Here is a 60,948-nt window from a genome sequence, read left to right as displayed (position 1 = left end):
TAGTAATGTAGCAATTAATCATAAATTTGAAATAAATATATTTTGGACATCTGGTTAGTTATTTCGAAGGAATACGCCATATCGATTTAAAGGTCGAATGAAATTCAATTTTGAATGCTCTGTTCAACAAGTATTAAACTGCCATATTTGTTTTTAGGATGTGTTAAGAAAAAATATTTAGGGGTCGGACTTAAAAGTCATTTTGGGCCGTTTTAAACCCCTGAGAAGTTGGATATTATTAGGAACATACTTGTTTATAATTATATATTGCTTATTAAAACATTTCCCTTTTCTAGCATAACGAGGGTCAACAACTTAATACACTGGTCCTCTTTTGACCCTTCATTACGTTACATATGATAAAACAATGTCAATGCATAGTTGTTAATTGTTAATATGAGCACATTATTCAAGCTCACGGAAGATTCAACTCTAGATGTCATAATAAATCTTAAACGTTATAACAGGTACGTTACAGTCCACTTTTTTCCGGTGTATTTTTCCTTACATGTACCATTTAACTAATGTATTTAGAAGGACAGTGGTTATTTCTACAAACCTTTCTACGTGTATTTATAGTATTATGACTTAACAAAAATCTATTTACAGGAAAGGTGTCTGACAGATTTACTATAACAGTTTCTCAAAGTTCGACGTATCTGTCGTTCACAGCCAGCAGGGCGAATGATGGAATTCTAAGCACGACGTCCGACTCTTGTTCCCACACTGGTCTTAATAAAACAAAGGCATGGTTTCAGGTGGATCTTGGAAAACAATTCCATCTTAGTAATGTTAAAATACATTACAGAAAAGATGGTCTGTATCATCTAACTTCTATTGAATAACTTTTTAAAATCAATTGATATTCGTCTTTTATTTTTATCAAAGTCATATGATACTTTTTCTCGAATGAATTTGTATAAGAATTATTGTCTAAAAAACCCAAATAAAATACATTATATATTATTATAATTTTGAAAACAAGAGGCCCATGGGCCACATCGCTCACCTGAGGAACAATGATGATGAGGTATGATAAAATCAGCTTAATGGAGTCATAATACAAACTATCTGGACAATGTATAATAATACATGTAGACCCTGTATAAATAAAATCAACCCCCCCCCCCCTGGATATTCTTAATATGTTTATAATCATTAGTCCCTTTTCTAACAGGATGATTTTATAGTCATATCAGATGTTCAGTCTTGCAGTTCTTAAAAAGATCATTAACAATTGTTTATATATGGGATATAAACCTACACCAAACTTTGAACCTTTGTGGCCCCACCCTACCCCTGGGGAGCATGATTTTCACAGCTTTAAATCACGACTATCTAAGGATACTTGAGAAGCTGTTCAAAATGTGAAAAGTTTACAGACAGACGGGCGACAGACAAAATGTGATCAGAATAGCTCATTTGAGCTTTCAGCTCAGGTGAGCTAACAAATTTGACAATATTATGTACACAACATCATTGTTTCATGGGGTTTTTATTCGGGGGGGGGGGGGGTCAGTAAGCATTGGAACAAGTTGCTGGATGCATAGTGATTATTATTCAAATCACTGCAGTACTGACTGGAGTTGATTTTATTGATTATTATTTATTTTAAAATCAACGATATGTAAGTCCGCATGAAAAGTAGTTTCTTAGCTGTATCAGTATATTTACGCACACTATGGTTTCTTATATCCGTGCCTATAGATGGAAAACCCCATTAGAATCATATTGTATATATTTAAAGATAAAATTAACACCATCAAACACAACGATCCATTAAGTATCAGTATATACCATCAACATACATTTGAAAAATGTATCCAAACAATATTGTACACTGGCGTAGAAATACATATGATTAAAAAACATATCTAAATTTGTTGCACTATCTTAAATCCAACTATTTTCAAGACAATTATAAATAAGTTTCCTTGAAAAATTATTCTTCTGAATACGTTTCATCGAATTTATCGATTGTTCTTAAGGAAGGAGTCTTCTCGGTATCAAACATACTACTTACAATAAGAAATTCATGAAATTTTGACACAGTCAAACAGATCATATTACCAAATGATTCTACCAGTTTAATCATATTTGACCATTTTGTTTTAGCATAAAGGTCAGGTCAAGGTCACTACCTTTTTCCTCAACGTAAAGGATGAAAAAAATAAGTGTAGCTATTTGAAGTTCTGTAGACATTTGTTTAAGATTTGAAGATTCTATTCTTTAATGAAATGATAGAATATTAGAATGTCTATCAGCTTATACTACTAAATTAGGATAAATATTTATACTAAAATTGATATTTCTTAGCCCGCATTTCCTTTAAAAAAATTAATTTCGAAGAAATTTTGATTATTATTTTTTTGGCTTCCAATAATAACATATTTCTGATTTTTATGTATTATGAAGACTTTATATAAAGATATACATTGACAGAAAAGCTAATATATTGACCATTTAATAAGAGAGAAAAACTGACAATAGTGAATTTCAAAAGAAATTTTTATATAGAATGGGCGCTTTAAAAAGCTTATAAAAATGTAATTTGATTGGCAAATCATATTTTAAAAACATATTCTGAAACCCAAATATCATATCATTAAATGACATTAGTAAAAAAAATCCAACATTTATCATATTGTTTTTAAAATGCTAAAACAGACTCATTAATCTGCAGCAATTCTGAATTGTGAAACATGTGATATTTTCCTACGCCAATATTACGCCAAAAATATAGTCCTTGTTAGATTCTAAACATTGAGTACTTTTTCTATGTCAAGTTGTATGATAATAAAATAGAAAGAAAAATATACTATTTTAATTTCCTTTCATCTTGATTTAATAAACAATTGATCAAATTTACGCTTGACAAGTCGAAAACCAGAAAAGACTCCTTCCTTAAGTACTAACTTAATTGTGATTGAAAGAACTCCCAAAAGTGCGATTTTTCTCTTTCTAGGTTACCTGAGTCACTCGTTTAACCTTCTGCAATTGGTATTCGTCCGTCGTCGTGCAATAACAATTTTACATTTTTAACTTCTCGTTGAAAACTACAAGGCCAAATTTTACCATATTTGGTTTGAAGCATCTCTATGGTAAGAGTAATCAAAATTGTGAAATAAATGGGTCTATTACTCTAAGGGCGATACAGGAGAGGACAACTATGCAAAAAAAAAGCCAAATTTTCCAAAAAATAAAACTAGAAAACTGACCAGTCAGGAATTACCCCGCTATGACAATTAATATAGAGAAGTGAAAAAAAACTTTGAATTCCATCCTCTTTATATTAACAATGATGAAAAATAAATGCCCGGCATAAGATGTAAAGAACTGCAATATACATGTATATAAGGTGGTAAAAAAAATATGAAAATTATAAGTAACAACTGTATTTTGAAAATTTCAAGATAATTCCTGAATGTCCAAAAACTCTAAATAGTAACCTTATATCTGCATGCAGGGATAACCTCATGTCTTGTAAAAAAACTAAATTAAATGTGTATTTAAAAAAGATTTAAACAGGTGTTTTATAAAATGCAAGCCTTCAGTGATTGCAAATACATTGTTTCACCCGGGGTTGACCTTAACTTCAAAACAAACATCAGTTGCAGACAAAGGTGTTCATTAATCTTCATAAGACAGATGGAGATAAGCCTCTAAATTTTCTGCAGCAGGCAAGATAATTAATCCCAGGGGATTAATTGTTCTGCTCTCTCATCCTTTTCTTCTAACTTTACAATAAGATTTTTTTTGTTCAGAAATGACAGAAAGGGGTAATTATCTGATTACCTGTTAAAATTAACAGCATTAAGGCAGAAATAAAAATAGTGAAAAGGGATATCTTAATATATATCTTGATTTTAGAATTCAATAAAATTATAATAAATCATTCTGTACGGTATTTTAACCCCAAAAAAGTATGAATATTATATTTTAAATCAATATTTCAAAGAATGTACACAATACTACACATCATTCAAAATTGACCTTAACTTCAAAACAAAGTTCATTTGCAGACACAGGCAGTGCAGTAATTAATCTGAATGTGACAGATAAAGATAAAGCTTAGGATTTTCTTCCTGTGGAAGGTTAATTAATCCCAAAGGACAAATATTGCGCAGCCTTCCAAGTATACAAGGATGGTAACATTCTCAGCAGTTATCTCTCTTTGCCCATTCATTCGTATGCATAGTTAGGAATCTACCCCACCACCCCAGCTCCAACCAGAAGACATAGAGAACCAAACTTAGCATCAGAATATGTTTTTCTGCATACTGAACTACCATACCAAATTTGAACTTGATTGGGCAACCATAAAAAAGTTATTAGACAAAAACAGAAAATTTGTGGACGGAAGAGTGACAGACGGACCGACAGAATGACGGACGGACCAAGTGATTACTATATGGCACCCGCAAATCCTTGCGGGGCCCTATAAACAACTTTTGCTTTACTCCCGGCATGGATATGATGTCCGTGAAGACCTTTATTAAAATTGTGAAATTCATGGCCCCTGGGTCAGGCTATAGGGTGGGGCCAATATGGCAATAGAATAAAAATGAATTAAATCTTACAAAATCTTCTTGTCTACTCCCATATATATCTGTTAAAAAATAAATGCATGATTATGATGTTCATGAACTGTGGAATTCATGACCCTTAGGACAGGGCTTCAGGCCCTAGTACGGGGCTAATACAGTCATTTAGTGAACATGTTTTTGATAAAATCCGATAAGAACATTTAAGGTAGTCCTATACTCGGCACTAAATGGGCTCAATCATTAAAAGCTTAGCTTTAAATGATAAATATACATTCTAGCAATACATAATGCATATACAAAAAAAATATGCATGTTTACATGCTAGTTTGTTTGTTATCACCTCTCAGACGGGTGTACCCCCTTGCGAAAATTATTGACAATTATGAAATTTGCCAGACGTCCGTTTTTCATAAAAATAATTACCAATTTTGGGAAAATTAGAACTGAACATACAAAATAGAGTATAAATATTTATTTGAGCCATATCTCATCAATAATTTTGCGTGAATTTTTGTAAGTAAGTACGCTTTATAGACCTGGTGTATCAAAATAGAATACAAAAAATGCAATGCTAGTATCGCGTTGGGTAATTTTTTTTTACTATTTTATGGACTCAAACTTAAATTCATGCTGTTTATTCTATAGGTTGACATCTTAAAAAAAGATTTGGTAAAATAAATTATATGTTGACGGATTACTTTTCACGCTATAAGCTCTAAACCAAGTAGACCCTGACGAAAAAATCCGTAAAAATCAGATTTTGCTACAGTTTTCTGCCTAGATCTGTCAACAATGTTAAATATCATTTAAACATTATTAATTGACGATTGATTAAATTCGAAATAGCTTGCCTTCTGTCTCTAAATTTAAACCGGTTTTAGTAAAAGATCATAAAAATTTCAGGGGGGGGGGGGGGGGGCATCAAAACAAAGAAGATATAAGCATACCCGAGATCCTGGTTAATCAAAATCTTCGTGTTTCATTTTACTTTAACATAATCGAGTTTCTCAACATTAATCATTTCTATCTCTCATAGAATACATATATTACCGTTCTAATTGCTTATTATTGCCATTGTTTACAACAGCGATGTATAGCAAAATCAATACCGGGTATCTAAAACGCTTTGTAAAAGTCGAACAAATATTGTAAAATCCGTATCATGACGTAGTCTATAACCGGACTACTTTAATATCCTATAGGAAAACTACATGTGGGACAAAACGGAATGCATAGTTCTGATGTCAACGAACTTCCGAGTATTGACTTAAGGGAAGTTGGTGACGGTGACATCTGAATTTATATTATGTGAACCAGGAAGCCTTCTACCAAAATTATAAATTTCATGTCCCCCGAAGTAGGGATTTTATTCAAACAATATTTTATTATGTAAAAATTATTACATAATAGGATTGGGCAGCAGGCAATCTGCCTATTTGAGCCCTTGAGGGAAGTAGGGATTTTGATTCTAGTGTGAGGCCAAAATAGTTATATGGTGTTGATGCATAATCTCCTTTACTTCTGGTGATACTAAACAAAAAACTGGCTGTATAATAAGGAGAATCACACAAACTATCAAAATCTTTAAGTTCATGTCTCCCAATGAAGGGATTTGATTTTAGGGCGGGGCCAAAAAAATCATATATTGTATTGGGTAGGGGTTCTGATTGCAGGGTGTGACCAAATGATCATTAAGTGTTAATGTATATAATGTTTTCAAAAACGTCTTCTGATACAGAATTAAAGCTGACTGCATCTTTAGAAGAAAAAAACCCATTAGTCCGTCCTTTTTAATAATAATTCATGTCACCTACATGTAAGGAAGGGTTATAGCTGGGAGGGGGTGGTGGTATATATTTGTCTATCATTTCATTTTGCTAAGGAAGGACTGAGAACGATAGCATTGTCTAACTAAAAGTCATTTTTGATAATTGTCTAATTTAATTTATTATTTCATAAAATGTGAACATTAATGTATATTTTCATTAAATATAAATGATTTGGTCAAACAAAAAAACATAATTTTGTATTTTGGAAAAAAAATATCTCATTTTAAAAAATAGAAACTTACGGACAACGGAAAAGGTTTTTAAACATCCCCCCGTGAAACAAAAATTCATTTTAGGGATTTTATATATTTATACCAAAGGGTTTGTTGTTTCACGGAGAAAAATGTCAACATACCGAAATACTTTCCAATAAAAGCATTTTTCTTTTTAACGTTTAAAAAAAATGAACAAATTTGAGTTAAGATAAAATGAAAATTTATTTTCATATCCAGTGTAAACATGTGATTATTAGGTTTTAATACACATATAGGCCGCTTAATAATATATTCCTTACTCAAAGAGACCGATTTTAATGAAATTTTGTTAAGTTTTTATACACATATCGGCCACTTAATATTAATTCCTTACTCAAAAAGACCGATTTCAATGAAATTTTGTTTGATTATTTTAAGGAATGAAAATTTTAACTATAATCTTAGTCAGTTGTGTGTTTGCATTTTGGGCTAATGATGTCGAATCTGATATGGATCAAATGATGTCGAATCTGACATGGGTCAAATGATGTCGAATCTGATGGGTCGAATCTGACATGGGTCAAATGATGTCGAATATGACATAGGTCAAATAGAACGCAGAAGTACAAGGGCATAAAGTTAACAAACGAAATGAAATTTTACATATGTAACCATTATATCCCTATTTATGTAATTAAAATGGTGGGGGCTGTATGGAATTGCCTTGCATTTTACATAAATAAGCATTTTTCTGCTCATATTCTGTTTACGTTGAATTTGTGATTGTTCTTACTTGAATATTTCAAGCTCCGAGAATTTTTTTTAAAATTTGAAATGTTTATTTTACAAATAAAAAGAAAAAAAAATATGTTTGTTTATGTTAAGCCCTTGCATTTAGCATGTTTTTGTATTATTTTATTTTTGCAGTATCACGTGAGGTGGTGTTCCCACGAGACTCCATATCAATCGCAACTTCTCGGGCCTTTCCGGCAGGCTCGGAAAAACACCTCGAATGTATTAACATTACCGGATGTTAGAACTTTATACAAAATAGAGTCGCTTCCTATTAAAAAAGTATTGGCTTGACAGACTTATAAGTCGCTTCTGTTTTATAATTTAGGGTATATCATTTACTTTAAAGAAGTCTAGCTTACATCTCAACAGATCGTAATATGTGTTGTGTTTATATCAAGTTTTATAAAAAGGGGGGTGGCATGGACGCCTAGGTAATATATTCGAGGTGCTTTTCTGAGCTTGCCGGAAAGGCCCGAGAAGTTGCGATTGGACTCCAAATCTGTTGAAGCAATAGATCTAATTTGTAATTTAATATGATATCAAATGGTGAAAAAAAAGTATTGGAAAAGAATATCAAGATTATTCTAAGGATAAAATTCTACGTGAAAAATATTACTATTTTCTTATGGACATCATCATTTTTTTTTACAATGCTTTAAAAGCACTTCTAACGATCAAATTAAATTTAAAAGTCAGTCGTAAGGTTACGAGCAAGATGCAGGGCTCACAATTCTTTGTCATGTAAACAAGGCTCGTGCCCTGTTATTGTTTACATAAGATCAATATACCAGTCGAAATCTTTTTCAGATGATTTTCAATCTTCCTATTCACATTAAGCATTAAAAAACAGTTCCTAAAGTTTATCATATCGATATTAGGTCTAAAAGTCGAATTTTCACTTGAACAATCAAAATGTAAACAAAAGCTTTGCTTACATATAAAAAAAATTCTAAGCTCTGTAACTCGTATATAACTCGAATAATGACACTTATATTATGTTTGCCTATAAAAATGCCTTAGTTAGGCATTGTAATCTTAAAATCTGAAAACTGTGACCATGCCTCATTAAGAGAGTACCTCTGCTGTTATCCGATTCAAATATTTTATGCTTATTCTTTTACAGTATAAATTCAAAGCTTCAAAAATCTTTTATGAATATTGATATCATTTAGGTAACAGGTCATCAGATTGGAAGCAGTATCGGTTCCGACAGTTTTATCTTGACGTATCAAACATCTCGGCAACACACAGTTTGACAACACAGAGAACTCGGTGTTACACTGACAACACAACATACCCAGACTTACCTCCAAACATAATAGACATACCATGTCAACAAAAGGCTAGATATGTCATTGTGGAGACGACGTACGACGCTCCGGAAGATAATAATGATGCTCTCTATGGAGCAATCCTTGAGATATGTGAAATAGAAGTTTTTGGTAAACTGAATTTTAAGATTGTCTGTATGACACAATTGCAATTGAATCAAGTATTCTGATCTTTTCAAATTTCCAACTATTTTTCTTAACGTTAATTTTACAACAGATTTAATGTGTGTGTGTCGCTTGGGCGAAGGAGAAACTCTTTTAATATTCTCCATGTTTGTTTTTTTAATTAAACTAGGATGTGATCACAATTGCATTAACCATACCTGCAAACCATTTAGTCAATGTGACTACGGATGTGTCGAAGGATATTGGGGAACTTTCTGTGATAGTTTATGTTCTGAAAACTGTAGAGAACCTAATTGTTCCAGAAGAAGAGGCTTCTGTAATAGCTGTAACCCTGGTTATTGTGGATATCACTGTTACTCAAAGTGTCCTTCATTTTGTTACGGAGGGGAATATTTCCAAAGCACGGGCTTATGTAGACGTGGATGCACACCGGGAAGGTTTGGGTACACTTGTAATAAAATATGCAGTACAAGATGTAAGAACGGTACATGTAATCAAGAAAGTGGGATTTGTCTTGGTGGGTGCATAAAGAACTGGTCAGGGGACAAATGTAACAGTGAGTATTGAAATTAATTGGTCATTTGATATTAATCCTATGGATATAATTTTGCCAAACTTGTCAGTCTATATTTTGGCCTTCATTGAGGCAACTTTATTGTTTCGGTCTTATTAAAACTTCTTTATTAAAAAAAAATATGACACTGAAAATAGTCTGTTTGTGAATATATCAATTTCAAAATAAATATATTCATCACATGTTTATCTCAATATCATTATGCCGTTGATATCACTCATAAGATGAATTTTTGATATTACACTGTGCCCTTACGCGACGTGACGTTATAATTGAGCATTAAGGTTCAGGCGGTTGATTGACGTAAAATGAAAAAGTAAATAATTAATTCAGTTGAAAAGTGTTGAGTTGTGAATGTGAAGCATTTGATGTTGTTTCAATGGCATATATAAAAAAGCGAAGAATTTTACAACCTACATTTGACATTACTTTTTTTTTAATTGTTGTGCAAATTTGCCTTCCATTTTTCAGATATGAGTTAACCACAATGACATCGTCATCTTTTATCTTTGACCTTTTGATATGACCTTGCAATCTAAAGGACTGAACACTTGTGTGTGTTGTGTTTAAATTACAGATCTTTAGTTTGAACAGAAACTTAAGTCACGCACCAAATTTCGCCATCTTCAATTGAAGATTTAAACATCAATTTATGTAAAGCTGACGAACTAATTTTTATTCTTTTATTTGAAAAGGTCTCTTGTATAAATAGCAACACAACAATATGTAATATCGTAAAGAATAACTTATATTGGAATGCGCATAGCAAATTTTAACAAAGACTGTTTCATTTTACGCTCAACTAAAAGGAGATTCAAATGGTTGGTTCGATACGATGTCGTACAGTATTATCATGTCGGTTTTTCTCCAAAGAAAAGAGGCATTAAGACCCCCAATCTGCGACTATGTATTGTAAAATGCAAATCACATCAATAACAAAAATTAAATCATGTCAAAGATTAATCTTGTTTAAAAAAAAAATTAAAACAAGTATTGGGCAAAATAATACATGTCAAATGTCTCCTGTTCTTTAACAGATTTAAAAAAAAAAAAAAAAAACATCAAATTTTACGAAAAATTAAACTAAGGAACATTTAAATTTATATGTTTTGTACTACCATTATAACATGAAGGGGGTGATTGTATTTGTAGCATCGTTATATGATATACGAACTATCTTTTAAACAAAATACCATATTTTAAAATGAAAAATGTTGTCTCTGCACATTTTGTCATTATTCAAGTATTTGGGCAATACATCCTACATGTATGTATACTGTCAATATATTTAGTCTTGTTTTTTTTTTAAATGTGCAATATCAATTGCAATTCTGTAATTTTTTACATCAAGTCACGAGCTAAAACTTGCGTTCAATGTTTATTTTTTTTTTAAATAGACAAATTAGAGCATTTTGGATTTTTTTGTAAAATAAGATAATAGACGGTACAATTTTTTTTCTTTAGAATATAAAAATACCAATATCAAAAGAAATGCATTCGTGCTTTAGTAAATTCAATTTAAACATTTTCTTCACAGTATGCGACTCTACGCACTATGGACCCACGTGTTCTTTGGAATGCAGTGCCAACTGTTTAAATCATACCTGTAATAATGAAACTGGTTTATGTACCTATGGTTGCCGGGAGGGATTCTACGGAGAACAGTGTGAAATAGGCTGTGACAATTGTCCTTCAGGGTGTGACATAATGACGGGGCAATGTATTGGAGATTGCCCTGCTAGCAAGTTTGGTAAATTTTGTCACAAAACATGCAGTCAAGACTGTAAAAATGGATGTAACAAATACTGGTAGTTGTTATGATGGATGTGTACCGGGTAAATTTGGAGACTTCTGTAACGAAACGTGTGATGTTCAATATGCTCAATATGCATATTGCTGTGATCAGAGATCTTCAAACAGTAAGTAAAAGCATATATTTAAGTATTAATGCTGAATTTTATAACTACTATTGAAACTATTGACGATTGGTGCGTGTTTTGACTTCGTTTGTAACCGTGATTAATATGGTACGATTGATTTGTATGCTAACAGTGAAGTTTGTCTTTCATTTATAGTGAAACAGCGGCAAGATTCAACCTCAGAAAACAAATTTATTTTAATTGGAGTAACAGTGATTCTTTGCATTAGCGTCGCAGTAAATTGCTGCACTATTACATGGTAAAAAAGTATTTTCATTTAAGTAGGCTATCAATTTCGTTCAACCTTCATTTGTTATATATGCAAAATAATTAACTACATGAACAGAAATGCACCAATATTGGGAATTGATAAACATAGTCAAATTGTCTTTTAAGACGAGGCTTGTAATATCTCCGTTTAAAATTGGCCACCATACACAATTATAATGTTGGAGGAGTGAAAAAGAATAAAATTAGCTCAGTTTTTAATTGAATTGATTCAGGATTTTAAGGTGCAAGGCGTGTCAACCACAAACTGTACCAACACAACAAACGAAAACAGATTCGCAAACGAACGCCCTCTCTGCACAGCAAGGGGTTATTGAAATGGCAGATGACAATGCGGAGTACCAAGAAATGGGTCACGTTAGTAAACCCTCCATTTATGACCAGCCTCAAAGGCCACAAATCTAATGATGGACACTAAATGTTGATTTTTAGGATCACACTGTAGTCAGTGTCAGAGTATTGTATCAACAATTAACCGTGTGTCATTTAAATAAATGATAAAATCAGCTAAAGTGCTTCAAGGTTTCCGAAAATTCTTCGCTGTCATATCAGGCAAGCATTTGTAATAGGAGGCATACATAAATTTAAAGCTAGTAATGTTATGATAAGCTTTTATCACGATTTAGCGACAACAACTATTTTGTCGATTATCTAAAAAAAAACATACAGAAAGAGTAAGTGAAATCAGAAGTTTGCTGTTTTTTTTACCGAGATAAACAGATAAAAAATGTAATACAATTGACTTTTCTACGAATTGTCTATTGATTTTGATTTGTGAAACTCTCCAGGTGTGGGGGGGGGGGGGGGGGCGTAAATAAATAAGTTAACCGCAAGTTTGCGTTGTGTTCAAATCTAAATTACATGGTGTTAGAAAGCTGGAATATTAACAGCGACAAGTTCATGGACATTTTTTATTTTAACTCTAACGTGAAACGGGAACGTAATGTCTGCACAGTCGCTCAGAACTTTGCATGAATTCAACCCTAGTGACGCGAACACAGCTGCGTTCTTTTTTTCATTCATCTTGACGCGCTTGGTCTTGATGGAAAACGCAAGGTAGTGTAGCGTCCTTGTATGCTACACACACGGATTTAACCAGATTTAGAACATGAATAAAACAGGTTCGTCATTGAAGACCTTTATTAAAACCGGAAACAACGTCACACATACTACAGGGGCAATAACCCAACATAACACAGCATATAGCATAGAGTTATCTCTCTTAGAATACGTAATGTAAATTACAAACACTACATCCCTTCCTTTCTTGCAATACAACTATGCACCAAATGAAATAACTTCTAAAAAGTAATCAATTAAACACATGCAGTGCCATACTAATTTGTACATTGGCACAAATCATTAATTTGTGTTGACAAAGACATAATAAAAAAAAATCCAAATTTAATATAAAGATTTCCACCATAACTACAATGTCATTTCACAGTTATTTCCCAGGAAGTTATTAATACATAGAAAATCCTTCAAATCTGGATGGCAGTTTCTTATTTCTTACAGGTCTACTTTGAACACCAACAGTTTCACTACTTGTATCATTGAACATACTGACAGGCTCAGTACTACACTGACTTTCTGAGTTACAACTAACATTTGTACTTGGATATGTCTCACAGTTTTCATCAACTCTCTCATCATTTTCAATCGATGTTGGTTCATTTGACAAACAATTACGCTCTCTCTCATTGAATTTCTTTAAATGTGTAACATTTCGTTTGTACTGTACACCTTCATCTGATTCAATAACTACACTATTGCCTTTCATCTCAACAACTTTAAACGGTTATGCGTTAAATGGTGTGGATAATTTGTGTTCGCAATCTTGTTTAACAAGAACTTTAGCACCCGTATGAATATCGGATTCAACCGCTCTACGTCGTTTATCGGAATACATTTTGCCCTTTTCCTTTTGTTCCGCATCGCGATCGCGTATTTCAAGATCATCAACATTGTAGTCAAAAAGCTTTGTGCGAAGCTTGCGATCAAACAATAACTGAAAAGGACTAATACCAGTCGTCGCGTGCGGCGTATTGCGACACATTACAAGAAATTTATCAAGTTCCGCTTTCTAATCTCGACCTTCAGCGTGAGCAATTCTAACACGTTTCAGTATTGATCTATTTTGGCGTTCAACTTCACCATTCCCCTGCGGCCATAGAGGAGTCGTTCTGTGGTGGACAATACCGTTGTCCAACATGAAATCTTTAAAATGCTGACTCACAGGACCATTATCTGTATGGATTAATAACGGTAACCCATGAGTTAGAAAGAACTTTAAAATCAATGCTGTAATATTCTCAGAAGAAATATTTTTCGTGATTGCGACTTCAAAATACCCACAATAGTAATCAACTAGTACTAATATGTACTCCTTAATCGGTAATGGACCTAAGAGATCTGTGGCGAGATGTTGCCAAGGCGCAGAAGGCAACTCGGTGCGCTTTATCGGTTCAGGTTTACTAGGTTGATTTACTAACTGACACCCGTAACAACTTCTACAAAACGTTTCAACACATTTGTCAATCCCTGGCCACCAAACTTTACTTCTTAATTGCGATTTCATTGCAACTATGCCAGGATGTCCTTCATGCGCAAGTTGAAGTACCTGATCGCGCAATTGTGCCGGAATTACGATTCGCGTACCTCGTAATACTAATTTTCCAATCGAATACAATTCGCTCCGTATTGCCAAATATTGCTTGAACTCGATGCGATGCCACTTCTGATTTACAAGACATTGTCTAACCGAACAAAGTTCTGGGTCATCCTCTGACGCTCTCTCAATATCGCGAGTTGTCATAGCAATTGGTGTTGCTTCTTCAGCTACAAACCTAACGTAGTCGTCGACAATATCCTGCGACTTCTGCGGAATGTCATTTTTGACAAGACGTGAAAGCGTGTCTGCTATGATCTTCGGACCCGGAATGTACCGAACTTTAAAATTGTACGGTTGCATGTGCAACACCGAACGCTCTATTCTAGCGCAAACCTTTGACTTTGGAGAATAAATACACTCAAGCGGCTTGTGATGAGTGAGGAGCTCAAATTCTATGCCGTCCAGATAAACATGAAATATTTCACATGCCCACACTAGAGCTAACGCCTCTTTCTCCGTCTGAGAGTAACGACGTTCCGTATCGCTCAAACTCAACTTAATTTTCCTTTTGAGTTCCAACACATTTAAAGTTGGGTAAGTTTTAAGTCTACAAGTGAAAATATACTGTTTTACAATATAACTTAACAGGTTTTGTATTCTATACATATGGTAGTTTTTATATTTACCAAAAAGTATACTTTGCTTATCAAACATTAGGGACACCCTGTAGTTTCTTAAAAATAACTCTTCAATGTCACTCCGTAGTTCTTTTACAAATAGGCATTCTACAAAAAGATGACTGATTGTTTCAGAATCTTGTTTACAAAAAGAACATTTAGGGGATTCAATAAGTTTAAGCTTATGCAAGTAATAATTTGTTGGTAATATCCTGTGTAAAATTTGGCATTGTAACCAATTGAATTTAGATTCTTTGGTTGTCTTAAAAGGAAGTTCAAATATTTTATACCAATCCTTCTCATTAAATATTGTGTCATTCTCTTCCCATTTTAGTATTGCTTTTTTTTTAACCCTCTTTTCCCTTATCAATATATTATACATTTCTTTACATCCTTTTCTATTTTTGTAGAATATGGCTAGTGTGTTTTGGATATATGGTCCAACTGTTGGTTTAATTTCTTTTATATTGCATTCACTTATTCGTTTTAATATACTCTTTTTTAGACCATTATATTCAACAAAGTTAGTCTTAATACCAAGTTCAATTAAAGATTCAAAACTTCTAAAGTCACCATCTATATCAAAAAGGTCAATGATGCAAACAAAACCAGCCTTAAAAAAACTTCTCAAAAATATACTTTCCTTGTTTATCTTTACCCTTGGGTTGGTGTTCAAAAAGTGGATTGGTGTTTTGGGAGATTATCTCGCTTATTTTTATGTAACTTAGGAACACCTCTGACCAAAATTTGTTACCTATACTTTTACTGTGTTAAAGTACATAATCCGAGCCCTTTAACCATAAGTTATTTAATTTTATTTTCATTGGAGCTTCTAATAAATTAACCCACTTGGATTTTGATATGAGGAGTCTACGAATCCAACTTGATTTCAAAGCAAGTGTAAAATCAGAGTGATCAATCATTTTCAATCCCCCCAGTCTATAATCTTGAATGACAATATTTTTTTTTAATTTTGTGGACTTTGCCACCCCATAGGAAATAATATAGTTCTTTATCAATGTCTTTTAACATTTCATTGTTAGGGTTTGGTAAGGTAAGAATAAGGTGCTTTAATTTTGGAATAATTAAACTTTTCAAAACCACTAGTCGTCCAAAAGGTGTTAGTTTTCTGCGTTTCCATTGTTTCAAAGTACTTTGAATTTTTTGAAATATTGGGTCGTAATTTAAATCAATCATTTCAATAAGATTTATGGAGAATTTAATTCCTAACAAGTCAGAAGTGTTATTTCCCCATTCTAACTTCCATCTTGAATGATGAAAAACAGAAATGGGAAATGACAGCATGTATCTTTCATTTTAAAACTATATTGTCAAACACAGAATCCAAAAATATTTGTAAGAATAGCCTAAGAATAAACTGCTCAAAAAGTAATGTTTTTTTAAATGGTGAGAAAACTTGTGAAAATTCGATCCGAAGAGTGGTTGTAATGAGTAATTGTGGTCATTGACGTAATCTGTTTAAATTTGTTGTGTTTTCTAGACTGTGCTTAATCTATCAAGAACTTTCCAATGTTTGTAAATGTTGTACAGTGAATTAACATCATATTCATTCAAATGCACTTCTTTTATGTTAAATAAATTTGATAAAGAAAATATTAAAAAAGTAGATTGTATTTTGATATTCTGGGACACCCAATAATACCTCATATAGCATTTTTTATCTCAGCTCCAATCTAACAAGAACTATAGAGCATATCGGTTTGATTATCTTTTGAATTGCACGCAATAATAAATGCCACCTGAACACTACCGTTTTAGGCAATTCAATACAATTCAAACACATATATACAAAATAAAGAAGAGACCCAAATTATTTAAATCGAGACCTTTCATTTACTAAAGGAATAACTCTGATAAGTTATATCAACGGTTGAGGCTACACATATGAAAAATCTTAAACTTGAAAACCTTGAAAAGAGTACCAATTTTAGGCTATTTTAAACTGGTTTCAAGGGTTATTAATATATTGTTCTTTTACTATAACTTTTTTTTCGAAATATTTTTACTCATTTTTACCTCAAGTAAAAATCAATAGGTTTTAAAGAATATGTCTCGTTTATTCAGCTTGCTATACTTTAACATAGACAATATCTATATTTCATCATATACTAATTATTCAATTACGCGCACTTATTTTTCTTATACATGTAGCTCGGTTTGATTGTCAGCGCAGCTATTTGTATAAGCATCAGCTTTGCAGAACGTTTAAAATCAACCAATATTTATGAACAAAAGTGGATTCATAAAAATAAAGTGCACACTTACTGCAATCATCCAGATTTTTAAAAAAAAATATTTCATTACTTACTTGAGTTGAAAATCCAGTCGTGGTGTAAAACTATTTTTGACAGTACTTGTGGCGTTTTATATACTACAATTTCGCCTACGCACCTACATAATTCAAATGCATCCTGTTCTATTTCCCCCTTTTAAGCTGTTATTGTATCGCTTTGTTGTTCTTTTTTTAGATTTGATCGATAGTGTATGTAACATGTTATATTTTGTTTCCTCCAAAAACACACAACATCTGTTTTCACCTGACAACATATTGTAACATTTAGTGAAGCTAGTTCCGTAAGCTCTTGTTACCATAGTATCCGTGTGCCTGAAAGGATAACCTTATAATATGATCATAATTGTCATGTAAGGAAGTACACCAAAGTAATCAAAAAATTTTAAAACTTGGTTCAACAAAAAGCACTGTATTTTTTCTAACATAATAAAACAGTTTTTATATTAATATGTTTGTTTCCATGGTAACGACATCCAAACATACCATTGTTGGAAATACTTCCGTTCATCAAAATACACCACTTGCAACAGGAATGAAACAATGCTACATAGTTTGTAATCATTTGATTTCATTTTTCTTACATGCTGTTAAAGCTACATTTGATGCAGGCAGAGGGTGGCACATGTGCATGATGAAAAAGATAATTGATTATTCTTATATAATGTATGTTCACAGACTTTAAGCTTTGAACATGCCATTTTTTTTTCATTGTTCATTGTCGCTATGGTAACCAACTGGATATCATTCTTGCATGAAAGAACAAAGAAATATGCAGGAAAATTACAAATTTACTTATTTTATTCAACACAAAATCCACCAAACACTACAAACTTCATAAAGAATATTTTGTTAATTTCAAAAACTATAATAAAACATGTATTTATTTCAACAATTCAAGTTTTGATTTTTTTTTAATGTTTCTAAATAATACTGATTCTTGAAATCTATAAATAGCCCAGTTGAGCAATTCTCAAAAATGCCTATATTTTAATTACTTTAAAGTGAAAATTTATGAGCAAGCAATCAATGTGTAATACATGTAATAAGAACCGTACAAAACAATAAGTCTCCAAATTTCATTCGGGAGACTTAATAATAAAGCTTTAATTAGAGATCATCAAACATCAATAATTTAAAGATAATTGACAATTTCTGATTCTAAGGCGGCCAGGATGACCCCTTAGGGTCATGACTTACATGCCATAATGATCTGATGCGCCATGACCTAAGGAGGGATAATATCTTTGGATTAAGGTGGGAGTCACAATGGTTTTTATGGTATTTGATAATTTCAGGAAGAGCACTTGGGATCATGACGTATACATACCATCTGAAATGCCTTGAACAAAGAAACAATAATATATGTACATGATATATGATTCAATTTAAGAACCATGATATTAGATCAATCATCTATGTTTTGTAATACTTTCTATGTATATATATAAATATATATACATGTATTAGTTTGTGTTTTGTTCTATACTATTCATGTTCATGACTGTAGTATGGCTTAGTCTTATTTTAAATTACACTACAAAATTGTCAAATATATATCACTTGGAACCCCACCCCCAAACAAACTCAAATATAAACTGTAACCCAACCCCCAACCCCCCTTAATTGTCGAATGGTCTGTAAAATTAAAATATAATTTGGGGACTAAACAGTTTTATAAACTGGTAAAAAATGTTATTCTTTAAAAAAAATTACATTACACCTTGCATAATTGACAAATGATCTATTAAGATATGATCAGAAGTCATTTTTTGACCTTGGGACCAATAAATAATATTCAGACAAGTTAAAATTATTAACAATAAATGATTCAAACTAGAAATGTTTACACTTGACATCCAACCCCCCCTCCCCCCCCCCCCTCCAATCAAACCTGGTTCTAAAGATTCAGTCTTCTTACATTCTTACATGTGCACAGTAGCAAATCTTAAATCATGTCTTGATTTTTTTATCTCTCCTAATGCACATTAACATTTTGGAAATTGCTTAATTCAATTTTTAAGATTTATAAACAAAATGTTATATGCATGTGTATTAGCCTATTTGGGGCAATTGTAAAGTCTCCTAAATAAAGCAGTGTCATCATTAGGCTAGGAATTACCCACATGGATCTAACACTACATATGAATAAGATGAAATACTTTATTATTTCTAGTTCTAGAATGTCAGGGTGTCTCCAAAGGGGAATAACCTATATACAATTCGATGCCCAATGACACAGAGCAAGAATGAATTATATGGTTTAGGGATGAGGATCTCAGAAGTTAACAAAATACACAGTGTACATGTATTATCATTTCCTATTTTATAAAAAAAAAAGGGGGGGGGTTAAAGACAACACCTGGGGGTCATGTACTTTACACCATCTGATGCATCATAATGACATTAGAATATATTTTGTATTTTCCTGTTTCATGGGGTCAGAACAGTCCCATAAGGTCATGACTTACATTGTATTTGATGCAATTATAATACATTAAGAAATATTCCTTCCTTTCTTCCTATAATAACTCATATAAAAATGATAAGTCCCTACACTTACTTACATGTAATACACAAATTTAATACGAAATTGTTTATACAGGGTCAAAATGGGGTCAACTCAATAGTGTAAGTCTGAACAATGAAAAAATAACTTTTGCAATTAAAATAACAGAAACCTTAAAATGCGAAAGGATAGGTAACGATGGTCAGCTTATTTAAAGATACAGTATTCTGTCAAAGGGAGATCACTTATTTAGAAAGTGAAAGTAATACTAATGTATGTTGGCGTCTCATTGTGTTCTACCACATGTAGTATGCTTACCTATATTGGTCAACACCATAATGATAATCCAATTAAAGCACAATAATGAATTCCTTTAGCTGAACATCACAAAAGAAATGTTTATGCATGTTAACTAATCCTTTTCTGCATATGAAAAACATACATGTAAATCAAAGAGCTGGGTAAAACTAATACCTGCTAATGATACCTGCAGACCTGTATTGTGTACGTAACTTCAGACAAAGATCAGTTATTTGTAACATACATGTATTTTCATGACCTATTCTTCAAAATCCCTTGCACTATTTTATTAGGTTAATAACAGCTTTATGGTGGTAAGAGACACTTGCATATAGTAATGTGTACTTCCTATTGAAATAAACAATAAAGTATAAATATAATATTTACCCCCAAAATAATGTTACCTAACATTGTAGCGCAATGGGTTAAAGTGTTTACATGTACATGTCTGTAAGAGCATTGGGGTCCAAGGTGTATTTTTGGGAATTTTACTATTGATATAGATAAATTGTCATGGAGGGGGTGTCTGGACCCCTCACTCCCACCCCTTCTCTAAATCTGTGCACACGATGATGTACATGTAGGCACACAGAAGCAAATCTAAAGCCGGCAAGCGACACGGGGAGGGGGCATATTTTAATTTTTAATTTTGTTTGTTTTATAATATAGACCATTACAGTATATTTTCTATGACATGAAATGTTCATATTACTGATTAACTGAAAATTCAATGCAACCAGTTCAACCCAAAGTTGCACATAAACTGCTGCTCATGTGTATTACTATATGGGAAGGGATCTCATCCTTCATTTATGAAAATTTTAGTTTTTAAATGTATTACCAGAACTTGCATGTGGCCTTCATTTTAATTAAACTGGTACAAAACAGTCTTATTTAGGGGCACACATTTGGTGCTGGTATTAATGTTTAATGACAGCATCTAGTTTTTAAATGTTATTTGAGACTTGATTGCATGATGTTAAATGATTTTTGGTCCCCAAAAAGTCATCTTAGAATCCACACATGTCTTAAACTTATTTGAACCCTACACTCTTAATGAAGCATTGAATCAGGTACTTATATGCCATATCTAATTAGGAGTGTTTCGGCGGTTTAAGTAGCACGTCATTTCAAAATTGTAATAAGGCCCGCCTCTTCAGGAGTTCACCCTATGCATAAATCACTTAATCCCTGTGGTCTTGTGAATATTTTTTTGCATACTTCGTCATGTTGTATATTATCCCAGTTTCCTTAACCCTTTTATACATAGGTTACATTTGGTCACCAAGTCCTTACAAAAAAGTACAGCTTTTTTTCTTCTTCTTTTATTTATTGAAAAAAGATCCATTCTATTTGCAGAAAGAGTGTCTTGCATAAAAGGTTCAATTTCTGATTGTTTGTAACCTCGTTTTTCGAGATGAGTTCTTAAATTTTTAAAAACAATTTGAAATTCAGCTTGATTATTCTATGATATCGGGTACATTCTCCTTTATTAAGGCCCTTAAATTAAGGAATGTTCATTAACATAATTATTACTTATTTCGGGATTAAGTTAAATGTAAACATCCCCACCTTATGACCAAATTGGCCACATCTTAGAAATGAACCCTTGACCAGGGGGCCAATAATTTCACCATAACTTAATCGGAATAATAACCATGCTTATATTGTTTTCTAAACTATACACGTATAAATTTTGAATAGTAAAAAAGAAAGTTTTCTACATTAATTTAGTGGCGATAATGGCCAAAATATAGTGCCTCAACCACTGACCAATGTACCATATCTTCGCAATTTTCGTAAAGAGCTTCATTAATATCATAGCAATGTAAAGGTTTACCACATGTGTAGATATAGAGACATCTTTTCATTATATTATAAAAGTAGTTATTACATATTAAAAAGTACTATAATTACATTTAAATTATAAAATATCAATCAAATTTGGTAGAGTGAATTGCAATGAAAACAAATGAAAGCGAATTTTCATGTATAAAAAATCATTTAAGAATATGTCATTCTCAGTTGGTTGGTAGGTTGATAGAGTGAATTGCAATGAAAACAAATGAAAACGATTTTTTATGTATAAAAAATCATTTAAGAATATGTCATTCTCAGTTTAAAAAAGATATCAAAGATCAAATTTTAATAAATTTCAAAGACTTCAGGAGATTGTTACTGCAATGAAATGGTTGTTTGGATTTCAACTTGTTGTTTTGTATAAATAGTGGGTTTAACTTTAGGGTGTATTATTCTTAATATAGATTAAAAGGAAATCAATTTCAATAAAAATCAAAACCTTCTTGAGACTGTAAACATAGAAATGACTGATATTTTTTTTTAATTTTATAATGTGTCATTTCGAGTATATTAAAGAGATATATTTAAAGGAAATCAATCTTAGAAAACTCGAGATAGTGCAGGGGAACTTAATGAAAGGATTGTTAGAATTTTCATTTGATAAATCCTTTTGATAAACCATTCAATATTCAATGCGCTATTTTGAGTATAAAATATAAAGTCCATCATTCTTTATTAATGTCAAAGTCTACCAGTGATTGCAATGGAACGATTATCTGAGCTTTAAATTAAAAAGCAATGTTCCAAGTATGTTTGAAGATTAAGACGTAGCATAAAACATTTTCAAGTGCTTATGTTATTTTTTTTCAAGATTAGGTGATTTTTAATATAAAAACAAGAGGCTTCTAGGCGCTGACGGTCACATCAGCACCATCACAAGATGATGGACTTGTCAGATAGTTTAAAAGGATTTGTATTTTTTTTAATTTATTTTTTTTATAATCGTTATTATCATTCTTATAATCTGATGTATGCAAACATCAATTAACAAAAAGGGCGACAATATCCGAAAAAATATCAGGGTTTTTTAAATTCTTGCCCCTGGGACCTTTAATTGCAATTTTGGAGTGGGTAAAATAAAAGTTTGTACCCGAAAGAGTTGGATGGTTTAATAACCTGAGCACACTTTTGAGAGTGAAGTTGTATCCAGCAGCCATGAATTCATCAATCTAGATAATGGACTTATTGGGCATCGTAGCCTGACAATTAGCATATTTTCAAACTTATTTCGAATTACAAAAATTAAATGAACCCCAGCCAAAATATCAACCTCTTGGGAATGCACCATTGACCAATGAACTAGGGATTACTCAGTAAATTTGCTATTACTGTTGTCACGAATGTGTATATAGGAATAGAAAAAAAGAAAAAAGTTTGATGTGTTAATAAAGTGGTCATAATAGCCCAACCAAATGACCAAGAATTACTTAGTTACTAATGGAACCTTCAATAACCCAGTTTCGCTTCATGAACATCAAACCCGCATATTTAGTGCTTTAATACATTCAACATAGATACGTATTCAAAGTTCCGCGGCGCGTCGGTTGACAATGGTTTTATCGGGGTGTCAATTGCAACTGTTACCTTACCAAAACAGGCACAATTCATATGATATCATATTTTGTTTTACATACATAACGTTTTGCGAGGAAATCAACGCAAAACGTTAAATTAAAAATATAACAATAAGTTAAATACTGGGCTTCAAAAGTTCCCTGTAGGTACGAATTTTAAATCATTACTACATAGAGGGATTTTAGCATCTTCGGAAGACAAAATGACCAGAATGCTTATTAAGAAGATGTGATTATGTTGCATAATCTAGAATTTATGTCAAAGCAGATAAAACTATCAAATAACAGTAACGGCAGTTTAAATATCGTAAGTTTAACAAGCTAAGTTAATTTTGAAACAACAAAATGAATATACATGTAGTAGGGGATCTGAATAGAGAAGATAAAAATATGACCATTGTATTGACGTCAATAAATTGCACTCAAACTGTTTTTGCAGTACAATTTCAATTTGTTCATGAAAGTCAAGTTGTATTTCGACAATAGTGAAGAATATTTTGGAAAACAATTCACTAGTAACTGAAACATTATTCTTCTTTTTTTCATGTATTTAAGCTGTAAGAACTAATTTTGTTCTTCCTTTCATTTTTGAAGTAAAGAAACAAAAGTGTATGTGCTATTGATTACAAATATTGAAGTTGTTTGAATATATTAAAATAAATAGGACAACTTGTTTTTGGATTGGTTGCTGTACGGATTGGTTGATCTTGAAAATTTGTTAATCTTAATATTGTATTTTATATGTTTATGCCAAATATTTTGTTTTATTTATGGTTCAATATTGGGAAACTGCAGAGAAAAAAAACAATGATTAATTTTTTAGAAGCAGTTTTATATCTGCATTTGATTATATTGATAAATTCTAACCGACCTGTGTTTTCATCTACTTGGCATTTTACCAAAAAAGGACATGTTTCTGAGACGCAGGATGCAGACGTTTTAGATATCCAACCCCTTCACGTCAATTCTCTTGGAGAGTGTGCGATGCATTGTGGAATCAATGCACTTTGTATTGCGTTTGATTTTTGTTTTCTTAATGGTTTCCACACTTGTCGGTTGCGCTCTGGACACACAGTACCTTCAAACACCGCTACACAATGTGGACTTTACGAAATGACAGCTGTAAGTACATTTTTACATTAAGACTTTTACACCTTAATCAATGACATGATACTTAGAAGGGGTGCAGAGAAGAGAGAGAGAGAGAGAGAGAGAGAGAGAGAGAGAGAGAGAGAGAGAGAGAGAGAGAGAGAGAAAGAAAGAGAGAGAGAGAAAGAAAGAGAGAGAGAAAGAGAGAGATTTTGTAAAATTGAGTAATATTCTCTGTTCGTTTTTTTTAATATACATAATAATACACATATATATTTACAGAAGAAAGATTGTTCGGGTGGATTCTTCATAACATCTCAAAGAATATGCAAGAAAAGTAAGTTAATGCTTTAAACGGGCGATAATTGCAAACCTGTGAAAATTCTTCTCAAAAACCACTGCACTAGGCATGCCAATATTTACACCAAAGCTTGTATACATCGTGAATATTCGGAATTGTTAAAATTGAAATTGCTAGACCTTTACTGGGGCCCAAAGAGGGATTTAAAGTTTATTAACTGAAAAATAAAATTAACAAAGAAATGTATAGGAAAAAATGTCAATTCTCAAGGACTCCAATGCTGTAATAATGGAAATAATATACAAGTACCCCAATATAGTGGAGATTCTAAATTGTGAAAACAGTGACCGCCGGACAATTACTAGAGCCCCAAAAGATGACCAAAGTTTAAAATATACCTGTACATTTATAGTGGGAAACTGTTTAGGAATCTTTTTCTCAATAATTAGAATGCTGCAATTTGTTCATATTCACATATCGCGCGGTATTCAATTTGTTTGTACATGTATCTGTTGGTTTGTCATAGAACTGACAACTTCCGAAGATAAGCATTCAATCCCTAAATGAATATTTTTTATATTTACAGTGAAATAGAAAAAAAAACATATTTGACTGCAAAAGGGTATTTAAGATCTGAAATTTTAGTCCGATTTGATGTATAATATTATTATGAATACAACCATGTCAAAGATGTTTTGTTAAACTCTTCAATCTTTCATGTAAAAATAAAATGTTTCTGATAATTTATATTTTTAATGGGGATGTCAATAACTTGTTTAATGCCGTTTTTGGAGAGACTGTAGATATTAGAGATATACATTTCATTAGTCAAATAATGAACGAAACCTTGAGATTTATTACCTTTTTCTTTCTTAATTTATATACATTGACAAATGAGAACCTGATTTTTTATTGTGTTTACTAAAAAATTATGTCCCGCTACACCATATCAAACAAACCTGTAGTTATGAAGTATCATTGAACATATTAATATCGTACACTTCAAAAACTATTTTTCATTTACTAGATCTTGACCATAGAGAATATATGTTTATAATGATTTCAAAGTGGTTATTGATTTCCCTCTAGTTATCTCCAATTTTTCTTTAAACATAGTCTTTCTTATTTTAAAGTGTTATTGTCCAGGGTGAAATATTCATCATCTTTAATTTGATTTTCTTCAAATACGGCATAGGCTTTTTTCTACCAATTAAAAAAACCATCAGTAATTTGAATGTTCTTCCCAAAACAAAGCAAAATAATAAGTTATATTTTAAAGAAACGCATTAAAAAATCAACACTTACGGTTGCTCTTCTTCTAGAATGAACAATTATATCAACGCATATCTTATTTCTTTCAAAACAGTTTATAATCAGATAACATGCACATCGCCTTTTGCCTTGGTGGGTGTTGCGACCGGCTGACGTAAACCAGACTGTCATAGAAGAAAACAATCGATGACACGTCGAAACAAGCCATATTTAGACAGAAACAAACACAAGTAGTGTATTTATTATTTGATCGATTTAATAATTATAACTCCATGTTTATGTCTGTATTGACGCACCGTGAGATAATGTGCATGTACCATTAGCATTTCTAAATGTATTGATGAATGATAACATCTACGTATACCTTAAAAAAAAAGATGGACGTTCAGAAGGAAGAATATTTTCACAAGAAAATTTGACGAAGCAATCACTAACATGTTCAAATATTGATTTATTATTTAAGATTGACTATATAAATGCTTGTTAGATTTCATTGGATTTTCATCCACCGTGTGAATGTTTCGAAGACGTTCAATAATGATTGAAAGTTTAAGGATTTTTTTCCCCTGAATCTCTGGCGATCTAATTTAACTCTATGTTACATATCCATAAAATGTAAACATTTTTAAACTGATTCTCCTTTATTTATGAAGAATCGATTTTGTTTACAAATCCGTACGACAGGTGTGTGGATAACTGAAGACTACGTATTGAGAAAGAAATTCTCTGGTGAAAACAATCACTGTAACTGAGGGAGCCAACTGTAGCTAAGTTTATTTGATTTGATTATCATAGAGATTTACTCCCCCCATTGAAAAAAAAAATCCTTCACGACAGGATGTCTTTCTCAATATGAATTTAAACATACACGCTAAAATTTTTAAAGGGTGCTTGTACGGTATATTATTAAAGGAAGGTTGGTTTTAAGTTATTATGCTATTTAATCATCAATAGCGAGACATAATGTTGAACCAGTGTAATGATTTCAAGGTAACTCATTGTTGGTGTTCATTCAAAGCTTGATTTACGTCTTTCTATGGTTGAGTCGTGCTGAATTGAAAGTTACGTTTTAGTTTTGTAAAATCAATCAGTATGATACTTTACTGACCTAATCTTCAACAATATATTTATACTCAATCGCGACAATTCCATCAAGACCTTTAGCAAAGCAATGTTCAACTTTTTATGCTATATATATATATATAGGCACATTATTGCATTTTTTTATTATGGTGATCACTTAAAATCTGCATTTTGTTTTTGTACTACCAAATACAGTTTTGTCGGACCTTGCATTGCGTAAACCTACCAAACAGTCGTCAACCTTTGCAATTCATACAGCTGAGTATGCTGTAGATGGTAACTATGGCACAGACCTTATGATCGACCAATGTACATCCACAGATACAAACGACATAAACCCCTGGTGGATGGTAGATCTGCAAGCTGTGTGTTTCATTACATCTGTCAGAATAGTCAACAGAGGACCGGATAGCACCGGAATAGGTAAAGCTACAAAGTAAATTAGATATTAAAATAAAGTGCACTGTTATAGTCCCTAACTTTATCTTATTAGATTACATGTACCCCACTCCCCCCTCCAAAATAAAAATAGAAAAAAAAAACAACCCCCTTCCCCTTCAAAAAAAACAAAACAAAAACCAAAAAAAAAATAAAAATACAAAAAACAAAAAACCCTAAGAAGCTCTCAATCTGTTTTCAAATTTTCTTTGCAAAAAGAGGATGCACAAACAAGTAATATTTGATCGGATACATTTTTGCAAGTTCAATAAAAGTTTAACTATCTAGATATGAATTGATTTAAGAAAATTATGATGGTTGTTCCGAATGTAATGTGGTTTGTAGTTCTGTGCCATTATATAACACTTTGCACATTTTGTAAATAAAAAAACCCATTGAATACCTATATCAAATACCTTTCAAAAGGTTAAACAAGAGACTTCAGCACCTCATAGTTTGAAACTTATAGACATTTAAAAGAGCCAATAGAGCCTATCGTTGACTACTGTTGTAAAAATAGTAAAAAACGGGATGAGAGTATTGGTCTATCGAACAATAAACATTACAATTTCAGGGGTTTTTTTTCACTTACATCTTTTAATACCATTCGTTTGCTTCAATTATTAGATTCATCACACCGACTGCGGGATGTTACTGTCACTGTAGGGCTGACAGAATCAACTGTCAACATTGTCTGTGGTTTCTTTGCTGGCCCCGGTACTCTGTCACAGGTGGTCATCATCGACTGTCCGACAATACCAGAGGGGAGATTCGTAAAGATCTCCAAAACAACCGAATATCTCACTCTTTGTGAAGTTGACGTCTTTGGAGTCGCTGTATAATCATTGCCATAACCAACGTCTTATAGTTGAAACGTTACGTGAATCGTTTTAATTTCGCAGAACTGGATGAACGTATTGTCTGTTCATTTTAATGTGACTTTGTCGATGGCTTAAAAGTTTGGTTTTTATTTTTTTCTTTTACAGTGGTTACAACTCTTAATTATACATGTATATATACGTGTTCGTTCGTAATATAATGCATGCATTTGATATTAAAAATGTAAATGCATGTAACTTTATATAAGTGTGAAATTTTAAGAAAAGGTTTTCAAAGTTTTTGGTTGTTTTTTTTTATTATCGATTTATTTACATCATACCTGTAAGATGACAACAATTACAGTAGATAGTGAACATGGTACTTGAAATTGTTTGTTTGATTTCAAATCATTTATTTTTTGTTGTGTTTATTGACTTTATACATGTATGCACATATGTCTATTAAAATACATTTAATTTGAATATCGCATTTATTATTCAATGAACTGTATTTGCTGAGATATTCGGGATTTTCATAACCTGGATTTATCGTTCGTAACACGAGTTATCTCTCCATTAGAGCAGGTATAGCGCTATGTAACCAGTATTAACAATTGGTTGAAACACACGTTTTTTGTCTTGTTTAACCGGTTATTGATGTAAATTGTCGATGTAGAAAAACGATTGTGCAATTAAAGGATGTTGTTATACTAAAATACTAAAGAAGAACCCCCCCCCCCAAAAAAAAAAAAAACAAAAACAAAAACAAAAACAAAAAAAACAAAGAAGCAAACAAAAACAAACAGTAGGTAGATTTAACGAGCGCGTTTAATTGTACCATATCAAGGCACATACCATAGTTTTTAAAAAGTGGATTGGGAGTGTGGGACTCATAAAAAAAACATCGACAAACCAAAAAATTAAAAAAAGGAAAGGAAAAAAAAGAAAAAGAAAATTACAACTTCTCAAATCGTGAAAATCCTAATCCGTGTGTGTATGGGTGGAGGGGGGGGGGGGAGTGTACTACTTTACTGTATGTATACCACAAATCATAACACCATTTCCTTCTTTTCACAGATTCACAATTTATTTACTTGCCCCGCAAAAAGGTGGGTGGGGGACTTCATGTTATTTACATTTTTATATATGTAAATTTATGAATATATCTGCTGCAAGTAGTTGGGAGGGTAGTCCCCCATACCCTACCCCTCATTGATGCCATGCTCCTGCCATCTACCAATATATAATGCAGTTGCTGGCGATGAGGTGCGTGGTTTCAGGGGAGCACTGCTGATACATGTACACTGTATTATACAGAGAAGTGGACATGCAAACCATTCCTAAAGACATGTATAATTTTGTCTGTCTACCTCTCAAAACAGAATATTTCAATCTATCAGTATGTCTAAGTACAAAGATTGGCATTATACCTACGTACGTACGTATCTGCATTGGTTATTGGCAGGCCTTACAATACTTCCTTTTGATGGATTTTATTTAGATTAATGAATGAATAATTTCAATTTCCTCATTATGGGAATTTAAGCAATAATGGGTAAAAACATCTACAACCTAGCTTTTGCGCAATTTTTCTCATACACCGCTTGCAATCATGTTTTCACATAAAGTTGCGTTCCGATTTTGATCGATAGCATTCGCTTGAATATTTATATACATAGTTCATTACATTCTGAATTTTTCATGAAAATTTTATTCCCTAAAATGTTGTTTGCTATGTATGGTATGTGAATAAAGTACAATACAATTATATAAAGGGCACTGAGATAAATGATAAAAGTAATAAAGGTACTAAAAGTTCAACAAACTACAAAAAATGCGTTTAAGCTGTCCCCCCAAAAACTTAAAAGAAAAAAATCTCTTATTTTAAACCAAAGACATTCTAATTTCGATGAAATCTATATTTCAAAGCACTGAGCTCTATTTTAACGCTGTCATTCTTCTTACCCTTAAAATACCAGTCAAAGACTCTGTTTTGTTGAGAAATTCAAATGATTTTCATGAGTTAAACATCCTGCATGACAGCTGACTGAATTGATGACTGTCGGTGCCCACCGCGTGTATACATATATTTTTTTAATCAAAACATGACATTTCGAACGAATACATCTCCACAGGCTAGTGCGAACATCATATTTTGAAAGAGTGTTCGAAGCAAGGGGAGGGGGAGGGGGGGGGGAGCAGACCGACCGAAAATCAAGACGAAAAACAAATAATATAGGGACTGTTCATTAATAATTTATATCTCTATATTTGATTTCTTTAGAAAAGAAGTCGATTTTCAACTCCAGTCCTCTCTTTAATTTTTAACATCATTTTGCGGAACAGGTGGGTTCATTTTATCAGAGAAACCACTATACCACTATCAATCCGTAAGCTAACAAAAGGAGTTATTATCCCGAAAACCAGAATCCAAATGTGTTCTCTCGCATTGTTTGCCGATTAAGCAAAACTTTGTACATCACGGTACACATTGGAACCAAACGATTTCTTTCCGTTCATTTTAAATTTTTTTATAACTTTTGATGTTTTCTGTTTGGTAATTAAAATATTATCAAATGTTTTTGCTGTAAGAAAAGTCAATTTTCAGTGAACGTCCGTCGTCGTATATGTAAACTCCCGCACTGCTTACTCATCTTCTAATAAACGGAAGTACTGCATACCTGCTATGAGGGGAAATAACTCTTTCAGTAACGATAACTCTACTTTATGGGAAGACCGAAAATGACGACAGAAAAAAGTGAAGCAACAGATAACGTATTTAACATTGCATGTAAACACATATTGAGGTTAATTATAAAAGCAAATCTTTCATCACTTTTTTAAAGTTTGATGTTATCTATTCAATAATAGAATATCGTCTTATTGTACTTCAAAAGCAAACATTTTCAAAGAAATACAACAATTTTAGATAATATTCTTTTATAATTACAATTCACCTAAGTTAGAAAATTAGATGTCAAATAGGCTAGAAAGAGTTTTTCTTAGAAAGAGATGTATTTAATGCCATAAGACGTATGAAAACAACAAATCTCCTGGAGGTAATGGGTACACTGCTGATTATTTCAATTTTTAAAAAAGATATTAAAGATTGTTGCACGAGCCATTGAATGTATATTTTTGAAGAAGGAACTCACCATCTCACAGAGACTTGGAATTATCTTATGTCTACCTAAAGGTGATAAGCCTAGACAGTTTAATAAACAAAAACTGAAGAGCAATTACTCTTTTTAATGTTAAGATTATTTAAGGGTGAGATCAGATCTAATAAAACCTCTATATTGCCAGTAATAGTCAATATGTGATTATGAAAACCCAATATTATTATCTTTGTCCGTTTTAAAGTAACCATTTACAATATAGTCTACTATTCTTCATACAAGGTTCAATGTGAGACCCCACACCCTTTTGACCCCCCCCCCTCCCGAAAAGTGGTTGTCTAAGCTAAAATGAGTAAAATCAAACCAGGGTGCACAACTAGATATGCAGGCCTATTGTATTCTAGAGTTTTGTACAATTCTGTTCAGCCATCTCTGAAATACAAGTTCAGAGCAGGAAAGAAGAAGGAGAAGAAGACGAAGAATAATCATACATGTAATAAGCACTGTGCAAAAACAATAAGTCTCCAAATTTCATTCGGAAGACTTCACAATAAAGATTAAATAGAGATAGGATCACCAAACATCAAAAATTTCAAGATAATTGCCAATTTCTGATTCTAAGGGGGTCAGGATGACCCCTTAGGATCATGACTTACATGTCATAATGAACTGATGCGCTATGACCTAAGGAATATTAATATCTTTTGATTAAGGTGGAAGGGGGGGGGGGCACAATGGTTTTTATGGTATTTGATAATTTCAGGAAGAGCACTTGGAATCATGACGTATACATACCATCTGAAATGCCTTGAACAAAGAAACAATAGTATATGTACATGATATATGATTCAATTTAAGAACCCAGATATAGATCAATCATCTATGTTTTGTAATACTTCCTATGTATATATACATGTATCAGTTTGTGTTTTGTTCTATACTATTCATGTTCATGGCTGTAGTATGGCTTAGTCTTATTTTGAATTACATTAATAAAATGTCAAATATATGACTTGGAACCCCCCCAAACAAACTCAAATATAAACTGTAACCCACCCCTCCTTAATTGTCAAATGATCTATAAAATCAAAATATAATTTGGGGTCTAAACAGTTTTATAAACTGGTAAAAATGTTTATTCTTTAAAAAAAATACATTACACCTTGCATAATTGACTTCTGATATATTAAGATATGATCAGAAATCATTTTTCTACCTTGGGATCAATAACTAATTTTCAGAAAAGTTAAGATTAATAACAATAAATGATTCAAATTATAAATGTTTATACTTAACATCCAACCCCCCCCCCCAACCTCCAATCAAACCTGGTTCTTAAGATTCAGTCTTCTTACATTCTTACATGTGTAGAGTAGCAAATTTTAAATCATTTCTTGATTGCTTTTTCTCTCCTAATGCACATTAACATTTTGGAAATTGCTTAATTAAATTTTTAAGATTGATAAACAAAATGATATATCCATGTGTATTCGCCTGTTTGGGGCAATTGTAAAGTCTCCTAAACCAAGCTGTGTCATCATTAAGGTATTACCCACATGGATCGAGCACTACATATGAATAACGATAAAGATAAAATTCTTTATTATTTCTTGTTCTAGAATGTCAGGGTGTCTCCAAGGGGGCATAACCTATACACAATTTGATGCGCAATGACATAATGAGCGATAATAAATTTAATGGTTTATGGATAAGGATCTCAGAAGATAACAAAATATACAGTGTATCATCATTTCCTATTTCATAATATGTGTGGGGGGGGGGGGGTGAAAGACAACACCTGGGGGTCATGTACTTTACACCATTTGATGCATCGATGTACATGAAGGCACGCAGAAGCAAATCTAAAGCCGGCAACCGACACGGGGCGGGGGCATAATTTAATTTTAATTTTGTTTGTTTTATTATATAGACCATTACAGTATATTTCTATGACATGAAATGTTAAGATTATTGATTAACTGAAAAATTCAATACAAACAGTTCAACCCCAAATTGCTCATAAAGTTCTGCTAATGTGTATTATCATATGGTAAGGGATCTCATCCTTCAGTAATGAAAATTATAATTTTTAAATGTTTTACCAGAACTTGCATGTGGCCTTCATTTTTAACTAAACTGGTAAAAACGGTGTTATTTAGGGACAAAATACTTGGTGCGGGTATTACTGTCTAATGACAGCATCTTGTTTTTTAAATGTTATTTGAGATTTGATTGCATGATCTTAAAAGATTTTTTGGTCCTAAAAAGTCATCTTAGAATCCAGACATGTCTTCAACTTATTCAAACCCGACACTAATAATGGAGCCTTGAATCAGTTACTTATATTCCATAGCTAATTGGGAGTGTTTCGGCGGTTTAAGTAGCTCATGTCATTTCGAAATTGTAATAAGGCCCGCCTCTTCAGGAGTTCACCTTATGCATAAATCAGTTAATCCCTGAACTCCGTTTGTGGTTTTAATTAAGATCTAATGATAAGATCACCTATATTTTTGTGTTTACTGTATGCAACCAAATGAGGTGTTGTGAATTTTTTTTTTTTTTTTGCATACTTCGTCATGTTGTATATTATCCCAGTTTCCTTAACCCTTTTATACATAGGATAAATTTGGTCACCAAATCCTTACAAAACAATACAGCCTTTTTATTGTTTTTCTTCTTTGTTTATTGAGGAGATCCATTCTATTTGCAGAAAGAGTGTCTTGCATAAAAGGTTCACTTTCTAATTGTTTGTAACCTCTTTTTTCGAAATGATTTTTGAAATCTTAAAAAACGTTTTGTAATTCAGATTGATCACTAGTATTTCACAAATGTTTTGTACATTCTCCTTTAATAAGGCCCTTAAATTAAGGAATGTTCATTTACATTATTACCTTATTTGGTTTAAAGTTAAATGTCGTCAATTTACAAATTCGTCTCCTAGGCCCCACCCAAGCACCCGAACGTCTGGCCCTGTAGCATTTCATTTTACAATTTTAAAGTGATTTATTAACATTGTAACTGCAAATTTTGTTTATATCCAACACCTGTGGAAGAAGAAAGCCATATTTACAGATTTAATACATTTTCGCTATAAAACCGTAAACAACAACAATGGAGGAAAGGATTTTAAGGACATCATAAGCAGATATTTAGTTTGTTCTCAAATCTGTATAGTCAAAGAAATGTACAAAAGAAGATTAACTTAGATAAAACAATCCCACCTTATGATCTAATTCTTAGAAATGAACCCTTGACCAGGGGGGCCAATAATTTCATTAACGATATATGAACTATACTTGAAATTTTTAGATTTAGTTATGTCATAGACATTTACAACGCTTGAGTTCAGGTAAGAAATGCAAATGTTATTGTTATTTATACACAATTTGAGACAAAATTGTTGCGGGAGTGAATCACTTGCACCATTACGTAGATCCTGTGGAGTTGCAGCTCTCTCTCTCCCCCCCCCCCCTCCCCCCCGTCAAAAAAAAATCGGGAGAGGGCTACATTATTGCAGCTAGATTTCAAGTTGTTATTTGCATAAATAGTGGGTTTTACTTTATGATGTATTATTCTTAGTATGATATAGATTTAAAGAAAATCAATCTCCATAAAAATCAAAATCTTCTTGAGACTGTAAACATAGAAATGACTGATTTTTTTAAATTAACAACGTTATTGTTTGTTGTTTTTTCGGGGTTTTTTTTTGGTTTTTTTCAGGAACTTTTAATTTAATAATATGTCAATTCGAGTACATTAAAGAGATATATCTAAAGGAAGTCAATCTTAGAAAACTCCAGATAGTGCAAGGGAACTCAATGAAAAGATTGCTAGAATTTTCATTTCAGAAGTCCTTTTGATAAATCATTAAATATTCAACTATTTAGAGTATGAAAATATAAAATCCATCATTCTTTATCAATGTCAAAATCTACCACTGATTGCAATGAAACGATTATCTGAGCTTTAAATTAAAAAGCAATGTTCCCTGTATGTTTGAAGATTAAGAGGTAGAATAAAACAATTTCAGTGCTTATGTTCTTTATTTATTTTCTTTTCAAGATTATTTGATTTCTAAGATAAAAACAAGAGTCCTCTAGGCGCTGACGGTCACAACAGTATCATCACTAGATGATAGACTTGTCAGATAGTCTAATGGTTTTTGTTAGCGTTTTTATAGGAGTTTCAACCCTTATCTAATGCTCCTTTGGTCGTTAATATCGTTTTTATAATCTGATGTATGCAAACATCAATTAACAAAAAAGGGCGACAAGAGCCTAAAGAATATCAGGGTTTTTATATTCTTGCCCCATGGGACCTTGAATATCAATTTTGAAGTGGGTAAAATAAAATTTTGTACCCAAAAGAGTTGGATGTGTAATAACATGAGCACACTTTTGTGAGTGAAGTTGTATCCAGCGGCCATGAATTCATCAATCTAGATAATGGACTTATTGGACATCGCAGCCTGGCATTTAGCTTATTCTTAAACTGATATAGAATTACAAAAATGTTTTTTAGGTTCAATGAACCCTACCCAAAATGTCCACCTCTTAGGAATGTACCATTGACAAGGAAACAGGGATTACTCAAAACGGTTAATATTACTGTAAACTGTAAAAAAAGTTTAATGTATTATAAAGTGGCCATGATAGCACAACTAAAGAGCCGAAAATTACTAAGTTACTACTGGAACGTTCAATAAACCAATTTTGCTTCATGAACATTAAATCCAAGCATTTAGTGTTTTAATACATTCAAAACAGATACATCTTCAAAGCTCCGCGTCGCGTCGGTTGAGAATGATTTTCTCGGGGTGTCAATTTCAACTGTTAACTTCCTACAAAAGGTACTATTCATATAATAACATGTTTTGTTCTACATACATAGATTTTTCGAGGAAATCAACGCAAAAGGCTATAAGGAAAATGAAATTATAAATAATTCACGGACCTTTAAAGGTCCCTGAAGGTACGAATTATAGATCATTAGATCAAACAGGGTTTAGTTCAATTTAAATTCGTAAATGAAAATCGAGTTGTATTTTCACAATAGTGTAGACTATTTTAGAAAACAATTCGCTAGTTACTGAAACATATTTTTTTTCATGTATTTAATGGTCTAAGCTGTAAGAGCTAATTTTGTTCTTCCTTTTATATTTAAAATATAAAATCGATATAAATAAAGAAACAAAAGTGTAGCTATTGATTATAAATATTGAAGTTGTTTGAATATATTAAAATGAATAGTACAACTTGTTTTTGGATTGGTTGATCTACGGATGGGCTGATCTTGAAAAATGGTGAACCGAAATATTGTTTCTTATATATGTTTATGCCAAGCATTGTTTTGTTTTATTTATGGTTCAATATTTGGAAATTGCAGAGAAAAAAAAAAGTACTATGATTTTCTTAGCAGCAATTTTATATCTGCATTTGATTAAATTGATAAATTCTTCCGCACCTTTGTCTTCATCTTCTTTGCATTTTACCAAAGAAGGACATGTTTCTGAGACGCAGGATGCAGACGTTTTAGATATCCAACCCCTTCTCGTCAATTCTTTGGGAGAATGTGCGATGCATTGTGGAATAAATGCACTTTGTATTGCTTTTGACTTTTGTTTTCTTAACGGTTCCCACACTTGTCGGTTGCGCGCTGGACACACAGTACCTTCAAACACCGCAACACAATGTGGACTTTACGAAATGACAGCTGTAAGTACATTTTTACATTAAGACTTTTAAAGAATTCTCATATATATATATATATATATATATATATATATATATATATATATATATATATATATATATATATATATTAAATTCAATAATAATAGTAATATTTTTTTTCTTTTTTTTAAAATGTAGGTCTTTTATTTCTTTTCTGAAGGTAATATTTTAATAAATATATATATTTACAGAAGAAAGATTGTTCGGGTGGATTATTCATAACATCTCAAAGAATATGCAAGAAAAGTAAGTTATTGCTTTAAAAGGGAGATGATTGCAAACCTTTGAAAATTCTTCTCAAGAGCAACTGCACTAGAAACGCCAATATTTACACCAAGGTTGTATACATCGTGAATATTCTAACCTGTTAAAATTGTGATCGCTAAACCAATACTGGGGCTCAAAGAGAAGTTTAAAGTTTATAAAAATTTGACCTGTGCGTGCACGGGTTGACAATGCATATGATGTCGGACATTTACAAAATAGATACATCGAAGCACCGTGTATTATTGACATTTACATAACCAAACTCCAAGCCTATAATAATGCTATTAATTTAACAACACTTTCTTGAGTTTGAATAATCTAAATGTGTTTCGGGAAAGGCCTTCACCACAGTTAAAATGCTTCCCATAAACCCGTTATGTAGCAGAAAATTGCAGTTTGTAAAGATAAAGAAAATGTTTAAAAAATATATTCTTAAGGACTTCAATGCTGTAATAACGAAAATTATTTACAAGTACCATAAGATAGTGAAGATTCTAAATTGTGAAAACAGTGACCGCTGGACAATTCTAGAACCTGATTTTTTATTGTGTTTACTAAAATTTAAGTCCCTCTCCACCCTATCAAACAAACCCGTAGTTATAAACAGTCATTGAACAAATTAATATTGTGAGTTTTATAAACCTCTACGCAGTTTTCATTTACTAGATATTGACCTTAGAGAATATATGATAATAAGAATTTCAAAGTGGTTATTAATTTCCCTCTAGTTATCTCCAATTTTTCTTTAAACATAGTCTTCCTTATTTTAAAGTACTAGACTTTTACCCGTGCGTGCATGGGTTGACATTGCATATGATATCGGGCATTTACAAAATATATACATCGAAACACCGTTTATTGTTGACATTTGCATAACGAAACTTCAAGCCTACAATAATGCTATTATTTCACTACACTCTGCTGAGGTGGAATAATCTAATTGTGTCTCGGGAAATGCCTTCATCACAGTCAAAATGCCTTCATCGTGGGAACCTACGGGTTTCCTATCCGTTACACTGCAGTGTAAGGGATAGAATACCCGTGGGTTCCTACGATGAAATGCCTCCCATATACCTGAAATGTAGCACAAAATTGCTGAATCGATCCTAAACGAATTTGAAGAAAATTAAGTTGCATTGAATATAACAGTCAAATTGTTCACGAAAACCATTTTGAAGCTGTAAATACCTTTCCTCGAAAAGTTTAATTCTGTAATTGCAGAATCCAACATATTTCAACAACGTTTTTTACACATCTTATTGACATTCAAAACTCTCAGGATTTTTTATAAACTATGTCCCGAGTTTTTGCTTTCACCACTTTTTGCTTGATATTTCAATGATAGTATATACCTATGTGCTCAAACTACGTTCATCCACTAATATGAAAAATGTCTCTTTTGAAACGCCCCCTGTTACCGCTTCCAAGTTTCAATACACATCCCAAAATTGAATGTCTACGGAGATTTTGCATTGCATCAGCCATTAATTAGCCCGGATGATAACGTTAAAATATTGCGCGATGTATTCCGAGTGTATTCCGAATGAAGAAAAGATGTAAACATTTCCCATTACAAATCTCCGTAAGAAAATTGTTTTCGTTCCTGTGAAATTCTATGAGTGGAAAGGGATAATTGTTCAATGGAGATATGTTGGATATATTCCTCTTTGTCGTTTTTAATTATATTTCTTTCACAGGTATGTGTATTTTTATTAAAAATCATCAAAAATTGATGGAAGCAATACAGTGGTAACAACGTTACTGTTGACAAGCCAATCGTGTTAAAAAGTTCGTGTAACGTGGGTGATCGTTCGTGTAATGTGCGAGATCGTGCGTATATCAGGAAAATTGGTTTGCGTTATTTACCGTGCGTGTTCGTGCATGATCGTGCGTTTTTTTCGTTTTGTTACTTTTTTTTAAGGAATGCCATGGGTCAATTTTAAAAACAACAAGTAGTTTTTCTAAAACAATGTGAATATTAAACTTTTTCTTTTATAGAAGAACATTGACAGTTGTTAACAGTCATTCTCTCTTTCGTTGTTAAATACATTTAGTAAGTATTTCCATAGCTCATGCTATCCTTTGTTCGGTCGAGTTAGTTTTGCATAATTTTATAATCAGCCTATATCAAGCATCTATGTATCTTTACACATAATTTTAATCATATTAGCAAGAGCGACTCGTTGAATGAAAGCGGTCAAGCTTACACACGTTTTAAACTAAACAAATATTCTCAACGTTGTTCTTTTAAATGAGAATACGATACGCATTGCCATCTGATACATTGTGTAAACATTTGTTTGAAATAAGATTTATTTAGATGCTTTAAAATTTAGAATATATAGAAATAAATCAATTATATACTGTAAATTATGAAAATATTTTTTTGGAGTATGTAAAAAAAAAAGATTTAAAAATAAGGAAATGAAGAGTGAAATTGAAGTTTTAAGTTACATTGTATATACTACGCCAGCCCCCCCCCCCCCCCCCCCCCCCCCCCGGACTAGGATTTTGAAGATCTTGGGAAACTTAAAATTTTCCTTTTCTTTATATATTTTTTGCTTGTCGAGATTTTGTGGATGCAAAAACGATGCTACGTGCCTGAAGTTTATCCATGAAAATATGACATTGTGGAAACAAAAAATAAAGAGCCTCTAGTGATTTAGCGTGAATATAATGCGCATGCGCAAGATTATAAAATCCAAAAAATTCAGATGATTTCCGGAATTTTTTGAGGAATTTTCGTTGATTAATAATAAAGAAGCCTGGTTGAGAAAAAAATGAAAAGAAATTGGTAATCTTCAAGTAACAATAATGTTTAAAATATATAAATCAAAAGACAGTACTCCTCCGATTTATCGGTATTGAAGATAAATAATCGAGTCTATTATTTTAATATAGTAATATAGATTATTGTCCAGGATGAAATGCTCCTTATCTTTAATTGATTTTGTTAAAACACGGCTTCAGTTTTTTTTTCCACCAATAAAAAACAAAGCGAAATAATAAGTTATGTTTTAAGGAAACGCAATAAAAAATCAATCGCACGCTTACGGTTGCTCTTCACAATTGTTTAAGAATTTTGACTAGAATTAATAATTATACCAACGGGTATCTTATTTCTATAAAAACAGTTTGCAATCAGATAATTTGCACATCGACATTTTCTTCGGTATGTGTTGCGACCGGCTGACGTAAAGAAAACTGTCAAAAAAACAACCTATGGCACGTCGAAACAAGCCATATTTAGGTAGAAAATGCATTATAACAAATTAACAAACACAAGTAGATTATTTATTATTTAATCAATAAAATAGTTATAACTTAATGTTTATATTTAAATTGACGCATCGTGAGATACATATACATCTACCATAAGCAATTTTAAAGGTATTGATTTAATAAAATATTTACTTATGCCTAAAAAAACAGATGTACCTTGAAAAGGGAGAACATTTTCACTTGTAAAATTGACGAAGCAATCACTACCAAGTTCAAATATAAACTTATTCTTTTAATTGACTATATAAATATTTGTTAGATTTCATTGGATTTTTATCCACCGTGTTTAGGTTTCGAAGACGTTCAATGATGAATACAAATTTAGGAATAATTTTTTCCTGAATTTCTGGCGTTTGAGTTTAACCATATGTTACATATATATATATATATATATATATATATATATATATATATATATATATATATATATATATATATATATATATATATATATATATATATATATATATATATATATATAGATACAGACACACATACAGCCACAGTATTGCATTTTTTAAATATTATGATCACTTAAAATCTGTATTATTTTGTTTTTGTATTACCAATGACAGTTTTGTCGGACCTTGCGTTGCGTAAACCTACCAAACAGTCGTCAACCTACTATACTTATACAGCTGAGTATGCTGTAGATGGTAACTATGGCACAGACCTTATGAACAACAAGTGTCAATGCACAGATACGAACGACATAAACCCCTGGTGGATGGTAGATCTGCAAACTGTGTGTTTCATTACATCTGTCAGAATAGTCAACAGAGGACCAGATAGCTCCGGAATAGGTAAAGCTACAAAGTAAATTAAATATTAAAATACAGTGCACTGTTAGAGTCCCTAACTTTATCTTATTAGATTAAATGTACACCCCCCCCCCCCCTCCACACAAACACACAAAAAACACACAGAAAAAAACAAACCCCCCCCCCCCCTCTTTCGAAAAAACAAACAAACAAACAAAAACCAAACAAACAAACAAACAAAACCCCAAAGAAATTTTTAATCTGTTTTTAATTTTTTTTGCAAATAGAGGATGTACAAACAAGTAATATTTGATCGGATACATCTTTGCAAGTTCAATAGAAGTTTTGCTATCTAGATATGAATTAATTTAAGAAAATTATGATGGTTGTTCCATATGTAATGTGGTTTGTAGTTTTGTGCCAATATATAACACTTTGCACATTTTGTAAATAAAATATCATTGGATACCCATATTAAATATCATTTAAACGTTAAACAAGAGACTTCAGCACCTCATAGTTTGAAACTTATAGACATTTAAAAGAGCCAATAGAGCCTATCGTTGACCACTGCTGTAAAAATAGTAGAAAACGGGATGAGAGTATTGGACTATCGTACAGTACACATTACAATTTCATTTTTTTTCTCACTTACATATTTTAATGCCATTCGTTTGTTTCAATTATTAGATTCATCACACCGACTGCGGGATGTTACTGTCACTGTAGGGCTGACAGAATCAACTGTCAACATTGTCTGTGGTTTCTTTGCTGGCCCCGGTACTCTGTCACAGGTGGTCATCATCGACTGTCCGACAATACCAGAGGGGAGATTTGTAAAGATCTCCAAAACAACCGAGTATCTCACTCTTTGTGAAGTTGACGTCTTTGGAGTCGCTGTATAATCATTGTCATAACTAACGTCTTATAGTTGAAACGTTACGTAAATCGTTTTAATTTCGCAGAACTTGATGAAAGTATTGTCTATTCATTTTAATCTGACTTTGGCGAAAGGCTTAAGGGTTTTTTTTTCTTTTACAGCGGTGACAACTCTTAATTATACATATACGTGTTCGTTCGTTATATAATGCATGCATTTGATATTAAAAATGTAAATGCATGTAACTTTATACCAGTGTGAAATTTTAAGAAAAGGTTTTCAAAGTTTTTGGTTTTTTTTTTATTATCGATGTATTTACATCATACCTGTAAGATGACAACAATTACAGTAGATAGTGAACATGGTACTTGAAATAACACGAAGTTACATTGTATCTCTCCATTAGAGCAGGAATAGCGCTATGTAACCAGTATAAAAAATTGGTTGAAACAAACGTTTTTGTCTTGTTTAATCGGTTATTGATGTAAATTGTCAATGTAGAAAAACGATTGTGCAATTAAAGGATGTTGTTATACTAAAATACTAAAGAAGAACCCCCCCCCAAAAAAAAAAAAAAAAAAAAAATACAAAAACAAAAACAAAAAAAACAAAGAAGCAAACAAACAAAAACAAACAGTAGGTAGATTTAACTAGCGCGTTTAATTGTACCATATCCAGGCACATACCATAGTTTTTTAAAAGTGGATTGGGAGTGTGGGACTCATAAAAAAAACATCGACAAACCAAAAAATTAAAAAAAGGAAAGGAAAAAAAAAGAAAAAGAAAATTACAACTTCTAAAATCGTGAAAATCCTAATCCGTGTGTGTATGGGTGGAGGGGGGGGGGGGGGTTGTAGTGTACTACTTTACTGTATGTATACCACAAATCATAACACCATTTCCTTCTTTTCACAGATTCACAATTTATTTACTTGCCCCGCAAAAAGGTGGGTGGGGGACTTCATGTTATTAACATTTTTATATATGTAAATTTATGAACATATCTGCTGCAAGTAGTTGGGAGGGTAGTCCCCCATACCCTACCCCTCACTGATGCCAGGCGCCTGCCAACTACCAATAAATAATGCAGTTGCTTGCGATGAGCAGCGTTGTTTCAGTGGAGCGCTGCTGATACATGTACACTGTATTATACAGAGAAGTGGACACGCAAACCAATCCTAAAGACATGTATAATTTTGTCTGTCTACCTCTCAAAACAGAATATTTCAATCTATCAGTATGTCGAAGTACAAAGATTGGCATTATACCTACGTACGTACGTATCTGCATTGGTTATTGGCAGGCCTTACAATACTTCCTTTTGATGGATTTTATTTAGATTAATGAATGACTAATTTCAATTTCATCATTATGGGAATTTAAGCGATAATGGGTAAAAACATCTACAACCTAGCTTTAGCGCAATTTTTCGCATACACCGCTTGCAATCATGTTTTCACATAAAGTTGCGTTCCGATTTTGATCGACAACATTCGCTTTACTATTTATATACATAGTTTATTACATTCTGAATTTTTCATGAAAATTGTATTCCCTAAAATGTTGTTTGCTATGTATGGTACGTGAATAAAGTACAATACAATTATATGAAGGGCACTGAGATAAATGATAAAAGTAACTAGAGCAGAGCTCGTGGCAAAGCCACGAGTAGATCTTCCGTTGTTTCTGCGGGTTAAAAATATATGTGATATGGTGTCAAACGATTATAATGACTAAACTTTCAGTTCCGCTTTTGTTATAAAAACGTGTCGTGATTGAAAACCTGTATATAAAATGTGTTTTGAACAAGACAGGAAGAAAAAGTTTTTGGAAAACTATTTGTCGAACACAATCTGTGTAATCGTTTCAAAAATTCTATAAAAAGTTTAATGGCGAGTTAAATTTTCAAAGGGTAGCAAGCATTGTTATAAAAAGTATGTACTCATGATTCATGTCAGGAATTGTAGTTTTTTAGCTCACCTGAGCTGAAAGCTCAAGTGAGCTATTCTGATCACATTTTGTCCGTCGTCCGTCTGTCTGTCCGTCTGTCTGTCCGTCTGTCTGTCCGTCTGTCTGTCCGTCTGTAAACTTTTTACATTTTGAACTTCTTCTCTAAAACCGCTTATCCAATTTCAACCAAATTTGGCACAAAGCATCCTTATGTGAGGGCGAATATAAATTGCAAAAGTAAAAGTCCGATCTGTATTCAAAGCGGAGAAAACCTTGAAACTGTAGAAAAAGGGGGGTGCATTTTTAAAAATCTTCTTCTCAAGAACTACTGATTCCAATTCAACGTAGTTTAGCATAAATTATCCTTATGGGAAGGAAAATATAAATTGCAAAAATTAAGTGCTAATTCTGTGTCAAATTTGAGTTATTACGAAAATAATAATAAAGGAAATGGGTGTTTCAATCAGTTTAATAGCTTCGGGCTCGGCATCCGGTAATCCGGCATCCGGTAAAATGGGTAGGCAAGACTTGGTCTGGGCAAAACAAAGATTGGCAGATATTAATCTGCCAATCTCATTAAAATATCAGGATAATTGATGGACTAGTATATTTGTATTCGCTGTAAATATTGCTGCAAAATAATGCGTATTTGGAATTGACGATTGTCGATCTGCCTTGGCTTTTATTTTGCCACGGCCCGGGTTTGCATACCCATTTTACCTAGACTCGTATTCCATACATCTAAAACGAGGTTCTTTGTTTAAAGCAGCCATGACATTATAAGAAAAAGGGTCGATCTGACTATGATGAATTTGCTTGTTGTGCAACAGTTCGCGTATGAAGGGAAATTTTTGAAACATGCAAAATATATCGTTGCCGATTTTGTGAAGTAAATTGAGGCTAAATATTTCAATGCGTTGACAGTTTTCACACATGACGTTGGTGTTAGCTTGTTCCGATTTTCGTTTCGTTTTCATTATTTCTGCTTGTAACCTGGGAACAATCGTCTGTATTATTTCGTGATTTTTACGTATCAAATCAAACAGAGACTTTGGTAAATCAAACAGTTAACTGTTTACCTGCGCAAATTAAGCAAAATCTGATGTATTAAAAAATAATGAAATACAATTCATTCTACCGGTAATTAGATCGGCATTATCTTTTGCGTAATGGTAGATTAATGCAATAGGTTTTGTTGCGATGCTCGGCATTTTCTCGAGTTTATTCAATTTAAATAAAGTTTGACATTGCTGACGGAAATATGTAGGTATATACATGTATCTATATGATTCATTTCGAAAAAATAAATTGTGTTATTTATTTGTTATAGTGAATGTTTCTTGTGTTTAATTGTTTTCAATTTCTAATAACTAACCATATTTGAGTGTTAAGCTTCAAATTATAAGCAAGATACAGAGATTTGCTCACAATTCTATGTTTGTACACAGATCTTAAAAATTAAAGATTAAAAAAGTAAAAAATTTGTCAATATTTATTGAGAAAATTTTCAAAGGCTGTTCGTTCAGAAACCAACTTTAACATCTTATTGTATTGTAAACTTAACATTTTTTCGTCATTATTACTCCTACTGTACATGTGATCCTTCACTGTGTTTGTGTACATTTGTATAAACTGATTTTGAACCTCAAATACCAGTGAACTGGTATTGAGTGAATAAAAGAATATAAAATCTTAGGCCATTCTTTTTTTCCATTTTAAATGCTGAATAGGAAATACCAAGTTAAAAATCATAAGCTGAATGTAATAAACTCATGTGAACAAAATATGAATCAAACCTAGGCGAACTGTGAGCTCTGTATCTTGCTTATAATTCTACAATTGACGCTGAAATTTTGGTTGAACATTAGAAAATCTCTATGAATTAGAGTATGTTAAATACTTGTACAAACAAAATAAAATAATGATACTGTGAAATCATTAGATTTCGTGGTGGCTCATTTTTCGTGGAATTCTTTGGTACCTCTCATCCACGAAATAACATCCTTCACGAATTGATGAATTAGGGTAATAAAGTCATATTCCCTTTTGTAGATATATATGAAAACACGAAATTACGTCCCCACGAATCTGTAAAATTTAAGTCATCCACGAAAATTGGCCCCCACGAAATTTAATGATTCCACAGTATTCTGTATATATCTACTCTCCCTCTCTTTATACAATAAATAATGTGAAATCTACATCAATTTTGATAGTTTTTCAGACACGAGTAAATAAAAACGACATCTTTAAAACAGTTTCCATATTTCTGACACATTTCTGTTGCGGGGATAAAGTAATTATCGCTATTCCTAAGAATATCACAGCGGAAAATTATCCTGGTTTGTACGCGAAGTAAATAACAGTCATTCAATTGTAATGGAGAAGACAAATAAAATTTTTGAATGTTTTTAATTTGAGAAATTGAGCACATTGAGGTACAATTTTCTTCTTCACATCTATACATGTAGGGTTTTTAAAATAAAAAACAATAACTATTATTTTTTTTTAAAACAATAACTAGTAAGTACTGAGTAGTTGATGAAAAAAATGTAACTATATGCACTCATATATTTTGATCGCTTTACAAAGTGGGGGGGGGGGGGGCAGAACGAAAATATAGGGATTTGGAAGTTAACAACTTAACAGTATACCTCTACCAAATGTTTAGTTTAATATCTTGCGTAGAATTTTCTTATTCTGGTAAAAAATAGTATTTCATGAAGGTACAATGTCAAAGATTACATGTATACAAAAAAAGTGTAAAATTCGAATACTTTACAATATTTATTTTTTGTTTTTCTACCGAGGGACCATATGGCACAATATCTTTTGAACGCCCATTGTTGCTCAGGTGAGCGATGTGGCCCCATGGGCCTCTTGTTTTTTAAACCTAACCCGCCTACAAAACACGTAACCTTTTCTCTAAGATAACTTGTTTATTTAAATCTTTCTAAATTTTTGAAGACTATTTGCAAGTTTAAAATTGTTACGTGCTGACAAAATTTAGTAATTTGTCAAAATTGATGACATCTTTGAGATATTCTACAGGGAAATGTGTGTCGTCTGATATTATTTAATGATACGAGTAGAGTTGGACATTCAAAATAAAATATAATCAGCTAAAAAAAGATGAGCAGGAGAATTTATGCAAAAGCGAGCATCTAAATTTTACACCAGATGGTGCTGTTTCATAGGGACACCGCTATGTAATGTGAATTAAATAACCTTATTTACAGAAATGAATATTACTTCTCACGACGATTTAATGATATGCAAAATCTTTATTTTTATGTCAGTGGGTTGACTAATTAAATTTTAAAAAAAACTTCAATTGCGCTTGCGTTAATTGGAATTCTGGGAAGGAATTAGACAGTCCGTGTTAGAGAAATTCGAAGAAGTTATGAAACTGGTCAGTTTCTATATCAAACTGTGCATCGATGTATTAAAAGTCTATCATTGGTATCGTCTGTAGCCATGGTCCGGAATCCGTCTGTGCAGTCATACATTGTATGTACATCGATACACCTAATAGTATACCTCCTCACCTACAGCCATACAAATGAGGGTGCAACCTTCATATACACAAGCATATTTGTATTATAGTTCTGGAAACTATTTATCTTGTACTTTATTATATTGGGTATTCATTGTTCACATAAAAGCCACATATATTCCACTGGCTGTAGCTAACCTTGTAAGTAAATTAAGTTGCATTACAACCTCATAATACACAACTTCAATTAATTTTTTTTTTAATCAATTTCCATACAATTAGCAATAAATAAAATTCCCAATAACGCACATCTATCTCACTTAGTGTAACTTTGAGAAGCGCATATATTTTTGGGAGGCAGATATGTCGCTATATTATAGTCTGCAAGTCAAGTGAATTATCATGGTCTTTCAAAGAAATAAGAAATCCGTCGACAGTTGCAGTACTTTGATGATTTCTATGGTGATCGACTGCATTGCTTAATGTAGTCGTATTTCCGAAGAACAAAATTTTCTTTGTCTTCAAACTTTTAATTATAATATATTATGAATTATTATGTTCATAACTATAAAAGTTTAGCGTGTTCAACATGTTAATTTATTAGCCACATTCTTAGGTTACGATTTCACATCTTTAATGTGAAGATGATTGACTTCGAATAATAGTCTTATTGTTTATAAAAGCACCCTTCCAACTGTTACTCAATTACATATGTTCTGAGTTGTGTGCGCTGAAGCGACACAAGATCTTCGGTCGCACGTGGCGATTGAATTAACACAGACTGACCGAATAAACACACGGGTGGGAAAATTAAACACGTTGAGGAGAAAATGTTACACATAACAAGAAGTCACCAACAATTATTCTCGACAGAGCTGGATATCTTTTCGCCAATTTAAAAAAAAATCCAGCGCGAGCACTTGTCAGAGGGGCGGGAGGAGGGGGGAACGCAGCACTAAGTTCGCTTCCAAACTGAAACGAACAACCATGTAGAAAATCTACAGAGTGATTAATATGTGACTGATAGAATCTAATCTATAATATTCTTTTAAATAATCATTAAATGCCTCAATTCAGGACAATTCAGGACATTCTTTTATCGTGCTAGCACCTACCGCAAACATGTAACATGGAACTTTGATTATAATTTGATTTGATTTTTAAACTACCTTGTACGCTATCCTTTAATTAAATCAATGCTTAATCAACTGTACAAGTAAAATAAATTCATTTATTTTCGTCATAAATCTATATAATAGTTGAAAACGTAATAAAATAGAGTTCTGTCCGTGCAAAATATGAAACATGAACGCGTGATAAGGTACATGTAGAAGAACTGGATCGTGCTGGATCTCCTCGGCCATGTGCGAGGGATGATCATCATTTCATATTTGGGGGGGGGGGGGGGGGGAGTGGGGGGGGGGGGGGGGTAAATTTTATTAGATATACAAACCAACCATTAATTTATGTCTGACTATGTTTCCGATTTGGAGTAATATCTTTCATTAATATTCAGTTACACTCAAATGTTTAATTAAATATATACAAGATAGACAACTTTTATAATATAAAATTAAAACAGTTCTTGTATTTACGGCTATATAAACTCAAACACATTCATCTTCATCTAAGTGTGCGTCGCGGTGTGCGAATCCTGTGTATTAGATAGTAGTGCAGCCGTGGCTGATATTTTCGGCCGTGGACGAAAGATAGATTACGTAAAGTTACAACGCACAGACACGCACAGCTCAGAACCCAGGAAGATTTGAAAAGTTTGCAGTATAATGACCATATTCTATCAAATAGAAATTCTTTATTTTAAACTGAAAACCCACAATTGATCTATGTCTGATATTGCTTTAGATTGAGAATGACATTGCTTTTATTAATCAACTGAACGATTTCTTAATTGACACCAAATCTTTTAGTCCATAAACTTTTATGTGTAATCAAAACTAAAACAATTTTTGAGTTTGCGTCTGAATATACTCATTTATGAGAGACGCAACTCTCGTGTATTAGATAACCGCTCACCGCTAGGTAGCCCAGCCGCGACCACGGTGACCGATTTTCTCGGCCGCGGGCGAGGGAGAGTTTCGTTAACTTGGCCAAATTGCCGCGAGTACTGGTCAACACGTATTACTTTTTACCCTCATATTATGCAATACACGAACACAAAAACAGTTTTATGAGATCAATAAAGTCACAAACAACATTTTTTGCAGCGACGCCCATATCGAAAAATTTACCGTTTAAGAGTTATGAAGCAAAGACTTTTAAGTGATATAGACCCCTCATTTTAGGGGCTAGCCCCCTTTTTAAGGTATCAAATAAAAGCTCTTAATATTCTGCACAACTTTTATTCTATATGTGTCTAGAAAAAATTTACAACAAAAAAGTTTTTGAGCAAAGATACAGGCAAAATTTAACATTTTTTTAAACATAAATTCCGATGTAATTTTTTAAGCAGTATACGTGTGTTAATCAAACATATAAAACTAGGAGGACAACGTTCAAGATGTCTACATTAAAGATTTGTAAATTAAAACTACTTGCTACGGATCAACTCGGAGCCTTTGCAGGTACACGAGACCCACTAAAAAAATATTCAAAGGGGAATAACTCATAACCGGAAGTAGCGATTTCACCATATTTTTTGCTATAGTAAGCTATTGTCATTTACAATAAATCCGGAAAATTTGAATAAAATCTAATGACAAACAAGCGAGATATTACAGTTTAAAGAAACGTCTAGAAGAAAAAGAAGAAAAATAATAACTAGATTCGATCTCGTTGCGAGCAACGAGTGGGTCTTCCGTCCGATTTTTGAATAAATAAGATTAAACTTATCAATTCAAAGATAAAATCGTAGATCTAAGCGAAAAAAAGAGAAAAAAAATTTTGCGGCACTCGAGACTTGAACCCGGGTCGCCTGGGCCATGTCCACGACTATAACGACTGAGCTACTCGGACTCCGCTTCAGAACTTTGACGCTTAATTTCTCGAGAATGCCTTGATCGATTTTAAAACTAATTACATATTCTTAATCAGTAAAAGGGTCACTATAAGGTGTAAAAATTTCAAAGAAAAATATTAAAAAATAAAAAAGTCGAAAAATTCAATTTTTCAAATTTCCTTCCGGTGACGACCGGAAGTGACGGCGGACATTCTCTTGACCGAGGTACATTAGAAAAACGGTAGATCTATCATCTCTGAAAATTTCAGCTCTATATCTTTGCTCGTTTTTGAGAAACCCGACAGACAAAATTGACTTTTTAAAATCGTAAACGGACGATAACTTCCGACCGGAAGTGTATTTTCAAAAAATAAAAATTATATATCAGGTTTAGATAAAAACACGTTTATATTGAAAATTTGAGCGAAATCGACCCTGCCATCTCCGAGAAATCGTCTGCACAAAATCGGTAAGAAAAAAAAAGAATAATAATAATAATAACTAGACACGATCTCGTTGCGAGCAACGAGGAGGTCTTCCGTCTGATTTTAGAAATTGAGATTTATGATCGATCTTGATTTTGCTATTTAACAGCTATACATGATTTAAAACAGGAAAAGAGGATCTTCATTTTAGGTGCCTGATACTATTTTGTTTCAGGTGTAAGAGTTTTGTCCAACAAGTGTTTAGAAATTCGTCACCGTTCTTAGGATATCTCAGAAAGAATATTTTAGGGGCCGGACCTTATCTCCTTATTGGGGCCGCTGAAAAAAAATTGTAAGGTTGCATGTTATTAGGGACATTATTTTGAGCATCTTTTCTTTTATACTGCATTACAAAATATTTCTTCTTTTTGAGATAAGGGTGATCAAATTTTTTGACTTTTGGCCCCTAAAAACCCTTAATTATGTAACACATGATAAAATCATAACATTGCTTGAATACAGAATTATAAGATAAACACATTTGCTTCTATAATATTTCACAAAATATCTCTCAGTAAAGGGCTACAGATTAAAGATTTTAGAGTCCTTTGGTCCCCTAATTTGAGGGGCCAGCCCCTTTTTCTTGCTTTCAAATAAAAGGTCATTTAATTCTACACAAATTTTGTTCAACAAGTGTTTAGAAATTCGTTACCGTTTTGGAGATATATGAGAAAGAAGGTTTTAGGGGCCGGTCCCTTATCTTCTTTTAGGGGCCGTTCAACGAAATTTTGACGGTTGCAATTTGTTGAGAACATCATTTTGAACAACTTTTCTTTCATACTGCATTACAAAATATTTATCCTTTCTGAGATATGGGTGATCAAATTTTTTAACTTTTGGCCCCTAAAAACCCTTAATTACGTAACACATGATAAAATCATTACATTGCTTGAATACAGAACTATAAGATAAACACATTTGCTTCTATAATATTTCATAAAATATCTCTCAGTAAAGGGCTACAGATTAAAGATTTTAGAGTCCTTTGGTCCCCTAATTTGAGGGGCCAGCCCCTTTTTCTTGATTTCAAATAAAAGGTCATTTAATTCTACACAAATCTTGTTCAACAAGTGTTTAGAAATTCGTTACCGTTTTGGAGATATATGAGAAAGAAGGTTTTAGGGGCCGGTCCCTTTTCTCCTTTTAGGGGCCGTTTAACGAAATTTTGACGGTTGCATTTTGTTGAGAATATCATTTTGAACAACTTTTCTTCTGTACTGCATTACAAAATATTTTTCCTTTGTGAGATATTGGTGATCGAAATTTTGGACTTTCGGCCCCTAAAAACCCTTAATTACGTAACACATGATAAAATCATTATATTGCTTGAATACATAACTGTGAGATAAACATATTTGCTTCTATAATCTATTGCAAAATATCCCTCGGTGAAGAGCTATGGGTAAAAGACTTTAGAGCCTTCTAGGTCCCTAATTTTAGGGGCCAGCCCCTTTTTTCTGATATCAGCCGAAAGGTCTTGTAAATATAAGCCTTTTTTTACATTACATGTCTTAACAAAATATTTTCCAGAAAAAAGATAAAGAGAGAAAAGCACAAAAATTTACGACGCTTTTTTAATGTCAATTTTCGAGCCCTAGCGAGCTTTGGCGCCAGAAGTGCTAAACTTACAAAACAACAACCATGCAAAACTTCAATCTTTCCTTTACCAACCGTAGAAATTTGAGCTTAATATCTCTTATACTTTAGGAGAACGACAGAAGACAAAATACCCATATAAAAATTAGAAAAATCTCAATATCTCAAAAACGGATGTGACGTCATCAACACAAAAAAAATTTAATCAGGTTCAGACCAATATCTATCATATCTGAAACTTTCATTGAGATCGGCCGAGCCGTTTCTGAGAAATCGCGTGCACAAAAATAGGAAGAAAAAAAATAATAATAACTAGATACGATCTCGTTACGAGTAACGAGGAGGTCTTCCGTTCAATTTTTTAAACGATACCATTAAAATATCAATAAAATTTCAGAATTTCCACTCATCCTCTCCCATTCAGATAATGTATACGATTGTCAATATCCTTTCAAATGCTTAATAAAGTAACAAAGTAACAACAACTTTGCTTCTATAATGCATTACAAAATCTTTATTGTTTTAAAATTATTTGTTATAGATTTTAAGAGTGCCTTGGCCCATATTTTTAAAGGGCCAGCCCCTTTTTCTTGACTTCTTTGAAAAGGTATTAGAAATACAAACATTTTTTGTTCTTACAATCATTTAAAATTCTTGATCATTTTTTGAGATATTTATAATTGAATATTTTAGGGGCCAGTCCTCTAGATCCTTAATGGGAAAAGAAATTCGTGTTTTGATATGTGGAATCGATTTAAATCATAAATTCATACATTTTCTCTTTTATGATGTCTAACAAAATATTTCTTCTTTTCTAGTTATATTGCGTCAAAGTTTAAGTACTTTGGCTCATAAAGATCCCTAATTACGTAATAAATGGGCGTGGCCATATTTTTTTCTAATAGATATTGGTACGATCAACAACTTTGCTTCTATAATGCATTACAAAATCTTTATCATTTTTAAGTTATTTGTAAAAGAGTTTACGAGTGTCTTGGCCCCTAATTTAAAGGGCCAGCCCCTTTTTCTTGATTTCTTTCAAAAGGTCTTAAGAATACAAACATTTTTTTGTTCTTACACCAATCTAAAATTGTTGATCATTTTTGAGATACAAATGATTGAATATTTTAGGGGCCAGCCCTCTAGATCCTTAATGGGGACAGAAATTCGTGTTTTGATATGTGGAATCGATTTAAATCATTAATTCAAAAATGTTCTCTTCTATGATGTGTAACAAAATATGTCTACTTCTCTAGCTATATTGCGTCAAAGTTTAAGTACTTTCGCCCCTAAAAATCCCTAATTACGTAATAAATGGGCGTGGCAATAGTTTTTTTCTAATAGATATTGGTACGATCAACAACTTTGCTTCTATAATGCATCACAAAATCTTTATCATTTTTAAGTTATTTGTAAAAGAGTTTACGAACGTCTTGGCCCCTAAATTAAGGGGCCAGCCCCTTTTTCTTGATTTTGTTGGTAAGAACCTTTTATTATCTACTACTTTTGTTATATATGTCTTAACAAAATATCAACTGATAAAAAGATACAGAACAAAACGTATGAAAATTTTGAATGAAAATTCGTACCCAAATATTGTGCCTCAGTGAGCTCTAAGGAATATAGCCACTGACATAAAATTTAATAGGGCCTAACTTCAAGCTTTACTCTACATATCCTGAAAGTTTCAAACTCATATCTCTAATAGTTTCTGAGATCATCTCTGCACAAAATAGGTCGTAAAAATTACAAAATCGGCCGTAAATCGGTACCGGAAGTGACGACGTCAAAAACTTTAAAAACATATAAAATTCAAGTCACGTTCCATCATCTGTGAAAAAATGATTGAAATCGGTTGAATGGTTTGCGAGAAATCGCGTGCACAAAATTTGGAAAAAAATAATAATAATAACTAGATACGATCTCGTTACGAGTAACGAGTAGGTCTTCCTTGCGATTTCTGTTTTAAATCATACCATGAATATTCGATATAATTTCAGAATACCCCCCCCCCCCCCCCCCAACAAACACACACTTTCAGATAATGTATACAAATCCCTAATTGCGTAATAAATGGGTGGTGCAATGAGTCTTCCAGATAGATATTGCTACATTTAACAACTTTGCTTTTATAATGCATTACGAAATCTTAATCGTGTTTATGTAATTTGTAATAGACTTTACGAGTTTCTTGCCCCCCCCCCCCCCCCAAATAAAGGGGCCAGCCCCTTTTTGCTTGATTTCTTTGAAAAGGTCTTAAGAATACTAACAATTTTTGTTCTTACACCCATCTAAAATTGTTGATCATTTTTGAGATACAAATGTTTGAATATTTTAGAGGCCAGCCCTCTAGATCCTTAATGGGGACAGAAATTCGTGTTTTGATAAGTGGAATCGATTTAAATTATAGATTCAAACATTTTCTCTTCTATGATGTTTAACAAAATATGTATACTTCTTTAGTTATTTTTCGTCAAAGTTTAAGTACTTTGTCCCCTAAAATCCCTAATTACGTAATAAATGGGCATGGCAATGATTTTTCCTAATAGATATTGGTACGATCAACAACTTTGCTTCTATAATGCATTACAAAATCTTTATCGTTTTTAAGTTATTTGTAATAGAGTTTATGAGTGCCTTGGCCCCTAAAAAGGGGGACCAGTCCCCTTTTCTTGATTTTATACGAAAGGTCTCATGAATACTAACATTTTTTGTTCTTACATCCATCTAAAATTGTTGATCACTTTTGAGATACAAATGATTGAATATTTTAGGGGCCAGCCCTCTAGATCCTTAATGGGGACAGAAATTCGTGTTTTGATAAGTGGAATCAATTTAAATCATTTATTCAAACATTTTCTCTTTTATGATGTCTAACAAAATATGTATACTTCTCTAGTTATTTTTCGTCAAAGTTTAAGTGCTTTGGCCCCTAAAAATCCCTAATTACGTAATAAATGGGCGTGGCAATGATTTTTTCAAATAGATATTGGTACGATCAACAACTTTGCTTCTATAATGCATTACAAAATCTTTATCGTTTTTATGTTATTTGTAATAGAGTTTATGAGTGTCTTGGCCCCTAATTTAAGGGGCCAGCCCCTATTTCTTGATTTTGTTGAAAAGAACTTTTGATTATCTACCTTTTTTGTTATATATGTTTTAACAAAATATCAGCTCATAAAAAGATACAGATCAAAACGTATGAAAAATTTGATTCGAAATTCGTACCCAATTTTCGAGCCTAGGCGAGCTCATAGAAATGGCGCCACTGGCGCCAAAAAACTACATTGTGCACAACTTCAACCTATGGTCTACCTATCCTGTAAATTTCATATTCCTATCTCTGATAGTCTCTGAGTTTATGTCTGCACAAAATGGGTCGTAAAAACTGACAAAATCGGCCGTAAATCGGAACCGGAAGTGCCGATTTCAAATTTTCAAAAAACTTCTAGAATTATGACCACTGGCTATCATCTGAGAAAAAATGGTCGAAATCGGCCGAATAGTTTTCGAGAAATCGCGTGCACAAAATTTGTGGAAAAAAATAATAATAATAATAATAATAATAAGAAACAGTACGAAAACAATAAGGTCTTCCGTTGGAAACGGAAGACCTTAATAATAATAGGGAAAAAGAAACAAAGCAATAACAATAAGGTCTTCCGTTGGAAACGGAAGACCTTAATAACTAGAGCAAAGCTCGTTGCAAAGCAACGAGTGGGTCTTCCGTTAAAGTCGGAAGTAAAGCTGGAGGTTCCTGTAAGAAGCAGAGCTCTTAAACCAATAACAAGAGTAACCGAAATATAAAATATAAAAAAAAATCGAATTATTCCTGGTACGACTTAACAAAATACGAATGATTTTAAGTACGACTTAAAAAACACCTTTCTGATTTCAAGAACGACTTAACAAAAAAATCCGAATGTGTTCAAGTACGACTTAACAATTATTTTTGGTACGAGTTAATTTTACTTTAAACATTACGCTATTTTTTAAACCAAGGCCGCGGAATCAAAATTTCCGGAAAAATCAATTTTTAAAACCCGATCTCTCTGTAATGCATCGCCCGATTTTAAAACGGGTTTCGGTTTTAAATTAAGCTTAATAAAAGCTTCTTTGCTGCTTTATGATTAATATCAAATTATTGGTCAGAAAAGAGTTATAATGAAAAGACTTAGTAGCCCTTCTGGCCCCTAATTTGAGGGGTCAGCCCCTTTTTCTTGATATCAAATAAAAGGTCTCGCTAATATAAACATATTTTGTTCTACAAGTGTTCATGAATTGTAAACCGTTCTCGTGATATCTGTACAAATGCGTTTTAGGGGCCGACCCTTTAACCCTTTACCAGGGCCACTAACAACAACATTTTTGGTATCATATTGTTAAGAACATTATTTTGAAGAACTTTTGTTCTACATTGCTTTTAAAAATATTTCTCCTTTTTCAGTTATTAATGATCAGAGTTTTGAGTTTTGGTCCCTTGAAACCCCTAATTACTTAATATATGACTTAAGTATGGTAATGTATAGATGAACAGCTGTACAATGAACATTTTTGCTTCTATAATTAATAACAAAATATTGTTCAGTAAACAGTTATTGTAAGAAGACATTAGAGCCCTCTTGACCCCTAATTTGAGGGGCCAGCCCCTTTTTCTTGACATCAAATGAAAGGTCTTGTAAATATAAAGATATTTTGTTTAGCAAGTGTTCACAAAATGTTTACCGTTCTTGAGATATCTGTACAAATGTGTTTTAGGGGCCGGCCCTTTAACTCCTAAATGGGGTCATAAACAAAAACATTTAAGGAAGCATATTGTACAAAACATTATTTTGAACAACTTTTGTTCTACATTGCTTTTCAAAATATTTCTCCTTTCTCAGATATTAATGATCAAAGTTTTGAACTTCTGGCCCCTTGAAACCCCTAATTACTTAATATTTGACTTAAGTATGGTACTGTATAGATAAACAGCTGTACAATGAACATTTTTGCTTCTATACTTGATAACAAATTATTGTTCACTAAAAAGTTATTGCAAAAAGACTTTAGAGCCCTCTTGGCCCCTAATTTGAGGGGCCAGCCCCTTTTTCTTGATATCAAATAAAAGCCCGTGCAAATTGAAACAGCTTTTGCATTACATGTTTTAACAAAATATTTATACGTCAAAAGATATTACGGAAAATGTGCGAAAATTTTGTGAAAAAGATTGGTGCTAATTTTCAGGTTCAGGCGAGCTTCTAGGCCTTGCGCATTTTTCGCAATTGGAAGCATGGAGGGAAATCTACAGACATTCATCTACAATCCCTGAAAATTTCAAGCTTTTATCATGATTAGTTTCAGAGGAGATGCGTGGACAAAATGACCCTTAAAAATTTACAAAATCGTCCATATTTGAAACCGGAAGTGACGTAATCATTTGAAATTTTAATAATCAGTAGCGACATTGATGCTTTATAACTCCTAAAAATTTGGGGTTAATCTGTTGAATAGTTTCTGAGAAATAACGCTCCAAAAAAGTCAGAAAAAGAAAAAAAAGTATAATAACTAGAGCAAAGCTCGTTGCAAAGCAACGAGTGGGTCTTCCGTTAATGTCGGAAGTAAAGCTGGAAGTTCCTGTAAGAAGCAGAGCTCATAAACCGATAACAAGAGTAACTAAAATAAAAAGATGAAAAAAATCGAATATTCCTGGTACGACTTAACAAAATCCGAATGATTTTAAGTACGACTTAACAATACCCTTCCTGATTTCAAGAACGACTTAACAAAAAAAATCCGAATGTGTTCAAGTACGACTTAACAATTATTTTTGGTACGAGTTAACTTTACTTTGAACATTACGCTATTTTTTAAACCAAGGACGCGGAAACAAAATTTCCGGAAAAATCAATTTTTGAACCCCGATATCTCTGTAATGCATTGTCCGATTTTAAAACGGATTTCAGTGTTAGATTCAGCTTGATAAGCTCTATTAAACACATATTCATTTTTGATTTGATCAGAAAATTCATTTTTTCGAAAAATTTGTTTCACTTCCGGTTTCGACCGGAAGTGACGGATTCTTATTTTCAGCCTTATTGCACATGTAAATTACCAAATTCATAACCACATAAAATTTCAAGACTCTTTCTTAAACCGTTTTTGAGAAATGTCGCGGACAAAATGACTTTTTTTTTAGTTTAAACATGACGTAACGTCAAAACGGAATTGACGTTGTTATAAAAACTTTAACATCTTTGAGGCATCATAATTGCACATAATCCCTGAAAGTTTCCTTCAAATAATTTGAAAACTTTTTGAGTTATGAAGCCGAAAAGGAGTCAGAAAAAAAAGAAAAAGAAAAAAAATAATAATAAAAAGAAACCGAAGAATAACAAGAGGGTCTTCCGTTGGAAACGGAAGACCCTAATAAAGAAAAAGAAACCGTAGAATAACAGAAGGGTTTTCCGTTGAAAACGGAAAACCCTAATAATAACTAGATTCGATCTCGTTGCGTGCAACGAGTGGGTCTCCCGTCCGATTTTTGAATAGATTAGATCAAACTTATCAATTCAAAGATAAAATCGTAGATCTAAGCGAAAAAAAGGGAAAAAAATGTTGCGGCACTCGAGGCTTGAACCCGGGTCGCCTGGGCAATGTCCACGACTCTATCGACTGAGCTACTCGGACTCCGCTTCAGAACTTTGACGCTTAATTTCTCGAGAATGCCTTGATCGATTTTAAAACAAATTACATATTCTGAATTAGCAAAAGGGTCACTATAAGGTGTAAAAATTTCAAAAAAAAATATTGAAAAATAAAAAAGTCGAAAAATTCAATTTTTCAAATTTCCTTCCGGTGGCGACCGGAAGTGACGGCGGACATTCTCTTGACCGAGGTACATTAGAAAAACGGTAGATCTATCATCTCTGAAAATTTCAGCCTTTTATCTTTACTCGTTTTTGAGAATCCTGACAGACAAAATTGACTTTTTAAAATCGTAAACGGACGATAACTTCTGACCGGAAGTGTATTTTCAAAAATTAAAAATAATGTATCAGCTTTAGATAAAAACACGTTAATATTGAAAATTTGAGCGAAATCGACTCAGCCATCTCCGAGAAATCGTCTGCACAAAATCGGTAAGAAAAAAAAAGAATAATAAGAAAAGTGAAAAAGAAACAATAGAATAATAGAAGGGTCTTCCGCTGAAGACGGAAGACCCTAATAAGAAAAGTGAAAAAGAAACAATAGAATAATAGAAGGGTCTTCCGCTGAAGACGGAAGACCCTAATAATTGAAGAATGTTTTTGTGTAAATCTTAATGTACGAGTGTTTTCAAGTTGTTCTACAGTCCAACAACCCCTTTATGTTGAATATTTTAGGTAGAAAATTAAAAAAAAAAAAAAAAAAATGGAGAGAAAGAAATAGAGAGAAAGAAGAAATCTTGGCTCCGGCATAACAGTCATTTCAGCAAAGGTTCACGTCAAAACATGGCTGACGCGAAATAATTCCCGAATTTCTCTTTGAATTTGGGGCGTTTCCGCCCGGGAGAGGAGCTGAATTTTTGTATGAGATGAGGAACGATGTGTGAGATGTCTGACTACACAGGTTTGGTAACAGTGCGATGTCATTTGAAATATTGATGCGTGTTTTTGTCTGGAGGGGGGGGGGGGGGGGTGAAAAGACCCGAGCTTGATTTTCGTCGTAAATAAATCGAAAGTAGAATTTTGAGGTGTGGATCTCGGATTCGGTTAACGACAATTAGGGGAAGTCAAGTCCTAAAACAATGACTGATGCATTTTACACATGTATTTCAGTGTTGAGATTTTTTTTCGTGTCGTTTATTATTGTGTTTGACTGTTTTATTTCAACAGGATTGATAAAATCATTATAAATGTAGAAATAACGAAATCAGAAACACGTAATTTTATTCGGTAAAAATTTGATGACAGTAATTTCCACAGTTCTAACATTCATAAGTAGTTCACAC

At 32.6% G+C, this 60,948-nt stretch overlaps 1 long non-coding RNA gene across 1 annotated transcript; it reads left to right on the top strand.

Moving 5' to 3' along the window:
- Positions 1-24,156: 24,156 nt before the first annotated feature.
- Positions 24,157-27,607, top strand: LOC136273695 (uncharacterized). The gene is made up of 3 exons (XR_010711918.1): positions 24,157-24,570; positions 24,820-24,874; positions 27,389-27,607. It is a non-coding gene; the product is annotated as an uncharacterized lncRNA (long non-coding RNA).
- The last annotated feature ends 33,341 nt before the right edge of the window (positions 27,608-60,948 follow it).

The sequence above is a fragment of the Magallana gigas genome, chromosome 1 (genome assembly GCF_963853765.1).
Source record: "Magallana gigas chromosome 1, xbMagGiga1.1, whole genome shotgun sequence".
NCBI classification, from domain to species: domain Eukaryota; kingdom Metazoa; phylum Mollusca; class Bivalvia; order Ostreida; family Ostreidae; genus Magallana; species Magallana gigas.
This window is presented reverse-complemented; position numbering and strand designations above follow the sequence as displayed.